Source organism: Cibotium barometz, chromosome 32 (assembly GCF_041138505.1).
Source record: "Cibotium barometz isolate CiBa-2024 chromosome 32, ASM4113850v1, whole genome shotgun sequence".
NCBI classification, from domain to species: domain Eukaryota; kingdom Viridiplantae; phylum Streptophyta; class Polypodiopsida; order Cyatheales; family Cibotiaceae; genus Cibotium; species Cibotium barometz.
In genome coordinates this window covers 10,876,944-10,949,032 of record NC_141077.1, presented here as the reverse complement: position 1 = coordinate 10,949,032, position 72,089 = coordinate 10,876,944, and the positions used below count along the sequence as shown (strand labels likewise).

The 72,089-nt window shown below is 44.4% G+C and overlaps 1 protein-coding gene across 1 annotated transcript; it reads right to left on the bottom strand.

Moving 5' to 3' along the window:
• Positions 1 to 19,064: 19,064 nt before the first annotated feature.
• On the bottom strand, positions 19,065 to 71,100 carry LOC147619811 (putative zinc transporter At3g08650). Its single transcript, XM_086825652.1, has 5 exons — positions 70,248 to 71,100; positions 21,357 to 21,641; positions 20,367 to 20,495; positions 20,180 to 20,277; positions 19,065 to 20,063 (listed from the first exon to the last, which is right to left on the bottom strand). Exons 1-5 carry the CDS (start codon positions 71,007 to 71,009, stop codon positions 19,244 to 19,246), a joined length of 2,094 nt encoding a protein of 697 aa, XP_086681778.1. The 5' UTR covers positions 71,010 to 71,100; the 3' UTR covers positions 19,065 to 19,243.
• Between the last annotated feature and the right edge of the window lie 989 nt (positions 71,101 to 72,089).

The window sequence follows — 72,089 nt, the reverse complement described above, 5'->3', positions numbered from 1 at the left end:
TGCACACAGCATTCCAGGATGTACCCTCCACATCCGCCAAGCCCCCACCTTTTCTTGATGCTAGCCTGGCCACACACCCTTCATCACCGACACCCCCTCCACCCTTGTCGTCGCGTCGGCTCGGCAACCCACCAACCCACCACTCAAAGAAAGAAAGATCCCGCCACCACCACCATCTCAGCGTGAGGAAGTCAACCCTCTACTTAACCCTTTGAATTGGCGTGATCCTCTAGACTGCACGGAGTTCGAGCAGGCCATCGCCATCTTGCTCGGTCATCAACAACTCCAAAATCATCCCATCACCCACGTCACCAACCACCTCGACATCCATTCCCTTCGCCTTTACTTTGACACGAAAAGCAGAAAACCTAGCGACATGACCATCCACCCCAAACCCGCGGGCGGCGGATACCACCAGCCACCCGTCACTGCTGCTCATCCCATACCATTCGATCTCATGGGCGAGTAGTCGGCCTGGCGACAGCCCTTCCTCAGCAACCCCTTCATATGGGAAGTCTACTGTAACGCGCCCCGTGCATTTAAGGATAAGAAAACTCTTTATCCAGAGGCGGCCACTACCAACCACGAACCCACGTCTAAGACTCTCGCTGGCATCACCAGCTACCAGCTATCGTCTCAGCAAAACAAACGCAACCCCCTCTGACATTCTACTGCGGACCTTTCTTCACTCACGAAGTCGCCCGCCCTTCTACTGCACTTTCTACTGCCGCCGACGACCAAGCAAACCAAGGCAACCCTCCTTTTTCTGTCATCGCCAGCAGTCACAGCAAGCCAAGGAACAGCAACCACAGTAGCCACAGCAAGCCCAAGCAACACCTCTCCTGCACTGCATCCAGCAGCGGTCTCCTTCGCTACCAGCTCCCCTGGCGGCCCAAAACACCAGAGCCCCCACCTCCAAAACTCTCCTCTTTGTTGCCTTTCACTGAGAACTGGCCGCAACCACCCAAAATACCTACCTCTGCAACACCTACTATCGCTAGCCCCTCTGTCTCTTCGCTGTAGTTGGTGTGCTAAGAGGGCCCCTCTGCTTCGGTGCAGTCCACGCCTGTAGTTGAAGTGGCTCCTTCTCTGGCCGGCACCACACTCCACGCCACGTTGCAGACGACCCTCCTTCTAGAAGAACCCGCTAACCTAGTTTGGTATTTTTCCTCCATTGAATGCTCTTGCGCCATCTCCTTCACTGCCATGCATACACGTAGCCACCTTTCTCCTGACATTTCACACCATATACAAGGCGACATTGGCCCCCTCAATATTTAGTTGCCCCCATGCTTCCATGCACACCTTCGAATACAACCTACAAGTGCCCACTCTTTTTTGGAACACGTACACATACAGAGCGACCGAGTGACTGATACCATCTCCAGCAGACTACGCTCTGGACAAACCTGTACAAGCCTACTACCAAGCCATCCACCCTGTACATCTGCCAAGGCATTCGAGGGCAAAGCTTTATACATGCCATGCATCCCATATGTACACAAGCCCAAAACACCTTTCAAAATTTTGCCTAACATACTTTGCCAACCCCCCTGTCTACTAGAGCATTTATGCTCAGTAGCAAAAAGATAAAGTCCAATAGCTATCCACCAGGATCAAAAGGAAACTGCTGTAACTCACCATCCCATTTAACAAACCTCCTTGTCTTCAAAACCTGTGGCATTGCAACATTTAGCATCCAATTCATCATTACCAGTGAAGGCCAGGTTCCAACATTTTGACCTTTATGCACACAAAAATCCAGATCCTTTCCAACAGCACTGTCCACAAGCACTTCCAACTCTTGTAAAATAGGCATCTCTTCATAACCATACAACTCAACTAGTTCAGAATCCTTGTCATCCATGGACTGCCTTTAGCATTTCAGCAATATGCAAAGAAGCCTTAGTTACACTCTCAACCATATCAGCATCCATGTCCATCTCTGGCTCCTGTTCATCAAGGCTAGCAACTGCCCACATATCATCCTCAAGCACAATACTCACAACACAACGCTCTTCATCAGCCCAATCTACCTGCATATCTTCTTGAATGTTGCCAACCCCCCTAGTATCATCGTCCAAAGACTCCCCAGCACATAATGCATCAAATGGAAAAACATCCACATCATTCATTGCAAGTACCATACCACCATCAAGCTGTCCAAGAAAATCCATAACAATAAGATCTTCCTCCAGCGGCTCTCCACATCCGCATTGCAAACTATATTCACTTCATCACAAGTCTCTACCCCATCCTCCTCCCTTGTAGAATCTGGCAAAGAATCATCCTCAAAGCATTCTATATCCAACTCCTCTTCCTTCTTATCATCAGCCAATCCCAAGGCATCATCCTTTTTGCTTCCATGTGCATGCATGTCATCCAGATCCGAATGCAAATGATCTTCAATAGAGCATTCCAAATCACTGTCATGTATAGCCATGACGTCCCAATCCAAAGAAGAATCCATTGGCAACTCCTCATCTGCAAAAGTTTCAAACCTTGACCTAGATTCCTCATCTTGCTTTTCAACATGCACATCCTTAATTTCAATCGCAGCATCAATAGGGAAAACCTTAGCTACATCCACATCATGCATTAAACACATATCTTCACTTGCTCCTTCACCTGCTTTTCATCCACCTTCACATGCTTTAAAGACTTTGGAAAAAAATCAAAAGGCACATAAAGCATCCCCCTTTGCACCTGTATAGGCCTTTGAGGCTCCTGTCTAATCAAACTTTGCATAGGACTCTTATCCACCTCAACCAAATTTACATGCATATCCCTTGCAGACACAACACCTTCATACGAATAAATACCCATCTCCCTCTGCTTCAAAATCTTGTCTTCCTTTTCCCTAGCAACCCTAATTGCATCATCAAATGACTTGGGATTCTTCAACTCAACCCTGACCTTCAAATGGGGTAGCAAACCATCAATAAACAAGCTCTTCTTCAGAAACATAGGAGGAACTTCCTGCTTCAATGTCATACACCACTTATCCCACAAACATGTAAATACCTTCACAAAATCATCCAGTGATTGCCCATGGACCTGCTTCAAGATGCTCAATTTCTGCCAAAGCACACTAGGCTCCTCCGCTTGTTGAAAATGCTCCAAAAGGCCTTCTTTCAACCTGTCTAAGGTCAAAACACCATGTATCTCATATGCCGCATCCTGTGCTTCAAAATCTTTAAGCCAGCTTCGGGCATCTCCCTTCAAGAAAATCTTTACTAGCCTCAAATCCTGCTCTTCATCTGTAACATGATTGCTAATGCATGCCAACTCCATTTGCTCCAAGAAGTCAAACACATCCTCACCCTTCCTGCCATGAAATTCTGGATAAGACCACATCATGAAAATCTGCAACAATCCCTGAGCTTTTCTCAGTGGGGGCACCAGAAAGTTGTTGGAAATTTCGGACACGGAATCACCTGCCTCTATAGCTGTCCATCCAATAGTCTTGGAAAACACCACGGACCTGGGGCACCACCAGCACACTGGCTAGAACACTTCTCTCATGGTTCACCACACCACCCACACCAGAAAGACAGCCAAAACAGGGGCACCATAGTCAAAGTAAACACCCAACAAACACATACACTTCCACTGTGTGCATGACGAGGTAATCGAAGGCTGGCACAAAGTGCGCTGTGAGAGTGTAAACCCATGGACTACACCATCAAACACGTCAATCACGCCTTCTCCTGCAAATCAACACACACAGGATACCAACACACAACCATAGCCAGATACATCACCAGTATCTTTCATCTTTAAATTCCCAGTCAACACTTCCATACAAGCTTCTTCCGACACAGAAGCTTTTACTCACACAACCTTACAAACACTCTGGCTTGGATTTACTGCCAAGGGAATTCAACCACGGCATCACTGCCTCTGGAACTACAACCTTGCGTCTGACAACCAAGCCTCTTCAACCACAAACACATCAACACTTTGACCTGTTATTGCCAAGGATACATCACATCCTAAATCGGCACATGATCCACTGCATTTCTCTGCCTGCAGTCGCCGCCCACATCTCTCTCCTCCTCTATTCTGCTGATGTTCTCCCCTTCCTTTTCTCTGCCCACAGCAGTCAGTGTCTTTTTCCTCCCAGCTTCGCTGCTCACGTGCTCCCCCTTTGCTTCCCTGCAGTTGGCATTCTCTCCTTCACTCTACTTTGCTTTAGCTGTTGCGCCCAATAGCAGCACCTCCAAGACTCATTGCTATCAAAGGCGGCCAACTCCAACCAGTCGCACCAGCCCATCAAAACCCAACTCTCTCTCTGTCGCCAGCAACCACCGCCAGCACCACAGCAACCAAAGCCACACCACTTCAAAAAACTCTTTATCCAGAGGCGGCCACTACCAACCATGAACCCACGTCTAAGACTCTCGCTGGCATCACCAGCTACCAGCTATCGTCAGCAACAAAACAAACGCAACCCCCTCTCTGACGTTCTACTATGGACCTTTCTTCACGAACTCGCCCGCCCTTCTACTGCGCTACCTACTGCCGGCGACCAAGCAAACCAAGGCAACCCTTCTTTTTCTGTCATCGCTAGCAGCCATAGCAAGCCCAAGCAACACCTCTCCTGCACTGCATTAGCAGCGGTCTCCTTCGCTCTCCTAGCTCCCCTGGCGGCCAAAACACCAGAGCCCCCACCTCCAAAACTCTCCTCTTTGTTGCCTTTCACTGAGAACTGGCCGCAACCACCCGAAATACCTGCCTCTGTAGCGCCTACTATCGCCAACCCCTCCGTCTCTTCGCTGTAGTTGGTGTGCTAAGAGGGCCCCTCTGCTTCGGTGCAGTCCACGCTTGTAGAGTTGAAGCGGCTCCTTCTCTAGCCGGCACCACACTCCACACCAGTTGCAAACGACCCTCCTTCTAGAAGAACCCGCCAGCCTAGTTTGGTATTTTTCCACCATTGAATGCTCTTGCGCCATCTCCTTCGCTGCCATGCATACACGTAGCCACCTTTCTCCTGACATTTCACACCATATACAAGGCAACATTGGCCCCCTCAATATTTAGTTGCCCCCATGCTTCCATGCACACCTTCGAATACAACCTATGAGTGCCCACTCTTTTTTGGAACACGTACACATATAGAGCGACCGAGTGACTGATACCATCTCCAGCAGACTACGCTCCGGACAAACCTGTACAAGCCTACTACCAAGCCATCCACCCTGTACATCTGCCAAGGCATTCCAGGGCAAAGCTTTATACATGCCATGCATCCCATATGTACAAAAGCCCAAAACACCTTTCAAAATTTTGCCTAACAACGCGTTTGTCAGTCAAGTCAATAGAGTGATTTTTGAGGGATTTGGAGTGTGATTTCCCTGCCCAATGAATCTAGAATGGTTGTGTCTAACAAAAGGGATGTAATGCAAGTCACAAACAAAACCAATGGCTCCTTATTTTTATGATTTTTGGCGATTTACTGGAATGGGAGTATCACCAACTGCTAACTCACAATAGCGAAATTGGTGACGAAGATAACAAAATCAAAACAAAACCCAAGTGTAGCTTTCCTCCAAGCATTACCAAGTACTCACACACACAAATTTTCACAACTAATCTAATTTCGTCCTCACTTCCACATAAAATTTATCCACACAATGCACTTCCAGAATGCAAAGGTAATAATGAATCTTGCATAGCAAGAGCTGGAGCTCTAGAAAGATGGAAGAAACAATGGTGGTTTCCCTAGCAGCGACGCCAAAAATGTTATGGCCTATTGCACCTCCCAAGAGAACTCCACAAATTCATCAATAATGTCCTCAAATGGAGGAGCATCTTTGTTAATCCAAAGTGGGATTAACAATGTGCTCACATAGAAAATGATTTTTTAATTTTTCTAGTTTTATTTATTTAAATGAATATTTTTGTAACATATGACGATTCATAGTGTTTAAATTCTGACATTTATGGCCTATGGGAGGTAGACTCAAAACTGTAGGTGAATGTTAAAACTTGAGAGTCTAGAGCATCAAGTGCTTGTGCTTTAAAAAAGCTAATGATGTGACCAATGTTCAACGATTTAAGATAACAAACATTGATAATCACCAACGCTTTCATTATCTCAACATTGTCTCAAGGATTTTCATTATCTCATGGTTATAGTGCAATGTCTCATGGATTCTCCTTATCTTGATGAATCCAATCATGTGGCAATGAATAATATTTTGAAATCCTAAATTAGGTTTTTTTTTAAGCCTTTGATGCAAAATTAAAGACCAAGGTGACATTATGAAGATGCTCATCATGAAAAGCGAGTTCATAAAAAGTTTCTTCTAGGATTGAGCACATAGCATGTGAAGGACATGTCATGATAATTGAGCTTATGAATTGGAAGAGTCTGATGGGAAATAATCCTCTGGGGTGAATCAAGTTGGGTGAATAAAGAACAATTGGCTTCGTCTCATGCATGGAATTATGATGTATGGCTTTCAGTCAAAGTCTAAAGAGAGGGTTTTGTTCTAGTCCAACGAAGATGTAAAACTAAAATTTTATTTTGTTGGGACTTCTTTATTGCAATATATGATGTGCATGTGTGGTGTTGCTCTGATTACTTGGGAACTTTTTACAAACATAATGCCAACATTTCATATGCTAAGAGCACCTTCATTTAGTGTAATCGTGTCTTTTCTATGTTGTGAGCAGTATTGGAACTTCATTGAAATAACTTTGGCACTTCATATGCTAAAGAGCCTCTTTATATATTGTATACTACATGTCCAATAAAGCTAAGTATAGACCCCTATAGGACATTGAAACCAATGCCAATTACAATCTTAAATGCACTTTTTGGATTGCCAATCTTGAATCTAGATTGCCAATTCAATCCGCATTTGATTGCAATATTTGCAATAATGTCCCCCCAAGAGTCTCAATTGTATGTCCTTATTTTCAAATGGTTGACGTCTAGATCATCTGTTTACAATCCTCAATCTAACATTCCGATCACTTGTGATCTAGATCGCCCGCATTTGGATCATCTATATTTCAAATCATGTCTATTCCGATCAGGTGTTTCTATGAACATTATCATCCAGATCGCCACATTGAGATTGGTCAACCCAATTATCAAGATTATGCTGGTTCAGATTGTCCAACTTCCAGATCGTCCATGTGTCATCTAGATCGCCTATCTAACTAGATTCTAGAGAGTGGAAAAAAATAGGAAAAAGTAAAAAGAATTCATAATTACATTGTGCATATGTAATTTTGCATGTTTTCCTTTCCTTCCTAAGTTACGGTTTTCTTGTTTAGAATCTTGAAAAACACAAAAAAATAGTAAAAATCCATTTAAAAAACTTTAAAACCATAAAATCATCATAAAAAACTTTTGTAAATGATTCTGGCACAGTGGATCAAGTGCTTATGCATTTGCAGTCAGACCGAATCATTGTTGGTCCTATTCAAATGGACCTTTTAATATGTGACTTTGTCTCACATGTCGACATTAGTAGGGAGTAGTATAGGACCACGAGTAGAATCGACCTACCTTTGTTGTGCCAGACACTAGTTCCAAAGCAAACCAAGAGTCCTTAAAAATGGAAGAGATTAGATCAGTACTATGCGGTATAAACCTTGTAGAGCTTCCTCAAGTGACAATGGAGCCATGAGAGTGTCATGTATTCATGGATGAATCATTCAAGAATGGTTGAGAGAGCTCAAGAAGATCATCCTATTGGAGAAGATAAATTTTCAATGAGAGTATTGGGGAACAAGTTTTTAAAGTGAAAATGAAACCTACATGCTACAACACTATGGTTAATCATGAAATTGCAAAGGTTCCCATCTACATTGACCATAATGGGGTGCTTTGGAGAGCGATGGCATGTGAACCATAAATTTTAGATAAAACAAAAGTTATCGCTTCACACGATGGATATGAGTTTTATGTAGATTCGAAGAGAAATATGTGCATCCCTATGTGAAACTCCTCCTGCATCCAACTATTTGATGTGCTGACATGGTCACAAGGACTACATAGAGTCCTTGAGAATTCAAATGGCTCACACCACAGAGCCAATTGCGACTCGACCTGTGATTGAGAAATTATTTCTAAGGAGGATTAGAGTCAATCAAGGTGACATAGGCCAATATGAGGATGCCCAACGTAAACCTCTTCATAGCATCACAGCATCACCAACACACAAAGGGATGTCGAGGGAAACCACAAGTTTTTGGATGCACCTCTACTCGATAGTTGTTATTATCCTGCAAACAAAGCATTCAAATGATGTCTGTGGTGGTTGAGGATGGTAACGCATATATCTTGAGAGCGGCCAAGGAAGTGAGATGGACGAAAAGGTTTAGGCAGAAGGGACTTTTCCCATCTAACATGGATTTAGAACATAGGACTTTGAGGCCAAGTAAAGTGAGGGCCTCTCCTAAGGAAATCTCTTTGAGACTATGAAGCACAGCAATGCAAGGGGAGAATTGTCATTCTACTCTATAAGGGAAACAAATTGCCGTAGATCCAAAGCCGAGGTGAGGCTTTCCTCCACAATAGACCCAATCTGGGAGGAGCATTGTACTTCCACAAGGATGGTGAGGACTGTTAGGCAAGATACTTTTGAAAGAACCAAGTTAGTAACCCCAGTTTAAGTATTAGTGCCAATACACTTAGGACAAGGAACCGTGAGAGTTAAAAGCTGAGACAATAAGGCCTCAAGTGTACTAATAGATTAGGGAGCACCATTAAATGGATACTCGATGACACATTTAGGCTTTGTACACCTGGAATAACCAAGAGAAGCATCTTTTAGGTTGCCAGCCTTTGGGTATACATGGGATCATTCTATACACAGGTACCTCCCATAATGGAGCCCAGACGCATGGCTACCATGGCTCAAAAGCCACTTATAGAACCTATGGAGATTGGGTTCATAACTCATGTCGCCCAAAAAATAAGAATGATTTTGTTCCAGCATTAATGACACCAACCAAGGGATTTAGGGAGGAAGCATAATATAGTCATCCTAGGGCAAAAACAACTCTCACATAGTTTTGAAGTTTGATGGATTGGGTGTTCCCTATAGCCATCCGGAAAGCGGCATTCAAATTTCAAATAGATCTATACTGTAGAAAGGGTGATTGATCCTTAAACCAAGATCGATGCTTTTGGCCTAACCTTAGAGAATAATGTTGTGCTCTTGTTTCAATTGCTAGAAGATTCCCAAAGGGAAACCATGGAAGATTTAGAGCTAGTGTTCACAACTAGATTCTCTAGGATAGGTGTCACGTATAGCATAGTAACCTAACTATATCAATTCAAGCATCTTGAACTTTAGACTGTGAGAGATTTCATCAACCATCTTAAGAGCTTGAGCACTAGGTGCCCAATAGAGGAAAAACCAAGCCAAACAAGGCTGATTTCATTGTTCTTGGAAGGCTTAAAAGAAGTAAGCAACTACATGGCGTGTTATATGCTAAAAGGCATCAAACGCTAGTGGAATGTGCCTTGGATGCCATAGACTTTGATGATAACTTTACGGGAATCCCAACCATAGATAGCCTACAGTCAGAATCAGTGCCCAAGACAAACCCAACCTCAAAAACCAAGAGTTAAGAAGCCTGAGAGTGTTGAAGGCATAGCAAATGCTACGATCAAAGAACTCAAACGAGTACTCAAGGCTGAACCGGGAGAGTTGGGCCATTATCATTTAGCTCCTAAATGCTAATTGACATGGTGTGTTGTTTGTAGAAGCAACCACACATCCCATGTAAATGTCCTCAGAGAAAAAGTGGAATAGTGGTGTGGATTTTGTTGAAGATACAAAAATCATGAATCAATTACTAATTGCTACCATGCCTAGAGAATGTCTAGAGTGCCAGCATTGCTGCAACCCCACAACCAGTATCCTTGCTAGTGTCACCTCCTAGTGGCGCAGATGCGACTTACCCAACTAGAAATGTGTAAGAGAATACAACGTGCGGTGTATACAAGAGGGGGTTGTCAATGAGGAAGCTTTTCTTGGCTACCTCTCTCTCTCTACTTTGAACACTCTCTCTCTAATTGTCCCCACCACCTCCCAACCGAGCCCATCCTAGGTCCTCCCCTCCAACCCAGTTTCTCCCTTTCCCTCTCTATCTATTACTATTTCTCTCTCTCTCTCTTCTATCACACTCTCTTCTCTCCCTCCCTTTTCTCTCTCCTACCATCTCTCTCTCTCTCTCTCTCTCTCTCTCTCTCTCTCTCTCTCTCTCAAGCAAGATATAGTACTCCATCTCACGTTTTCTATGCGGGTTTCTCTAAGAGGGCCTAAAAAGCATAAAATTTGGGTTTTTCTCTCTCCTACCACTCTCTCTCTCTCTCTCTCTCTCTCTCTCTCTCTCTCTCTCTCTCTCTCTCTCTCTCTCTCTCGCGTCTCACTCTCCCTTCACTTTTTTTTCCTCTCTGTCTCTCCCTTGAACACTTTTCCTTCTCTCTCTGCCCCCTCCCTCTCTCTTCTCTCTCTCTCCTACCATCTCTCTCCCATATCTATATCTCTCTTCTCTCTCTCACTCTCCCTTCTCTATATCTATCTTCTCTCATTCTCTCTCTATCTCTATCTCTCTCTTATCGCAATCTATCTTCTCACTCTCTCTCTTCTCTATATCTTTATTCTCTCTCTCTCTCTCTCTCTCTCTCTCTCTCTCTCTCTCTCTCTCTCTCTCTCTCTCTCTCTCTCTCTCTCTCTCTATATATATATATATATATATATATATATATATATCTTATCTCAATGTCCCTTATCTCTTTTCTCTCTCTGTCTCTCACTGTCCCTTCTCTCTCTCCCCTACCATCTCTCTCTCTCTCTCTCTCTCTCTCTCTCTCTCTCTCTCTCTCTCTCTCTCTCTCTCTCTCTCTCTCTCTCTCTCTCTCTCTCTCTCTCTCTCTCTCTCTCACACACACACATTGATCACAACATATTACGTTCATTTATGCAGACAAGTTATGTATGATGTTTGTTCTTGTTGTAATCTTACTTTTTTACCCTCATGTCAAGAGACGACATTATTTTGGCAAAGAAAATTCATTTAAATGATTTTCACATTCAAGAGAAAAAAGATAAACTAAGCATTCGAGAGTGATCAATACCATCATTACAAAAACCACATGAATTGACATCAATACAAGAGAGGCATAGGAATAGTGTTTATGATACCACTAAATTTGAGAGAGATCAAGATAAAGAAAAGTAATTTCACTTATGCAATCAAAAACATGAAACTTTTGAATGCTTCCAAATTTCAATCAAGTAAAAATTATCTTACAATCTTAATTCATTTAGAGTAAATTTAACTACTTCATTTGGATCTACACAAACTACACGCAATCCTCTTGAGTGAGCTTCCTATGCAAAATCCAGTATATAGGCCAACACTAAATCCAATTCTCTTATGAAGGTATTTAGAATCAATGTCCATATCTCTCTACCTCATTGCATCCATCCTACAAATATCACCATCATGTTCGTATGAATGTAGTGCCATCAAATGATACATTCCTATAGTTGGTTCTTTTAAATCCCTTCAAGTTGTACCTAGCAAAACCCTTCCATATATTGATTTCTTCCAAAGGGTAGGATAGGTAGTATCATACACAAAATCTAGCTTGGGATGCTCAAATTTGTGCTCTCCTAGGAGGCTTGTAAAATGTACACACATGAGACTATAGACCTACTCAAGTGACACGCTTAGTGATTACAAATGTGATTAAGCATATATTATTAAAGCATGAAAACAACATAAAAATATTATGACTCACCATAGATCCACGAATGCTCCCTTCTTCAGTATTGTAACGTACATAAGGAGGCACCTTACTTTGTATCCTTTTGCATCTCTACCTTGGAGCACATATTTGTCACTTAATACATTGACCCAATGACAACAAGTGTGCCATTGTCATCAAGTACAATGGATGCAAGGTCAAATAAATACTGCTTATCTTCTCGCCCTCTGCAATATAGTTTATAGACACTTGTAAGTATGCTGAAATACTCTTCCTGTGAAATCTATTATCTTTAAAAGCACTCACCACCAATCTCATTTCATGTAGGGGTTGTGTCTGTATAAATACTAAGCACAGACCCACGAGTGGATAGCTTCACGATCATCATGTGGAAGCCTATATTTAAATCAATTCCTCAAATTCTAAAGATGTCTGTGATAATAGCATTACCTTGAAGGGCTTCACGGAGGTTAATATATTCTTTATTTACTTTCAAATTTCTAATGGCCTGTCCCATTTTCACAGGGTTGCTAACCAACATCTTTATATTTTTCCTTGTGTCCAAATTCCTGAAGTAAAGAAAAACCACTTTGTATTGATTACTGAAAACTCAATTATTATTAGAAAAGATATAATTATGTATTTAGAAGTAAGCTTACTATTTTTTTCTCGAAAGAATGGATAAAGAGATGAATGTTTATGTACCATCCTAGAAATATTTTCACTACCAATGTATAGTTCATGTTGGCCTTCCTCTATGAATAATTAACTTTTGATGTATTTCCTATACGTTATATATGAATCCATTTTTATATCAATCAACATTTTCAAATGTACTTGGTTGGTTCGACATGCTTACATCTGCCTCTACATTGATGGATATACTTTGCAGATGAGAGGCTAGGACTCCTGGAATGTATATTAGACATCATATATAAAATTTAGGTAAAAAATGTTAATTATCTAGATATTACTTGTTGAGATTAATTACCTTCTACAACATCAAGAATTGTTGCTTTGATGACTTCACTCATTTTTTCCTCTCCTATTGACATCCATCGTGTAAAAAACTATTGAGAAAATGTTCTTATAGATTAGAGACCAACTGTTGAAGTTTACATGTGAGTTCTTGGGATTTTGAACTTAAGTGGTGTCAAAGGATTCAATGATGAAAGTAGCTTCACTCGCATTGGAGCCATCGCAGGTTAACCCTTTATGCACCTACTACATTACTTATCTATATACAAAATATTATTATTAACTATTAATCTTATTTAGAATAATCTTACTAGGAAAATGAGCAATAAGTGTGAAATTTTTCTCTTTCTTGAGTAGGGATTTGTGATCCATGTGCTATGTGATGAGAGGAGATGGTGGTTTACCATCACTATCATCTTCATCCAATTCATACTTGCTAGCAAAAACTTCTTCCTCACCTTCTTGAACCTTGGCACCCTTCTCATCTTCGTCTTGATCCTTAACATCTTCCTCATCTTCTTCCTCTTCCTCGTCACACTAAAAGGTAACTTGTCATTGACTTTATCTACCAAGAATCGTAGACTGACTCCTTAGGATTTTTCCCTTTGCATGAAACAACAATGTTCAATTTAAGATACACAATTGATGCTTTCTTTCATATAAGGATATAAGGATATAAGGATATAAACCCCATATAGCAATTTAAGATACACAATTGATGCTTTCTTTCATATAAGGATATAAACCCCATATAGCAATTCCATCTTGTTTAACCAATACAACAAATTATTAAAATACAACTTACCACTCTTGCCTATTTTTTAGCAACAATGACTGAGGTGTTGGTGTACACACCTTCATGTTTTCTATCTTATAGATCCTGAAATGTGAATGGACTTTTCTCCAGTCCTCTTCTTGGGCACTATCATTGGAACTAATTTCTTGAAATTCTTCATTGATTCATCCCACATATAGCTTTATTTCGTCTTCTTTGTCTAGACTTGAAAGTCTTTTTGCAATTTGGAATCAACCGAAGCTAAATCTATGGGATTGTCTTTTGCTAAAGTTTTAGCAATTTCATGTGATGACATTAAGGTTTGGTTTTTTCATTAGATCCTTCTAGTTGGAATAGAACCCCTCAAGGCTTTGACATAATGCAAATAGTGCTCTTCATCCTTGAGGCTAGGCAGGTCTCTTGTTCTATATGCATTGAATTTTTTAGCTTTTGAGAGAATCTTCAAGGAATTCTTTAAGCAATGCTTAGTGTTTTTTTGGCACCTCCTCGTCCTCTTCATCATCGTCTACTAACCTGGGTGCCTTGCCTTTATTTACAATCCCTATTACTTCTCCCTTTTTTGCTTTTAGGGGGTTGTGAATGCATAAGATATCATGGACATGGTTGCATTAATTGCTTATATTGAGCCCTTGTCACGATCTTCAAAGGTACTTTTAAGTACCTTTATGATACTTCAAAGGTACTTATTTTTAATCATCTAAAGAAGACGCCAAACATGACACAAGTACTCACAGTGAGACCAAATGATCAATGCCACACTTTATCCAATGTTGGTGGGGTAGTAGTTATGGGCTAGCTCTCATTGGTTAATCAGCCACTTTGTGAGGGCCTTGCCATCTAAACTAGGCTAAGGGAGCTTGCCTTGGTTGAATGGTGGTAAAAGGGAATAGAGGTAAGGACTGAGGAGAATTCAAAAAAGTCTTTAGCCAATGAATCAAAAGCAGTTAAGAGAGCAAGATATGTGATGGTGAGGAAAGTACGCTCAATCGGCTAAAGAGAACCATGCAAATTTAATGGCTAAAGAGAAAAGCACACTATGATAATTCAATGGTTGAAGAGAATCATGTAAATTGGTTGAGAATGCATGAAAGATTTGGTAGCAAATGGAACTACAGATGGTAACCTATAAGTTTAGTTACTTTTAGTGGCAGTGTAAAGTTAACTCATACCTTATTTTCATATGTGACCTTAGCCTTGGTATTCCCAACTTATCTTGTGTATATAAAGTGAGACCACAAGTAAAAATATCACTCGCATTATTTGTCTCTCAACTTTTTGTTCTCTTCTACTCTTTGAAATTATTCATTAGACTAGTATGTATTCTATGACCTATTTCGAGTGCTTGAAGGATCCTATCAAGGTGCAACCACCAATGCATTAGGAGAAGGTTGAGATATTCTACGGGCCCTTTAAGAGCATGCATGATTACAAAGAGGATTAGAAAAGGGTCTAATAAGAGGATGCCATATTGAAAAAATGGTTGGGTGGTCCCTGCCCTTCAAAAAGTGTGAGTCAAAGATTTGGGACCTGTAAAATGTCACTTTTAAAGGCTAAAATGTCACTTTTGAAAGCTACTAAGAGTCACTTCTAAAGTGTCATTATTGCACATGTAACTTTCCAAATTTTTAAATTCTCATTTCTTGCATATCTTACTTTCCCTCTTTTTTATATGCATAATCACGTTCCCTCCTTTTAGCACCTCCCTCTATGCATAACTCACTTTCTCTCCTTTCAGCACCTCCCTCTACGCAAAACTCACTTTCTCTCCTTTCATCACCTCCCCCTCCCTCCCTTATTTCCTTTCCCCTCCCTCCTTTTTCACCTCCTTCCCTCCTCCCTCCCTCATACCTCTTCCCACAATCCTCCTCCCTACTTCTCCTCCTCCCCTCTATTCTCTCCTTTGTTGCATTCCTCACCTCTCCAAGATCTTCCTTTTCTATTTGTCATCTTCCCCCTCTCTTTCTCATCACCCACCACATCCAAATTTGCTTCGAGTTTTTGTATCACAGTTTAGGTTTCGTAGCATCCTTCATCCACCCCTTGTAGACCTGCAACACCCATGCAATGTCTTTTTTTCCTTCGTGTGACACATCTTCTCTATATCTCCTTCATAGAAGCTTGCACATTGGTTCCTCTTGCTAGAATAAGAGAAAAACTATCTGACTGATGGTTACAACAAGCACTCAACGCAGTATAGTGTGTAGCAAAATAATTCCAAACCTTGTCTTAACATCTCCTTTGTTTACAATATCTTCTCTTCATGGTTCCCCGTTGAAGTGAGGGCATCCACATAAATGAGGAAAATCATGTACCTATCTTTCTCAAGAAAACATATAAATATACATATGATGGGCTTTTCAAAAGATCAATACTCACAAGTAATTGTCAATTCACTAGTAATATGTTCAAGGGACCTATTTCAAACCGTAAATTTTATCTTCTAAATCGAGGATCACAAATCCTTGGGGGTTGCATTACACACACCTTCTCCTTGATATTTTTATTCAAAAACCTTCTCCTTGATATTTTTATTCAAAAAAGCTTCGTTCATGTCTATTTATATGAGACATGCTTATAAAATGCTACTTACAAACATGCTTTTAAAAAGAGAAGTAATGAGACATTTTATAAAATGCTACCATATTTAGCTTGTAGGAAGGTCCACCTCCATGGTTGTAGAAGCGATCCAACATGTGGACTTCTAGGTATTTGAAACTTCATGATGCAATGAGAGAGAGAGTTCAAACAAACTAAAAACTTTAAGATTTTAGAGTGAACTTGTGTGTATGTATTTGAAACTTCACGGTGCAATGAGAGAGAGAGAGAGAGAGAGAGAGAGAGTTTTCAAAACAAACGAAAACATTATAATTTAAGTTGTGTAAGTCAAGACGATAAAATTTGTCATCATAGAGCAAGGAAGAACAATGAATTTGAGGACATTAATATGGAACTCAAAGCGTGCCCTTTCTTGCAGAGTATGTACGAGTGCAAAAATGACACTTGGAAGTACTCAATTCACTTAGTGTATATTCTATAAATAAAATATTGCATGAGATTTAAGACTACATGAAGTGACATGAGATTTATAAATAAAATATTACAAAAATGACACTTGGAAGTACTCAATGCACTTAATGTATTCTATGAATAAAATAGTACATGAGATTTAAGACTACATGAAGTCACATGAACAATGCATCAGCAAAATGCATTCTAGAGAATAAAAATCATGGAATTTAAGAATCAAAATCTTATGTGATATCCTTGTGCATACCTTTGCTTTCACCCTTTTTTATTTGGTAATGGTAGCCAAGGTGTGGCATTTCACCAAAAACCGAGGAGGTTTAATGGTAGGTGAATGGCAAATTTTACCAATGAGAAGGATATTACAAATTGCAATTTTGTAGGGTATAAATGTATTTGGGTGGTAAGTTTTAAAAGCAAAATTTTTTTCCATTTGGTGTAAGAAGAATGTAAGTTTTTAAATTTTACAAATTCTATTTGTACTTTGTGTACTAAATGCAACACCTATTGCCCACATAACCACGCATAAGAAATTAATGGCATGGCCTTCTCCTTCGAGCCTAAACCTTCATCAATTTGGGTTTCACAATTGGGAAACCAAATTGAGGCAAGAGAAAACACTCTCTCAATTTGATTGCTCAGCTCTTTATATGTAGCCTTGATTGACCTCACAAATATTGTATTTAATTTCTCTTCAATACATATATTCACTTTCCTATTCGAAAAAAATCATAGCTCCACAGAGACAAGGCCGATCAAAATTCTGTCACCACAGATATTTTTTAAATATACCAAAGAAAATTCCTATGGAGTTAGACTTTGTGTCAGCTGCAAACGGACCCGACTGTCGCCTTTGCTTCAGCATGTTGATTTGCGCCTCCCACTGCAGCTTCCAGCCGACCGAGGCCTTGCTGCGGGCATGGGTAGCCTTGCCCCTCCGCTGCGACATGCAGAAATTCGAGGGGAACCCACCCTTACCAAGGGCTTGGGCGCAGAAGGGATGCAGCAGCGTGAAGTTGTAGTCCGCCCGGTGCTTCAGATCTGACGAGATTTCATAGGCCTCCTGCACCGCTAAGAACTTGTGCGTGGACGCCTCCAAGTCCGAGCCAGGGCACACGTCCAGATGGTAGCGCTTGGCCAACTGTCTGTAGGCACTCTTGATGGCGGAGAGGCTTCCCACCGACAATGGCTTTGCGGAAGGAGGAACCAAATCCAGGCTTTACATGGCGAGTTCCTCTAGTTTCTCCGTGAGGAAGAACTTGGCGACGGGAGCCACCACCTCCATGGTGCAATCGAAGCTGCTCTCTCGGACGCTATCGGTGTAGACGAACTCCATGCAAATGTGGCGAACGGGGTCTTTCATTTCCGGTAGAACGATCCTGGTAAGCTTGGACTCCGCCATCCCGCTTCGGAGTAGCATGATCTCGAAAACGGGGGAGCACGCGGCCACCGGAACCTCCTCTCCTTCCTCGCCGCACACGAATACCATGTCACTGAAGCTGGCGCTATCGTCCACCATCCTCAGCATGTCTTCAATCCGAGAACGGCCATTGTTTTCCATAGCACTATCAGAGCGTCAAACGAACACAATAATGTAGGGAGGGAGGAGAGGATCCATTTGCAACGAGTCCGTGCCTCCTGCGAGACATCACCAATTTGCAACCGTTGAAATTAAAAAATAATAATTAATATCTAAAAAATTTAATACGTAACGTTTTTTGATCCTTAGGTTTTTCGATTCAACTAATTAATGAATTTTATTTATCGCTCATTGTGTGCCCCTATTCGCATAATTTTCAAATTTACATGTTAAAAGGCTTTTGAAGGTATATAGTTGTACAATTGAAGATTTTAAACATCTTATTATGCAGAGAGGTTTTTTTTATCATGCCAAAGACTGTGAGTGGTTTAAATTTCCTATTTGTGGTTTTTTTGAGCTGTGGAACACTAGGTGTGTGTTGCTTCAAATCATTCTCATGAAATTCTTAAAGGTGGCGAGGCGAGATGCTTACAATTAAGATGGGCACATTTACATGGCATAGGAGGGAGCAACATGGGTGTGAAATTACTACTCTCTTTCCAAGGGGGTGTTCCAACTCTCAATAATTCAGCATGGCTATAGCCCAATGGTGGCACTCATGCCCCCCAAAGAGTAAATACTTAGAGAGATCCTTTGGCATTAGAAGATTTACCAAAGAAAAAAAAAAGACCTAACCACAACTTTACTATGCACTAATCCACTTGGGCATCAGAAAGACCTAACCACAACTTTACTATGCACTAATCCACTTGGGCATCTTCTGAATGCTATAATACACCCATTTGACCTTACACATCGTCTTTGAAGCCAAGGGACAGCTCCTCTTTCTACCACATGCAGTAATTTAATAGCAATGCTGAAACCGTTGTGTTCAGATGGGAAGATAATCCTTGATCAAGAGCATCACCAGAAGTATGGCAGAAATCAAGGACGCAGGCTAGAAATGCTTTGATTGCTCCAGCTTGTCATTTAACCAGGGCTGATTCAAAAAAATTGAGCCATGTAAGTGTTTCTATTTAATTTTTTACATTGATGCTTATAAGTGTTTCCACATAAATTACACTCTTGGGAGGCCTCCTCTTCTGAGATCCATGTGAGAGTATAACCACCCACTTGAAATACCCCTTTTGAATTCGTTGGTTTTACAAAGTGATACATTTTATGTAACAGCCTCGGGTGCCGAATTGCAATATGGGGTATGTAAGCAAACCAATCTTGTACTCGCCAAGCAAATATTTGCAAAACCCAGCCCCATAAACAGCCCATACACAGCAGTTGCCGAATGAAGCTTCAAAGCACGGCGGAACAGATCACCAGCAAATGCCGGAAGCAGAGCTCCACATGCAATCACCATCCAATAATCGAGCCCATTGTAATCAATTCCGGTAACAATCGATCCTATGGCTGCAAGTGGCCCAGCAAACCCAGTTACCGCAGCAGCCAATAGTGCAGTACGCCATGACCCCATGGCACCATAAGCCGCGCTTGCCACAGCTGCACCCCTCGGTAGCCCATGCAAAGACACAGGCAGCAACATGTGTCGGCCTAGCCCGTAAGCTTTTGGCGCGGCCACACCCAACGCAAGGCCTTCCGCAAAGGCGTGAAGACCCACAGCTCCACATGCAAGAAAAGCTTTAGATGAGATGGGGCTTACGGATCCGAATGGCACAGGACAAATAAGCTCCCTGTCTATCACTTTGCGCAACGTCATCTTGTGGAGGAGCGCGGTTTCAATGGTATGGTATAGGAGGGAACCAGCAAAGAAGAGGCCTGTCACCAAAAATGCACTCATCTTGCCTCCCCACCATAGCTGGAGGGGACGCCAAGCCAACAAAACGAGGCTTATACCAGTTGAAGTTCCAGTAAGAAATGATTGTGATAGTTTAATAGAGCCCGACACTGTCACGAGCACTATCCCTCCAAGAAAAGGCCCCAGTCCAAATAGAAGAGAAACTACAAATGCCGTCATGCTCTCCCGTCTACGCGATGTCAATTGGACAGAAAAATCAGTCTCTCTTTCTATTTTGAATACACATCTACGCGACGTCAATCGGACAAAAAAATCAGTCTAACAGTAACTTAAATGTAAACCCACCGTGGTGCTTCATCGAAATTCTCCATGGCTGTGCTCAATGACTCCATAAATGCAACCGAGAGGGTTGCTGCAGAAGCTACTTGTTGGGGGTGTGCTTCCTGTGAAGATGCTTACATTGCAATCTCTTTAAAAAAGAGCTCGAAAACCTTATGAATTTCAGTGCTTTTGCTATCCATTCAAAACTCACCTTGAAGCTGTCGGGTATAACTTCTGCAAGAACCATCCAAATCATGCAGCCTGCTGCAAAACCCATGCAAGATGGCAGGAACTTCTGGAAGGCTTCTGCGCACATAAAAGCAGGGACTGCGACCAGAAGCTGTAGTCACAGAAAAAGAAAAAAACTATCAGACTCTTTGACAACTCCAGAGGCAAGTGATGTGTTGATCCAACATCTAGCATTAAATCTTTCGGTCGAAAAAGAACTGATTCATATATTCTCAAAATTTTGGAAAAATAGAGGTCAGGACTTGTACAGCACTGTTACAGCGGACCACCCTGAGGGTGATGAACATGCCAGCAGAGAGGTTGTCTGGAGGGTAAGAAACAACTACAATTTTTGTGAAAGCAAAAAAAAAGTTTTACAATAACAGACAAGCCTGCACCTGATGCACCATGGACCAGCTGACCCTCATTTGTTCACAACAGCAGAAGGGCCACATAAACACCAAGGGGCAAGGTTGCACTTGGTGTGCCAGAGATCAATGATGAGCAATTAGCCATGGCCATTGTGGACAGCCCAAGGGCCTAGTCAAAGAAAATTCCCAAGCCCAGGCGTTTTCCCATTCCACCCATTCCTCAACATAACACACATTTCCACCTGTGCATCACTATCCTGGACTAGGCAAGTTCATACATGAACTTGATGCAATACATGGTGGAACTATGCAAACATTTTAGTCCAGGCTTCATCTCCATGTCCGTAAGGCACAAGGAAACTCACAAGTGAGTCTCTGTGAACCATCCACCATGAAAATTGTAGGTGTCTAGATGAGGACACGACCTAAAACTCAATTAATCAGCCAAGAACCACGATTTCTAAAGTCAGAGCGCCCATGCCACCTGCCTAAAGAGCTATTGCAATAAGAACTTGAAAATGCTCAGGCAATAGTGCAGAAGTCAAATCCAACAAACAAAATCACATAGCTTTTCATCTGTTTTGAGTCTTGAAAGAACGTACCTGAGGCAAAGAAGTAAAAACACTCCACAGCATAGCACTTTGAGCAGAGACTCCACGAGATGCTAGCACCATACTAACAGCCAAGCCTTCTGGAATGTTGTGCACTGCAATAGCAAGGGTTACCATAACACCTTGCGGAAGCCCTCTCGGACCCGCAAATGAAACTCCTACCCCTGAACCCTCGCCAAATGAGTGAAGTGTCATGATGCCAATAACCAGCATCATCTTCTTTGCATCAGCTCCTTTGAGGTCTAGCATGCTAACCTCGCCATATTTTTCCAGAAACTGCAAGAAAAAAAAAAGTATATACTGATTATTACAGTCCCAAAACGGGCACTACAGGAACAACAGAAAAGTGTATCCACACTGGAATGCAATCGAGAGTAATTTTCACCGTAGGCTCTCTCAAAACAAACCTTCATCCCCATCAAACAGGGGAGGGATATGGCCCCAACCATCTGCAGGTAGCATGGCGAAATCTTCGGCAAGAGCAAAGCCCCAGACAGGTCACCAGAAGGAAGCCCCAGAGAGAAGTCAGAGGGCCCATACCACTTGCCTTTACGAGACCCCCATCCAAAAACCGACAGGCATTAATGATGGGCCTACGTAGCCTGGGTCTTATGACATATTCGGGGTAGTGTAAGAAGATTTAAAAATTACAAGGTGAGGTAAGCAATGATGATATTAAAAGTTACTTTGGCTGCTTTGACCCATTTCACAATGCACTTACTTGCATTATAAAAGTTATTTTGGCTGCTTTGACCCATTTCACAATGCACTTACTTGCATTATCAGAATAGTAAATACCACTGAGTGTTCTTTTCTACACCCTTCTTTTCTTGTTGTTTCGAGTGATATTTTCATCCACCCCGAGTTTTTCTCCATCATCATGCGTGTGACAGTTTCCACCATTGAGCAGATTTGGGCCATTCATCACTTCAGTGCTCTACAGAAGACTAATCACAGCTCACCATACCAGAAGTCGTTGGTCTAAACTCTGTAACCAATACACCTACCACCCATGTGTCTAGCTTAGAATCTGCCATGAGCCCAACTCTGGCTCACGCTCTTGGCTGTACTTACACTAAGTCCTGCCAGCACATGATGGTTGGGAACAGCGTTTTTGGCCACCAGTTTCCAGACACAAAATGGGTGGCCAGGAACAATGGCCACAAGGCCGTTTCCTACTACGATATCACCCAGAGATCATGTCTCCTTGTTCTCTTTCTTTTTTATAAATGATCTCATTCTTTGCCGTTCCATATCTTGGGCATTAAACTTTCTGGTTCAGCAACTAGTCCTTATGTTCGGATGGATTGCAAGCCTTATGGTGTTTGTTGAGGGGTGCACACTGGATACTATAACATGAGTATGGTTGCAAAGCCTTGCACCACAGATGTTTAAAGGACACGTTTTAGAAGCCTCAACATACAAAATTAAGAAGCATGATTTCTCCTCGGCACGGCAGTACACAAGTGGCGGCCAGAATGTGAAGCTACTGATAAGCGTTTAAGTGCAGCAAATGTGGGGCTAGTCGGCTGCCTTAGGTGATGCTGAGCTATAGGCGTTGACAGCCGCTGTGCCACAGAGTGCTGGACAGTGGCGCACAGAAAATACCAACTGCTGGACAGGGGCACACAGTAGCAGCAAGACAGACAGCAGGTATGAGGTGCAGCAGGAGCAGCTACTTCTGACAATGATGGACGGCGAGCACCAGCGCAGCAAGCCGAGGCACAGATTTAGAAACCTTGAAAACACTGAAGCTATGTTCTGATAACAAATGTTAGAATCAGGCCTAGGGTTAGCCGCTTGCACACAGGCTATGGTGGTTTGTACTGAAACATGGCTATGGCATCGGAGCAAAGAGAGAGAGGGAAAGCCAATGCACAAATAAAGAGAGAGATTTGCAAGACTCAAATGATATGACTTGTGCTGTATTTCTTCACTCAACTACAAGGCTTTTATAGGCTTAGAGCCTCTCCTTCATGACATCACTACTTAGGTCAGTCCAGGTATAATATCTAGATATTTAGGTGCACCACTCTAAGAGTGGGGTTCACACACACATACATATTGTTTCCCTTTTAGAGGCTATTCACACACACTTATCCTTTTGTACTTGGATAAGGCTTGTTCTCCAACAGTGGCGAGGGCCCGACATTGGAGAAGTTATCATGTCTCTTGGCCTCAGATGAAGCAGGATGTTCATTAGTATGTACGGTTCTACTAGGTCTTTCAAAAGTCAAAACTAGACAACAAGAAAGCTGCCGATAAGCTTCACCCATTGCCAGTTCCATAGTTTCCATGGGCAGACAATTCTATGGACTTTGTGGTTGGATTATCGAAGAGCCGGAGGTTCCACATTGATTGTAGTCTTTAAACATGTTAGAATTTATGCATCTTAGTGTTTTGGGGTTTTACCTTGGTATTTTATTTATTTTCTCCCTGTGTAGTAGGTCGTGACCTGCTTGGCCTGCTTTAGTGCAGTCGGCCAGGTCATATATTCACTATATAAGGAGTCCTCCCCATTGCTCACTTTCCATCGAATCCCTTGCACAAGTTCAACATTCTCTTGTTGGCCAATCGCCATTGTAAAGCTTCAAGCTGATATAAAAGGTGATCTTGTCCGCAAGCTCTCTCTACTCTCTCTGGTCTTGTTTAGGTTTCCGCTTGTACATCCTCCAACATGGTATCACTCACTTAGGTTCAGGCTGCTCCATCTTCTGCAAATCTGCCCGCCTTCTCATCTATACCTTGCATTTTCTGCCCTAGCTCCTCCTGGCTGCAGATCAGTCCCGAACAGTGGCTGCGTTTTCATACACTGCTACGTTTTCTGGTCCAGCCAGCCCTTCCCTTGCTGCCGGCCAGTTTTGGTGGCTGCGTTCTCTCCTACAGAGGCAAGCCGGCCAGGTACTTGGCTGTGTTTTCTTCTTCAGAGGCAAGCATTGGAGTTTTGGCTGCAAATTCTGCTCTGGCATCTGTTGTTGGTGAGTTTCTTGCATGTGGAGTTGCCAGACAAGTGGCTGTACATCTCCTTCTTCCCCCACGAGTCCCTACCCTTCTGGTAGGAGGTTCTCGGTGGTTTCTTGAACTGTTTTGCTGCTGTCCAGCCTCCTCCTCTCTCAGGTTTGAGAGGGGGCTGATTGGTTCTGGAGCCTTGCTTCATTGGAAAGCACTTGAGAGAGGTCTTTGAGAGCTGAGATTTGTGTTTCTTGTTGCTGTGGATATGGGTTCCCTCTTGAAGGAGGCATCTATCCTTGTTTCTCAAGAGCAAGTAAGGTTCCCTGCTAGTGGACAGGATCAGGCACTTGTTACAGTTCAACATACACGACGGTGTCACTGCTTCTCTTCTGGAAAACAGGTTTATTTGGCCAAGGATTGCAAGCCTGAAGGCATAGCCCAGGCCAGGACCAAGTTTTCAAAGACGGGCAAATGATCATATACAAGATATAGTAATACAGACTCTTCTAGTACCACTTCTAGGACTCCCAGGGCGCTTCCGGCTCAAGAGAACCCAGATGGTGTACTTCTCTAGTACACATGCAGTTCCCCCCCCATGTGCTTCCAACCAAAGGAAGCTTGTGGGCAAGAGAGGGGCTGATTACAACTGCACTTTCTGGTGCATGGGGACCGTGATTCGGAGTTCCAAGCATTAGACATCTGGCAGGACATGGTTATCTTTTGTATAGCAGAGATTACGAACTGGATCTGTTCCGAGTTCATTGTTCGAGGTTTTTGGGACATGATGTGTTCCGTCCACTGTTGGGGATTATGGGCGCGGTGTGTCTAGCAATTCATCATCTATTCTTGGAGTTCACTGCACACTTGTGTGGGAATTCGTGGCCAAGCAAAGTTCCTTGCTGTTCGTGGTGGCATTTTGTTTCGAGGAAACAAGTTGGTGGATGCTCTCTCCAAGGTGATTCCAGTATTCGCGTGTCACATGCACTCTGCACTGTAGTGCATGGTGACAAGATGGCTTATCATCATCAGTGTAACATTGTACATTATTAGCACCCTTTAGGATGATATTTGTCATATGCCATGACGCCATTGTAATCCTCAGTCCAGGATAAGTCAAGCACGAGCTACGTAGGTCATTCTCAGCCTTAGACAGTCAGTCAGTCAATCCAAGTCCCTTAACCCACTTGAAGAGATGGATTCATGCATGTGGAGTCCGTAGAAGCCTTACGGTTTGCATTAGAAAGCACTCTGCATAATGCATAGCATTCATCCACTGCATTTAGACCATGGCAGAAGCCTTCAGATACCATCTAGCAGTCATCAGAATTTATCTAGTATTATTCCCATAATTTATGACATTTATTGGGCATTTTTACATCATTTATATATTTTTGCCAGGACAAATGCAATCGGCCAGCTCTGTAACCAGCCGACCACCATCACAAGTCCATATAAATAGCTGAGCATATAATCATCCATTCATTCATTCATATCATATTCAGCCTGAAGCACTCAACGCTTGGAGCCTTCAACACAAGGAGCATAAGCGATTGCAGAATTAAGCACATCAGTCTTCAACGTTTTCCTCATCAACATCTAGGAGCATCAACGCTTGAGCAATTCAGCCTTCATTCAGTAAAATGCAGCATCTACAGCATTCCCTTGCGTTTTTAGCATTCATACAGTTTTCAGCACCCTCATATGCATCGTTTTGCTACAGCCACTTGGTGAAGGTAAAACTCAGCATTTATACATAGTCTAGAACAGTCCCAATCAGCCCCTTCTCTCAACCTCAAATTTGCAGCCTTCCTATATCCATTGAGAAGAGTGCATAGGCTCGAGATTGGTCATCATTGGTGCTTCTACAACTGTGTACAATTCAGCCCGACTCTTGGTCTTCCGAGATCTTGCGTTTGGCTTATCATCAATCCACTATCAGTCTCTTCAAAGAAATAAAGCAAATACTATTCCGGTAACAGGATAGGCGGCCCTTCAGTGGGTAATTCGGGACCCCATACGGTGTACAGTTTCTTTTTTTTCTTTTTTTTTTTCGTGAAATGGTGTTTTATATTATATGTAAAATGTACATCAGCCACATGGCTCACACAGAACCTATGGCCCCAAACAAAACCCCCACAAAAGATCCTCTAAAGGATCATCACCATGCAAACCTGTACACTAATAAGAAAGCCTCCTAGCCAAATAAGCATCCTAGATGAAAGCATCAAAGATGAGCCAGCCGAGCCGCCGTAGACCATAAGGAAATAACATCTGCATCCAGTAGCTGAGCTGAGAGAAGAGAAGAAAACTGCCAAAGCAGCAAACCGCGGATACGTAGAATGTGCCCATGTATTCCAGACAAGGAATCAAAAATGAACCCATTCCGTGTAGTCCAAATATGCCAAAGTCCTGTCCATCTAAGGAAATGGAATATCACAAGGTGGCTGTCTGAAGTAATGACTTGAGGACAAATCCCAAATATCCACTGATAAGCCGAAACAGTAGACCTCTCTACTGCCTCCCAAACGCGAGAGACAAAAGACCAAATCTGACGGGCCACTGGACAACTCATGAACAGATGCATAACTGTTTCAGTGCATGTCGTGCAGAAGAAGCAAGAGGCCAGTGTAATTTTACGACGGCTCAGCTGATCCCGTGTAGGTAACCCTCCCACCAACATCCTCCAAATGAAAACCTTACCTTGGTAAGGGAGTTTAGACTGCCAACCACGCATAAGAGTTTTCTGCCACCATGATTTAGACTTGTGCAATCCCCACACCTTATTGGCCTTGGCTGAAACCCAATCTTTCTCTGATACAAGCTTATGATAGACTATCTCTCTCTCTCTCAAATCTCTTAAAGTTTGAAGTCTCAAAGTGGATTGCTAAACTCGTGAAACTCAAGATACAGAAGACGCTGTGAGCATTTATGTGATAGGATCCTCAAATTACGAATAATTCTGCTGCATGTTACATTGGTATCAGATTCAGCTTGTCCACACACACCGTATCCTAGCGTGAGGGCATCCTTGGATGGTCAAATTGCGTTCCGTAATATACATTAGGAGTAGGTTAGGTAAAGAGTCTCTCTCTTGTCCTCTCTACTCATCATTGCGCATGTGATTAGCGTTAATCTTTCTTGCTTAGTGTTAACCATCATAAATCACACTCCCACATAGTTAGCATGATACATTGGTATTAGAGCATCTAGGTTCATCCTAAGTAGAATTTTTGCATGCTCAATTAGGGTTTTTGACGTTAGGGTTTGAATTTCTAGGGTTTCAGCCCAAAATTAGGGTTTCCATGTTTTCCCTCAAATCAACCTCTTCCGCTTCAGAAGCATGACGATAGATCATGGGAGCCTCATCCCAAATAATCAGCAAGCCTCAATAACCTTAGGGTTTTGCATTTTGCATGTAGAAGAGTCTAAATGTATCAAGTCTATGTCTATGTAACATGTAGCGGAATTATGCGTAGATGAAAGAATCCCTGAAGGCTTGACAGTGGTATCAGAACCTACCCTAAGGCAAGAAGCTGAAAGGTATGCGTGGGTATGCATCACATCTGACAAGAGACCCGGGTATGCTTCTCATCATTCTCTTCCTATGAATCATTGCTTTTGCTATCAAGTCGTTGCTCTATGTTGCATGAGATTGTGGTTGGCGTAGGGAAAAAGCATGTCTAGTCGTGTGAGAGAGGGGAGAAGAGATCGCGGTGGTTTATGTGTGGAGTGAGCCCTCTTTTGAAGAGTCTCATGCTTGACCATGCTGGCTATCCTAAGGGGCAGGTGGCTGTACAGAGGTCGCACCAGGTACAGCAGCCGTACAAGGCTGTATGGGCCTGTGCATACAGGTACAGTAGCCATACAAGACTGTACGGGCCTGTGCATACAGGTACAGCAACCACACATGTGGAGGGTCTAGATAGAGGCCTGGACAAGCCATACTTGTGGTACAGGGGTCGTACGACCATAGTATACACAGCTGTACGTATGTACGGACTGGTGTGCAGCAAAAGCAGCATCAGACCTGCATGACCACCTCTGAATAGTCCGTACAGTGTATGGATAGCAGTGCGCAAGAGGGAAAAGCAGCCGGCAGTAGTCTAAAAACAGCGTATCTCAGTTTTTTTTTTTAACAAAATGTTTTTTGTTTTAAAAAAAACTGAGCATTGGTTTCTCACAAGAAAAAAGCATGATGTTTTTTTTTTTTTCTAAGCATGGCATGACTTTTTGAACAAAGCTGGACATTGTTTTTAGAAAAGCATGGGACCATTTTTTTTAAATATCAAGGGGACTCATATATTTAAACACATTTATAAAATATTAAAAAAAAGAAGAAGGCTGTTTTTTTTAATGGAAAAAAAAAACACCTACCTTCCCAAAGCCGATGACGCGCGTGGGGGTCCCTTACCTGGTCGCCTGGGCGACAGACGTGGGAAGGGCTGTCGACAGCACTTGTGAAGGGTTGTTGGGGTCGACAAGGGCTGTCGGCGGTTGTAGGGACTGTTGGTGTCACCATTTGGCCACCCAAATGGTTCACTCTTGCTTTCACACTATGTACATATTGGATTGGTGTCCATGGCTTATGGAATATGCCTATGCAAGTGATTGACACGTGTCATGCTGTATAGTTGGATATGATATTCCGCTGGGACTTGATGTTATCATGCCCGGAATATCTGGAGGACTTGGCTTTCCGCTGGGACTTGTGCCTTTGTGTACATGCCCGGAAACGCCTGGAGGATTGGCTTTCCACTGGGTCTGGTATCGCATATACTTGCCTGGAAACGCCTGGTCTTATATGGTTTCATGAACGGGAATTGCTCATGCCAATGCTGCATTGCATAGCATCTTTATGTGCTTGCCTGCAAATGAAATTGCATGCTGTTTTCATGCCTGCATGACCTTATGTGTAGTTCCGGGCTAGGGGACGCCCGCCCGTGAACCGTGCGTGTGAAACTGTCTGCTGACATGGTTGTGTGGCATGTGAACAGGTGGTAAGTATTACCCAATCTAGGCTCAAATAGCCCTTAGGACTTAGCCAATATTTATAAGTGAGTGCGTTCCCATTTCATTAAAGTTTGGGCGCCCAAAAGTCACTTATAAATTATGACCGCTTCCAAGTTCACACTCACTGAAGTCCCGAGGCGGACAAGACTCAATGTCCAGGACCTGATCCTCCCTTTTTACTCATAAATGGGCATCTCCCCATGTCCCTTCACCTGATTGGACCCCAATTCACTTACTTATTAAGAGAAATTCGTGTTTTCTCTTCATGAGGATTTTTGGAGGCTGAAAACTCTGTTTTTCCACCATTTCTCTCCATTTCCAAGCTCTCCATAGCCATACCCAACTTGCTAGGGTGTTTTCCAAGCTTCCAAGAGTGTTTCCAAGTGCTAATCACTCTCCTACTCACTCCCAATGACTGAAATTCAGCAAAACAGCTCTCATTTTTGCTGTAATTTCTGGTCTTTTTGCTGAAAACCCTAATTTCAGCCTTCCTTTCTCAAGTTGAACCATAGGGGAAGCTTTCCCAAGGTTCCCTTCATCCTCTTGAAGACTTTTGTCGCGAAGGATTGCGGCAAATCGAAGATATCAACACTTCTAAAGCTTCCAACGCGAAGGCTTCCGCTTGCAACAACTTCTATGAAGATTGGTAAGCTAATTGGACAATGTGTTGTCATTACTTACTCAGTAGAAGGGCAGGACTCCTTGATTAGCCGCCCTGTGTAGTATTTCTCTTGTCCTATGTGCTCTTGAAGATGTTGCTACCTTGCTTGGTAGAACATAGAGCCAATGGTAGAGAATATGGGCACTGAAGTCGGGCCGGGCATCAAGGCAGCTCCTTGGTGATCTACATCGACATACCATTGTTTTCTAAATGCTGAATTTCATATGCATTGGCATGGAGGATTTGGCAATGGATGCCCGTGAAGCTATGTATTGAATTTCTCCAATAGTAATACAATTTACTCAAGGGAGGGGTCGGCCGTTCCGGCTCATTGTGTGTCTCTTGTCAAATTCAGCAATTTTACTTCTTGTATTTGAGCAAGTGTCCTTCAAATCTTAGTGTATTTAAGTGTATTGATTAGCATTGTGTTCAACCAAGTTACATTGGTATCAGAGCATACGGTTCTCTTTCACTTCTATCGTGAGAGACGATCACCGTGAACACTAGCTATCTCTACACTTAGAACATTATGGACAGCCATACAATGAATGTTGGAGATGCTAATACAAGTGGCAGGGACAATGAAATGCATGCCTCCAATGCTTTACAGGATGAGCAAACTCATGTGGTGCACAATAGGGAACATGAATATGTGGGACAGCCGTCTCGTGGCAAAGAGAAGATGCAAGAAGAAGAGTCCATAGTCTTGAGAGCTGAACTTACTCGTATGCAGGCTCTTCTCCATGCACAACAAGAAGAATTGAATCTCTATCGCCGCGAGGATCCATTGGTACATGATCGTTTGAAGGCCAAGAAAGCTGAATCTTATATGGATCATGCAATGGCAATGATTGCTCAAGAGTTGCACATGCAACCGAGGGATGCAGCACGTGCATACTTGGCTCGTACCGAGGATGCCTATGCAGAAAAGGCAACCATCCCACATGTCTTGGAATCCCCACAAGTGCCCGAACAAGAAGTTATGTCTAAGAGGATGAACCTCCATGCGATGGGAGAGGAACAATCAGTGACTTCACGCCATGCAGGAATATCTCATGTAGCCCGTGAAGGATACAATGTTTATGGCAGTGGTCAAAATGTATGTCAAATGCCATTGCCGGCTGAAAATGTACATGCACAACACATGCAACATGGGCTGCAATTTTCTGTTGGTGCAGGTATTCCGCGTATCTCTCATGCCACTCATGCCTTCGAGTGTGCTCGTGAGGGAGAAGCTATGGCTGAAAATGTATCAATGCATGTTGAGGGGCCAGCCATGCCTCATGCTTACAGGGCACATGTATCTATGCCTTATGCATCACCTTTTGGTCCAAAAATGATGCCAGTCACAGGAGTTGTCCCAATGGACAAACATGGGGGAAAACATGTTGAGATGCACACACATGCATCAAAGTCTCGTGACTTCAAAGCCGGAGACAAATCTGTGAAGTTTGACACATATCATGGAGAGTATGATGCATCAAAGGCACTTGCTTTTATTGCCCAGTTTGATATTGCTTTCAGTGATGAGGATTTCACTCAGAAATCCATGATCCGGCATGTAAGCATGTTCATGAAAGGCACTGCTGCCCATTGGTGGCTCACGGAGAAGCTCTCACCGAATCCTGTTAGATCATGGGAAGAGTTCAAGGAGAGGTTCTATGCTCAATTCTTGCCTCCCAATGCATTGAATGAGATAACAATGAAGTGGGATTGGGTAAAGCAAAATGAGGGGGAATCGGTAAATGCATATGTACAAAAGTTTTGGAAAGTGCTCTTGGAGGTGTCTCCATTTATGCATGTCACCGAGGCGGAAAGGAAGAGAAGGTTTCAATCGGGATTGCAACCCGTGTACAAAGCGGGATTACAAATGTATCCTGGTCATACCTTACACCAATTAATCGCAGCCGCCACCGCCACCGAGCAATTGGAACTCAAATTGAGTCGATCCAATAAGGCTAAACCCTCATTTCAAGGCAAAGAGAGGGCTGTCCAAAACCTGCAAAATGATGGACAGCCACCTAAAAGGGACCAAAACCAAGCCAAATTAGGTCCAAAAGCTGAAAATAAGTTTGCTAACAAGCGCCCTTATAAGCCGGCAAACTTTGGTCTTAGTGCTGAGAAGAAGGAGCAATATATACGTGAAGGCAAATGCTTTACTTGTGGCAGCACTGAGCACATGGCAAGAGCATGCCCAAATAAGAAGAACAAAGCTGAAAATGCTAATGTACCGAAGCCTAATGTGCATATGGTTCCGGATGTGCAAGGCACTACTTCACATGATAGCAAAGATAGGGTTGTATGTAAAGCTTGGGGACAGCTCAAAGATCAACCTGCTTTGTTCATGTTTGATGATTGTGCATCGGAGAATTTCATATCCACTCAGATGGCAGCTGCTTTGGGTATTGAAGTGGAGGACATGGGTCCTCAAATTGAAGCAGGGGCTGCCTTTGTTGGTAGAGAAGTGCAGGTCATGCCTATTTTTGGCAAGTTGCGCATACACATTCAAGGCTATGTGGATCATGAGGATTTTCTTGTGGCGCCTTTGAATGGCTGTGATGTATTGCTTGGAAAGCCTTGGCATACACGTATTGATCCGTGCAAGGCTTACAAGACTAACAGGATCACCTTCATACATAAAGGCCGAGAACATGTAATTGATGCTGGTGAAGAGGGTGATACCATTCCCCTTGTATCTCATGTACAAATTAAGAAAGTAATGAAAAAGAGTGTTTTTGCGTACTTGATTTTTGTACGAGATCCTATTGAGAAAACTAATGTACATGTAAACACTCTTTGTAATGATAGGCTGAAATTTTTGCAAGAGCACAATGATTGTTTTGCTGATGAGTTACCAAATGAGTTACCACCTGTACGACCAGAAGATCATCGCATTGATCTTGTGCCGGGTAGCTCACCACCTAATAGGCCAGTCTATCGTGTAAGTGCATCCCAAAAAGAGGAGATCATGAAGCAAGTGAATGAGCTTCTTGAGAAGGGTTTGGTTCAGCCAAGCTCTTCTCCATATTGTTCACCCGTCCTCTTGGTTCAAAAGAAGGATGGATCCTTTCGTATGTGTGTGGATTATAGAGCTTTGAATAAGCTTACCATCAAGAATCGGTTTCCGATTCCACGCATAGACGACATCCTTGACAAGTTGGATGGATCGGCATGCTTTAGCCGAATTGATCTCAAGAGTGGATATCATCAAGTGCGTGTAGTCCCTCAGGATGTACACAAAACTACTTTCAGGACAGCATTTGGGCTTTATGAGTATCTTGTTATGCCTTTTGGTCTTACAAATGCCCCGGCTACATTCAATAGAATGATGGATCACATATTCCGTGGGTACAGGAAATTTACAGGTGTCTTCTTTGATGACATCCTAGTCTTCTCGAAGACCGAACAAGAGCATAAAGCTCATTTGGCTATTGTTTTTGAAGAGCTCCATAAGCATAAACTCTTCATAAATGCAAAGAAGAGTGAGTTTTTCTTGTCAGAGATACATTATCTTGGGCATATTGTGTCCAAAGATGGAGTGCGGATGGATCCTGCAAAGATTGATGCAATTCGGAATTGGCCCGAATTGAGTTCAGTGCATGAGATCCGCAGTTTTCTTGGATTATGCTCTTACTACCGCAGGTTCATTCGGCACTTTGCATGGATTGCTTCTCCTTTGCATGATTTGACAAAGAAGAAGGCCGTGTTCAAATGGACTAATGTAGAGAGAGATGCATTCCTCGCATTGAAAGATGCAACTACTCATGGTCCAGTGTTGATCGTTCCGGATTTGCAAAAGCCTTTTTGTGTGGAATGTGATGCATCTGGAAATTGCATAGGGGCTGTCCTTAATCAAGAGGGACATGCCGTGGCTTATGAGAGTCGTAGATTGCATGATGCAGAGCTATCTCTTGGCATTTATGAGAAAGAGCTCTTGGCTGTAATTCATGCACTTACTATATGGAAACATTACCTTCTTGGGGCTGATTTCACTGTGAAGACAGATCACCAGAGTTTGAGATATTTTCTTACTCAAACTAAATTGTCAGAGAAGCATATGAGGATGGCCAATTTCCTCTCTATGTTTCATTTTCAGATCTTGCACACCCCGGGAAAGAAGAATGTAGTGGCCGATGCATTGTCACGAAAGCCGTATGTAGCAGCTATCTCGGTTGCCTCTCATGGGGACTTGTCTACCATGCGTGATTTGTATCATACGGATGCTGATTTTGCCACTATTTGGACTGATTTGATGGCTGGTCATGCACATGCCTCATATGTGATCAAAGAGGGTTATCTCATGAAAGATAATTGCCTATGTGTAGTGTCTGACATGAGGCAAAAGGTTTTGGATGAGTGCCATGCTCCTCCATATGCTGGTCATAGAGGCATAATGCCTACTACGCACATGATTGAGCGGTATTTCTTTTGGCCAGGTATGCGGAAGGACATAGAGGCACATGTACGTGCATGTATCACCTGTCAAAAGGTCAAATTTGACAGGCAAAAGGCACCAGGTTTGCTTCAGCCATTGCCTATTCCCACGCAGCCATGGGAAAGTATTACAATGGATTTCATTATGGACTTGCCACGTACCCAACAGGGTAATGATGCAATTTGGACAATTGTGGACAGGTTTAGCAAGCAAGCTCATTTCTTGCCGGTCAAAAAGACCATCAAAGCTGAGCATATGGTTAAAATATATCTTGCACAAGTATTCAAACATCATGGAATGCCGAAGTCCATTGTGGGGGATAGAGATCCCAGGACTACAAGTCTCTTTTGGCGGGCATTATTTGATAATATGGGCACCAAATTGGACTTCTCATCAGCTTATCACCCTCAAACGGATGGGCAAAGTGAGGCTGCAAATTCAGCCGTGTTGGATCTCTTGAAATGTTGTGGCGGATCAGAAGTCTTCTTGGGAGAAGTACTTACCGCTTGTGGAATTTGCATACAACAACACGGTGCATGCATCTACGGGAAAGGCCCCGTTTGAGATTGTTTATGGTAAGGTGGTTTTGCCACCCATCCTTCGCACAAAGGATGAGATATTTGCAGCTGATGAGTATGTAAGAGACTTGGATATTGCTTTTGCTCAAGTGCGGACAGCCATTGCAAGGTCACAAGACAAGCATAAAAAGGCTGCCGACAAGCATAGAAGGCAATTGGATGTTAAAGAGAATGATTGGGTATTGCTGAAATTTGAGAAAGCAAGACTTGCAAAGAGGCCTGGCAAAGAGGGTGCATATCCTAAGCTTGCAACCAGGTACTATGGACCTTTTCGAGTGATCGAGAAGATCAATGAAGTGGCTTTCAGATTGGCATTACCTAGTCATTGGCACATACACAATGCTTTTCATGTGAGTCTCCTTCGCAAGTATGTAGGGCCGGAGCCCAGTGAAATGGTCATTGAGGATCCACCAGAAGTGGATGAGCTTGAAGAGATCTTGCAGCCAGAGCAGATTGTGTATCACAAGGAACGCAAGCTTGCTGCAGGCAAAGTTGTGAGGCGTTACCTTGTGAAGTTTAAGAACTATCTTCCCATTGATGCTACATGGGTAGATGAAGAGTTCTTCAAAGATTGCCCGCATGTGCTTCAGACATATTTGGATGCATTTCAGTTGCGGACAACTGTTTAGAAGCGGGGGGGAATGTCACCATTTGGCCACCCAAATGGTTCACTCTTGCTTTCACACTATGTACATATTGGATTGGTGTCCATGGCTTATGGAATATGCCTATGCAGGTGATTGACACGTGTCATGCTGTATAGTTGGATATGATATTCCGCTGGGACTTGATGTTATCATGCCCGGAATATCTGGAGGACTTGGCTTTCCGCTGGGACTTGTGCCTTTGTGTACATGCCCGGAAACGCCTAGAGGATTGGCTTTCCACTGGGTCTGGTATCGCATATACTTGCCTGGAAACGCCTGGTCTTATATGGTTTCATGAACGGGAATTGCTCATGCCAATGCTGCATTGCATAGCATCTTTATGTGCTTGCCTGCAAATGAAATTGCATGCTGTTTTCATGCCTGCATGACCTTATGTGTAGTTCCGGGCTAGGGGACGCCCGCCCGTGAACCGTGCGTGTGAAACTGTCTGCTGACATGGTTGTGTGGCATGTGAACAGGTGGTAAGTATTACCCAATCTAGGCTCAAATAGCCCTTAGGACTTAGCCAATATTTATAAGTGAGTGCGTTCCCATTTCATTAAAGTTTGGGCGCCCAAAAGTCACTTATAAATTATGACCGCTTCCAAGTTCACACTCACTGAAGTCCCGAGGCGGACAAGACTCAATGTCCAGGACCTGATCCTCCCTTTTTACTCATAAATGGGCATCTCCCCATGTCCCTTCACCTGATTGGACCCCAATTCACTTACTTATTAAGAGAAATTCGTGTTTTCTCTTCATGAGGATTTTTGGAGGCTGAAAACTTTGTTTTTCCACCATTTCTCTCCATTTCCAAGCTCTCCATAGCCATACCCAACTTGCTAGGGTGTTTTCCAAGCTTCCAAGAGTGTTTCCAAGTGCTAATCACTCTCCTACTCACTCCCAATGACTGAAATTCAGCAAAACAGCTCTCATTTTTGCTGTAATTTCTGGTCTTTTTGCTGAAAACCCTAATTTCAGCCTTCCTTTCTCAAGTTGAACCATAGGGGAAGCTTTCCCAAGGTTCCCTTCATCCTCTTGAAGACTTTTGTTGCGAAGGATTGCGGCAAATCGAAGATATCAACACTTCTAAAGCTTCCAACGCGAAGGCTTCCGCTTGCAACAACTTCTATGAAGATTGGTAAGCTAATTGGACAATGTGTTGTCATTACTTACTCAGTAGAAGGGCAGGACTCCTTGATTAGCCGCCCTGTGTAGTATTTCTCTTGTCCTATGTGCTCTTGAAGATGTTGCTACCTTGCTTGGTAGAACATAGAGCCAATGGTAGAGAATATGGGCACTGAAGTCGGGCCGGGCATCAAGGCAGCTCCTTGGTGATCTACATCGACATACCATTGTTTTCTAAATGCTGAATTTCATATGCATTGGCATGGAGGATTTGGCAATGGATGCCCGTGAAGCTATGTATTGAATTTCTCCAATAGTAATACAATTTACTCAAGGGAGGGGTCGGCCGTTCCGGCTCATTGTGTGTCTCTTGTCAAATTCAACAATTTTACTTCTTGTATTTGAGCAAGTGTCCTTCAAATCTTAGTGTATTTAAGTGTATTGATTAGCATTGTGTTCAACCAAGTTACAGTTGGGACTCGATGGGGCTTGTGGCAACCCACATGGGGACTGTACCTTGCTGATGAGCACCCCTTTGGGGTGAGGAAGCCCAAGTTTTTGGGGCTGTTTCCCATGCAGCCACGCATGACGTGTGTGCACGCACTCATCCAGATGCAGGGCAGTCTAGCAGAGCCGCACATGCGACAGCCATCCATGTCACCCGAGGTCTACCACACGCAGCCAAAGGTTGTGGACAGCCACATGTGGGTTGTCTGGACAGAGGCGTACGATCGTCAGCGGGCTGCCCTACAGCAGCAAGTGATGGCAACATGCTTTTCTATGATCTCTCCAGATTCTTTTCTCTCCAAGATGTCTAGGTTGTGTACGGGAGTTTGTGGTGTACTTGCGAGGTTCGGATGCACGTGCTTCGTTCTATCTCAGTTTTGGACCAGCGTGTTATGAGGTATGTGTTTGCTTTTCACATGCAAGGAACATGCAAGATAGAGTTTAATAATAAAAGCACATTGTTGTACCATGTTATGCAAGTACACATGTTTGTTCTGGGGTACACATGGGAGTTTTTTCTCCAAGAGCTTTACGGACACACACACACACACGAGTTAGTCATGGACTTGTAACATGCAAGAAAGACCTAATACCCTACAGATATTGGAATGACCATTGTTTTCATTGTTGGGCTTTGATAGGCAAGACTTATCAACATATGTAGGATTGAGGAATAGTTGACCACACATTGCCACTGTGGCTACACGGATATTTGATAGAGGGCATCTAGATTAAGTTTACCTGTTGGGATTCATTGTCAGATTGCATGACAAGACGGATATGCAACAATACCCAATATGTACCTTTTCAGCCTTATAGTCCTTGAGGTTTTGATGGTCCTCTAGTTTTATGTCCATAGCAAGAGTGTGTACAAATATTCACGCTATTCCAAGTATACCCGCCTATTCTTATACCAAGATTATTGAATCAAGGTTATTCAAGAATTTGCGCTATGCGCATAAGTTTTTGGAAACAAGTTTTGGTTTCCAAGATTTTTTGGGTTTAGACAGATGCTTTGACTGGGACGCTGGTCAAGGTTGTTCTTCTTTGTGTACACAGAAGTTGTCTAATCCCTGGACCGAGTTATGATCACTAGTCTCGTTCTTCCTTTCGAGAACTTGTTTCAATTTGTGACACATGGTCAGCCATTGGCATTTATTGTTTCTGATAGATCACGACAGATCCACAAACTGGTGTTTTGTAGTAATCGTAGCACGGGTATGGGGTGTATCTGGGTGGTATGGAACGCCATGATCCATCGCATGTTACGGGGCTACGCAGATTGTCAAGACTTCATTCGGACTCTACGCCTACAAACACAAGGCTATCTCAACATCTTTGAGGGATAGATACTTTACTTTTGATACAGACAATTATGATAGATGCTAGCTTGCATCATAACCAGGTCTATTGGCACAGTTGTTCCTTTCATGTCCAAGGTACTCATAGACTTTCCAAGGTCTGTTTGGGAAGTAAGACTTCTGAGGTCACGAAGTACAGATTGATAATCTTTTCTAGAAGATCGGTTCTTCTCTTGTTTGGGAAGAGACTACTGTTGTGTTCCACTTGGTTCAGGCTTCAGTAGTAGGTTCTGGGTTTTCCCAATTTTGTGGTTTTTTCCACACCAATATGAAAGCATGGCAGTCAAATGGAAGATACTTTTGGTTTTGGAATAACTCTTTAGGGCAGTGATTGCTTACCTCTGGTACTGGTAGCATTGTCAGCTTCAAGTTACCCAGATGATCCATTTGCTCCGGATTAGGCTTTTGTGACTAGGACTTGACGCTTATGTCATGTTACTTGAGCATGTCGATCTCTTAGTCGGATTGTCCTTGAGACTATTGGTTTTGACCAATAGAGGGTGTTTCTCTAGTGTTGCGAGTGTGACAACTTCTCCTTGAGTTCTTTTCTTGAGCTCAAGAGTGAGCTCTTTTGAGGAAGGGGAGTATGTCATGTGCACGCTAGGGGCAGGCAGATTGACGAGCTAGAGTGTGATATGTTGTGGGCAAACATGTGCTTTTTGGTCCACTATTGATAGTGTGTACTTTTTGGGTGTTCCTTCCCTATTTATTGGGGGGAGGGGTACCAGTTGCGACGGATGGAGCACAGGAATGCAGAGCGCGTGGAGCAGGAGCACCATCGTGCGGGAGGCCGTCGTCCTTGGGGGACACCCCCGGGTGGTAGAGGACACCGGATGAGGACGACGGCAGGGCACTCACGAGAGCATGACACTCTAGCTCGTGACTCGGTGGGGACGGCCAAGATTGTAAGCCTCGCTCACGACTGTCATGGTTGGGTGGCGAGTATGCCTGCACCCCCTTCATGGTTTATGGTTTGTTTTGTAGGTTTGCCTTACAAGGAGATCCTGGAGGCTTGACAGTCATAGAAGAGTCCAAGATCCTTCGTACCCTGCAGATATCGCAAGATCCACAATCCTACGTCCCAATGAGTCTTCAAAGGTGTCTACATGAATGAGTTCAACAGCCCCACTGGAAAGCTCAAGTCCAATCTGTTGTTCAGCAACCAAATCAATGAACCAACAAGCTTCCAATACAAGGAGGCATTAACCTATTCACAAGGATCATTAACTGTAAGTTTGGCATTCGGGTCCATCGGTGAAGAAATAAGCTTCTAGTTCTCCATCCCAAAGGTCTCCAACAATTCATGAACATACCACTGCTGAGAAACAAAGAACCCCCTCTGGGTCTGCTAAATCTCCAACCCAAAAAGAAATGGAGTAAGCCGAAGTCGGTCATCTCAAACTCCTTTGACAAGGCAGGCTTCGTCACAGCTATGTGCTCCACATGACCACCAATGAGAATGAGGTCATCCACATAAAGGATAATCAACGTGACCAAACCGTGTTCCCGAAAGAGATACAAGTTAGGATCTGCAATTGATCTCTGAAAACCTATCCATAGAAAGAAGGAATCAATTTTCTAATTCCAAGCCCTAGGAGCCTACTTAAGAACATACAAGGCCTGCTGTAACCTATAAACCATCCCCTTTGATCCAGGAACCAAAAAGCCTGGAGGTTCCTCAACATACACCTCCTCCTACAAGTCACCATTAAGGAACGCAGATTTGACATCCATACACCGGCCACCGCTCAGAAGAGGCAACGACAAGAACTGTCCGAATCGTGGTCATCCTCGCTGTCGGTGAAAAGGTATCCTCATAGTCGATGCCAGACCGCTGAGCATAGCCCACAATCGCACCCGGTTCGCGCAGCATCCAAGCAGTCTAGTTCGAAACGCTCGATTTGGTTCGGTTCGGTCGAATTCACGCAACCGATTTTTTTTTGCCTTTTTTTGACCGTTTTTCTCGCCATTTCTTGGGCGTTTTGGGGATTGTTTTAGGCTTTAGCCTTTGGCCCTTTGCTTGCCTTTTCTTGCATGATACATCATGCATCCTATATAATAGCCCCTCTCCCAACCCCATCCTCACAAGTGCTCATTGCTCAACCCTCCCCTCACAAGTGACCATTGCTCAAGATCAATCCCCTCCCTCGTGCTCTCCTTCAAGACTCGAGCCTCTCTCCCCTCTAGGCTCTCTCAAGCATCTCCCTCTTCCTCAAGCCTCGCCCTCAAGCCTCTCCTTCTTCCTCAACTTTCAAGCCTCTCTTTGTCAAGCCTCCCCCTCGAGCCTCTCCCTCCCTCTCCCTTTCGTATTTTTTAAATGGACCCTATCTCCACTGTATTTTTATTTTCAAAATTTAACAGTACGTTTCGAGACTGTATTTGAACATACCATACCGAATCGAGCTTTTCATACCTGACAACTATGGCATAGCCCTTAGCCACAAGTCTGGCCTTGTGCTTGTCCACCGATCCATCAAACGTATACTTGGTCTTAAAGACCGACTTGACACCAATGACTATCCGTTTTGATGGGCTCGGAACCAACTCCCAAGTGTTATTCTTCTCTATGGCATCCAATTCCACTTGCATGGCTTTCCTCCAAGTCTCCTAGGAAAGAGCTTCCTTAACGGAAGTGGGCTCTTTGTCCCGAATGATACGAGACATCAAAGCATAGTTCACCTACTATAACAGCTCCTCTGATTGACTTCTATCACGAACTCTGTGTGATCTCCGAGGTCCATCCTCTAAGCTCCACTCGGAGGGATACTCCATAACACCTGACTCCCGAATGGTGTCCAACAACCACTTTGGTACTCGAACAGAACGCAGAGCCTCTTGCAGCTGTTGGGGCTCATCTCCAACTTTGGGCTCAACCTCTACAACTGACTGAGGCTGTCTAGCTAGAACAATAGCCTGAGAGTCATCCTCAAACTCATCTGGTTCTCCAAGAAGTGGTGGCTCATCAACGGTGCAAGCTGGAACATGCTCATCAAAGACAACATCCCTGCTGACAACAACCTCGTTTCACTCTAGGTCATATAACAGTAGCCTTTGGAAAGAGAGTTATTTCCCACAAATACAACCTTCCCCCTCTGCTTCTTTGGAATGTGAACATATGCATCACTCCCAAACACATGGAAATGGAAGACATCTAGTTTCTTGCCAAAATAAGCCTCATATGGAGTCATCTTTGGTACTGAAGTCGTAGGAGATTGGTTGAGGATATGGACAGCCGTAGCCACAACCTCTCCCCAAAGTGGACGAGGAAGATCATGATGCTCCAACATCATCCTCGCCATCTCCACCAGTATTGGCCAGCTCCCGCTTGATGCCATGTTCCGCACAAAAGCATTAGAAGAGAACTCCCCTCCTTTGTCTGCCCAAAGAGTCTTTACCTGCAATCCAGACTCCTCCTCCACCATAACATGCCACTCCTTGAACCGAGCAAAGGCTTGGTCCTTCTAGGAAAGAAAATAAACCCATGTAAATCTGCTACAATCATCCACAAGTAGCATAAAGTACAAAGAACCTCCCAAGGATGGGGTCTACATAAGTCCACACAAGTCAATGTGTACTAACTCCAAAGGTTTCGAGGCCCGCCTAGTAGCTTGCTTCGGAAAAGATTCCTTGTGTTGCTTACCACGAATGCAAGAACTACAGTGTCCCTGCCTGCTGCTAACATCTGGCGAGCCATCCACCATCTGGTCCCGGAAAGCCCGCCGCAACGCATCCACATTCAAGTGGCCAAAACGGAAGTGCCACAAATCACCAAGCTGAGTACCTGTAAGAGAAGAGAGTGCTGAGAGTTTGTAGATCCCATTCTCCACTCCGCACTCCCAAACAACCTGGCCTATTTCTTTGTCTCGAAGAGCAACAAAATGCTCATCAAATTCCACCCAGATGCCAGCCTTGCAAACCTCATGCACAGATAAAAGATGAAAACCAAGAGCTGGAACATAAAGAACACGAGAGTAATGCTTCCCCTCTTTGCCATCGGGAATAATCTTCATCCTGCTCTCACTGTGAATCGGGATAATGGAATTATCACCAATGAAGATGCGACCTATGTGCCGTCAAAGATCATGTGATGGTGCTGAGCCTCCCACTGGTGATCAAAGAGGAATAGAAAGTTGAATACTAAGAGGTCAGATGAGACGGTAAAGTGATGGCCATGTCCTCTAAAGATATCTCCTTTCCAGCCTGAAGAACCTCCTGCTGAAGAGCTTGGAGTTTGTTGACGTGCTCCCGCATCGTCGAGGACTTTGCAGGATTCATCAATCGCATCAGCACTTCCAAGGAAATCCGCTTCATGGGTGATACCCTGTTATACAGAGAAGCCAAGTGCTGCCAAATCCCTCTGGCCAGCATCATGTGTTTAATATGATTAATCACCTGGGGTGTGTGATTAAGGAAGATGAAAGAACACACACAGGCATTGACAAGATCCCATAACTGTGCCTGAGCCTCCCGTTCTTTCCTAGTAGAGGGTAAAATCTCCCCATCCTCCAACTCTGGCCGTGAAACACCAACCAGAATGAATTCAGCCAAGTCATAAGAGTCTAAGACAAACTCCATCATTACCTTCCAGATGCCATAGTTGGTCTCGTCCAACTGTCGATCCACCGTGAATGTGGGGAGAGAGGGGATCTTCACGTGCTTCTCAGCCATCTCAAGCAAATCTGCCATCTCAAGGGTTCACAACGCCTTGTGAATGGAGGGTGGGTGGGAAAAAAAATGAAGAAGAGGCTGCAAACACTATGCAAGGTGGCTGTCCAACAGTGATGGTCGCCTTCTACCCGTTCTCCAAGTCCTGAACAGCCCAAGAAATCTCCAATCAGCACCAAAAAATAGCAAATCCTCAAGCTCCCACTGTCTCCAACCTTCAAGCCACTTGGGGCTCTGATACCATGTCGGAATGCACAACGGAAAATGAGACAACTGTTGTGAGAAAGAAAATGCAGAAGTGTAGAGAGAGAGAAGCTGTATAAACTCTTCTATATACACAAAGATCCGGTACAAAATGAAGTGTGGGAACAAGGATGGTATTTATACCACCCTATGCTGCTGGTCGGCCAATCCAACAACAGCCGACAACGACTGGGATAAAGCTAGTCGGCCAGCACATACACAGTCGGCCACAACAAAAAACACAATCGACCAGAACTAAACAGCCAGGAAAAATATGGAAAAAATGGGAGAAAATGGAGAGAACTCCTGGGCGAGCACACCCACAACAAAGGCCCTCACTGAGTAATATGTACAGACAGGAGGTGACTGCTAACAGCCGTATGCTTGCATGGGATGAGCATGCAGAACTTACTAAAGCAATCCACAATGGTAAAACACTGAGTGTTGCGAGATCCGATGAATGCTGGTAGAGGCCCTACAAAGTCCATAGAAATGTCGATAAAAGGTCCATCGGGAATAGGCAAAAAGTTGAAGTAGACCAATCTTTTTCGTATGTGGAACCTTGACTTTTTGACAAATCTTACAAACTTGAACATGTGAATAAACATCACGCCTCATTTTTAGCCAATAAAAGGACCTTTCCAATTTCTCTAGGGTACTGTTGATACCTCTATGGCCTCCAACTAAGGAGTCATGCCGTTCTGTAGTGAATAATAGCTAGGCTCAGAATTGCAGGCCTAAGTACCAAACTTTGTGGAATCGACATACTAATCTTTTGTGACATGCGGGAGATTGATCGTAGTAATCACAACCTTAGGGTAACTAAACTTCACTTAATGATGCTTAAGAGATAGACAATTAGTGTCAATGCAATGCAATGCAGCTATATTAGATGAATGGGTTACAATGAAGATCTATAAATAGATCTATGATGCTGTCCTAGATGAAGATCCTTCTCGGGATGAGAGGGATTGGCTGAATGCTGATGATGAGGATTGTTCCTTGCTCCAATGCTGAGGTCCACCACTTGAATGCCGGCTTTCCTCTATGTGGGAGGTAGGAAGATGAACTATGTGCTGAATATGCTAGCTATACTGCTGATCTGCTTCTCCCTTGTTCCATGGATGGAAAACGCTGAGGAGAGATGAGATGCTCATATGATCTCTACTGAAATGATGTGATTTGCTTATATATGAGGTGCTGATGCTGGTCGGTTATCCCCACTACAGTCGGCTGCCATCTATACCTTCACAACTGCAATAAATACTTATTAAATGCTGTCGGCTGTGGATAAACTGCTGTCGGTTGGATAAACTGCTCCGACCTGATGCTATTCAATGCCCTAATGCTCATGTGCTGAAGATGGGGCTGAACTAGTCCCATACATGCTGAGAATGCTTGGATTAATGCTTAAATGCCCTGGATGATGCTTAATGACCCTGAATAATACCTGATAAATGTTTATGATGCTTAGATGATGCCATGTCACTTGTACACCTGATGGGTGTGCACAAGACATCTTTCATGCTATCCAAGTCTTTTCCAGAGATCTCGAGAATGGTAGACTCCTGCATGGTTTCGATGCTGCTCTCTCTACTAAGAGCATCAGCAACTAGGTTACGCTTACAAGGGATATACTCAATCATTCCTCCAAATAGTTGGAAGATCTTACTCGCAAAGCTAAAGAACCTTGACAGAAGCGAGTAACATTTTATCATAAGATGGAAAGCAAAGGGAAAAAGGCAAAAGCAAAAGCTTGGTTAAGCTTTTGGCAAAAAGCAGAGCCCTCTTCAAGTATAAAAAGACTTGAACCTCTCTTGTAGCATCATGAAGGAGATCATGGAGTGTGTGTATGGGCATCATTATGATCATGGAGAGCTTCTTCTTCGCCATCAACACCTTCTCCAACTTGCTTTTCGGATGTACAATCAGCCTTAGACTTGTATGGGCATTTGCAAGGGCGATACGGTCGCATGTATGGAGCTGTGCGGACATGTACGGGCTGAAAATTTCAAAAACCCTAAAACTACTCCAAAAACGATCACCCGAAAACCATTAAAACAAGTTTATATCAATTCTCATCTCAGAAAGAGCTTTTCCATGGTTTTCTTCATCGACAAGGCTATAGGAGTTGTGGTGAGCGAGTGATTCTTGGACTTAAACTTGGACTAGAATCTACACTTGGATTTAGATTTGGATCTGGACTTGGACTTGGACTTGGACTTTGACTTGGATCTCGACTTGGACTTGGACTTGGACTTGGACTTGGACTTGGACTTGGATTTGGACTTGGACTTGGACTTGGATTTGGATCTGGACTTGGACTTGGACTTGGACTTGGATTTGGATTTGGATCTGGATATTGGATCTGGTACTAGGCTGGTGAGAGATTCTTGTGGATCCTTCTCGTGGTGTGCTCGGCATCAGAGATAGACACCAACTTCGACTTAGGGATTCTACATCGGCATACTTGTTTGCTTTTGTATTCATTGTTATATTGATCCTAGCCAACATGCTCATGGATTGTTCCTAAATAAATTCCTGAAATGGAACAAGGCATGTTCCCTTCTCTCTCCCCCCTCTCTCTCTATCACTATATCTTGGGCACGTGGTTAAATCTATCATGGCATGCCCCGCTGGGCTTACAAGCTGAGTCCCAATGATGCTCGTTGATGTTGCGAGAGTCTGGCTAGTGGCACCTATGGGTGGAGAGAATGAAGAGAGGGTATGTTGAAACTGCAGATGCATGGCCTCCCTTTCCTACTTGTGTTCAAGTAACATTCGCTCATATGATCGAGCTCTCATTGGTGCTCCCGAGCTGCGAGGTCAACCTAACGCCGGTCTTCTTCAAGCCTACATTGGGTATCCTCATAATCCCATCTTTTTCCTTTTTCTTGTCACTTTCTTGCTTCAGCTTCAGCTTCCCGCCGTCTGGCCTCATCTTCTCGTCTTTGTTGTTCCATCCGAAAGAAAAGAGAGATGAAGTTGGGGATAGCTGATGAAGTGGGTTTTGTTGCGGTGGCCTCCAAGAGTTGGAGATGCTCCTTGAGAAGTTGATTCTGAGCCCTGAGTAGAGCTATGGTATCTCCTGGTGGTGGAAGAGTAGGTTATCCTTCGAGAGAGACGTCTTCCTGATGATGTGCACTCTCCTCTATACACATTTTGCTCAAGTCGATGGTCGTGCCAAAGCGAAGTTTGACCATCCAAGGATGCTCTCACGCTAGGATGCGATGTGTGTGGACAAGCTGAATCTAATACCAATGTAACATGCAGCGGAATTATGCGTAGATGAAAGGATCCTGTCACACAAAGTCTCACACCACCGTCTGTATCTGTCATGCTTAACACAAAATGAAAAAAAGAATTCTTTGTATCCTTTGTAATAATTATACTTTCTTCTATGTTTTTCATGTTTTCCTTTGAATTTAGATAAGCAAGAAAATCCATTCATTTGGATAGATTCGTGCATAGGAGCTGGCTACTCGTCGTGAGTGGCCATAGGTCATGGTGGGTCCACCATTGGGCTAGAACATGGATAGTACACACTTCCACCTATATGACCTGATTGGATGCCTATGGCCAGAACTCAAGCATACCAGGGTCAAGCTCACACACACAAAGAATTGATGCCTGGGAGTGTGGGCTAGATCCGCCAGAACAGACAATTACAATCGATAAGATGGCATGACCAATTAAAGTCTATGTTAGTGATTGCCTGATTTTCATTTAACACGAGTTAGATGCATCAAATTGAAAAACCATTACTGCTTTGTGAATGTGGACGGAAAGAGCTTTCATTTGACTCCCATATTGGGGGGTCCCTAAAATCTAGGGTCAGGCTCTAAAAAACAGGGACCTTGGTTTGCCCTAAGAAGGCTAACCCTTAAAAATAGAGATTTTCTAAAATTTAGGAATCACTTACTATATTTAGTAATTTTCGCATCCTAACTGTGCTTGCTAAATTCGGAGGTTTCTATTATTTTTTTGGCAGTTGACACCTCACCACAGAAAGTTCTAGAAGAATGGACAAGTGTCCCAACAATTGTCACTTGAGCTCCAAGTGTTCTAGAAGAATGGACAATTGTCCCAACACTTGTCACTTGAGTTTCCAAGTGTCCCTCCACTTGTCCCACCTTCTAACACACGGAAGCTCTGGGGGTCTTCTTTCAGCCCTAAACACTACTGGAAACATGCTGATGCAAAACGCAAACATGAAGAGAGAGTAGAGAGAGAGAGAGAGAGAGAGAGAGAGAGAGAGAGAGAGAAATATGGCTGGAAATTCAGTATATTCATATTGTACAAAAAGGTACTCCTAATCTACAGCCATAGGCTGCCTTCATAAAAAGGTGGGAAACACCCAAAAACTGTCCTAATGCTGGACCCATTCCCTAGAGGAATAAATGATTACAATTATGAGCACTCACGCCTTTATATAGGCTTCTTGAACCATAGATGAGCTGGCCGACTGGGCACCCTTTTCCATAAACACCGGTCGGTGCATCAAGCCCCTGAATCCTCTTCTTCTGGTACAGCCGCCTTGCCTCTCTCGTACAGCCGACAACCCTGTATGCAACCGACAACACCATCCAACAGCCGACAGCATCCCATGCCTTCCATGCCCTTGCTCCAAGTCCAAACTAGTCACTTTTGTATCTTGTGCTCCAAGTCCTAGCTCTAATGGTCTTTTTCTGGCTGCCTCTTCTGGATTAGCCCTGAGAATGTATATGAGCATGTCATGCACATGACATCCCCCTCTGCTAAACTTGATGACGGAATTCCAACCTGTTCTTGGATGACTGTCATCATCCCAATCGTTTCCCAAAGTCCTTTTGTCATCCATCCATCCCTGGCAAACCCTTTTCTCTGAAAACCCGGCCCGGTCTCCAAAACCACTCTGTCTCAGATTAAGATCTATGCATCTGTCATCTAGTCCACAATCCATTCTTACCTTGACTCTGAACACTGTCTTGGTCTTCATTCCTGAGAAATGAGTCTGGAACTCTCACATCACCCCTTGGAGGATAATCCTCCCTTGGGACCGTTGCCCGAGAACCTATCTGGCTCACAGGACTGCCATCCCCTCTAGCTTTGTGAAACACCACCAACAAACCTCCCGGGAGCTCTTCCCGATCCTGTGTTCCCTGCCTTGGGCTTCGTATCCGTCTACTTTCCTGTACCTTGGACTTGTACACCATCATATGGGACTGAATCAGTGTTTAGCTTTGCTGAGCCTGATGCTCTGATACTAATGTAACACGCGGAAGCTCTAGGGGTCTTCTTTTAGCCCTAAACACTACTGGAAACATGCTGATGCAAAACGCAGACATGAAGAAAGAGTAGAGAGAGACAGAGAGATATGGCTGGACATTCAGTACATTCATATTGTACAAAAAGGTACTCCTAATCTACAGCCATAGGCTGCCTTCATAAAAGGTGGGAAACACCCAAAAACTGTCCTAATGCTGGGCCCATTCCCTAGAGGAATGAATGATTACAACTATGAGCACTCACGCCTTTATATAGGCTTCTTGAACCATAGATGAGCTGGCCGACGGAATTCCAGCCTGTTCTTGGATGACTGTCATCATCCCAATCTTTTCCCGAAGTCCTTTTGTCATCCATCCATCCCTGGCAAACCCTTTTCTCTGAAAACCCGGCCCGGTCTCCAAAACCACTCTGTCTCATATTAAGATCTATGCATCTGTTCCATCTAGTCCACAATCCATTCTTGCCCTGACTCTGAACACTGTCTTGGTCTTCGTTCCTGAGAAATGAGTCTGGCACTCTCACATCGCCCCTTGGAGGATAATCCTCCCTTGGGACCATTGCCCGAGAATCTATCTGGCTCATAGGACTGCCATCCCCTCTGGCTTTGTAAAACACCACCCACAAACCTCCTGGAAGCTCTTCCCGATCCTGTGTTCCCTGCCTTGGGCTTCGTATCCGTCTACTTTCCTGTACCTTGGACCTGTACACCATCATATGGGACTGAATCAATGTTTAGCTTTGCGGAGCTTGATGCTTTGATACCAATGAAACACGCGGAAGCTCTGGGCGTCTTCTTTTAGCCCTAAACACTACTCGAAACATGCTCATGCAAAACGCAGACATGAAGAGAAAGTAGAGAGAGAGAGAGATATGGCTGGAAATTCAGTATATTCATATTGTACAAAAAGGTACTCCTAATCTACAGCCATAGGCTGCCTTCATAAAAGGTGGGAAACACCCAAAAACTGTCCTGATGCTAGACCCATTCCCTAGAGGAACGAATGATTACAACTATGAGCACTCACGCCTTTATAAAGGCTTCTTCAACCATAGATGAGCTGGCTGACTGCTGTCGCACCAGCCGACTGGGCACCCTTTTCCGTAAACACTGGTCGGTGCATCAAGCCCCTGAATCCTCTTCTTCTGGTACAGCCGCCTTGCCTCTTGTACAACCGACAACCCTATATGCAGCCACAGCACCATGCAACAGCCGACAGCATCCCATGCCTTCCATGCCCTTGCTCCAAGTCCAAACTAGTCACTTCTGTATCTTGTGCTCCAAGTCCTAGCTCTAATGGTCTTTTTCTGGCTGCCTCTTCTGGATTAGCCCTGAGAATGTACATGAGCATGTCATGCACATGACATCCCCCTCTGCTAAACTTGATGACGGAATTCCAACCTGTTCTTGGATGACTGTCATCATCCCAATCGTTTCCCAAAGTCCTTTTGTCATCCATCCATCCCTGGCAAACCCTTTTCTCAGAAAACCCGGCCCGGTCTCCAAAACCACTCTGTCTCAGATTAAGATCTATGCATCTGTTCCATCTAGTCCACAATCCATTCTTACCTCGACTCTGAACACTATCTCGGTCTTCATTCCTGAAAAATGAGTTTGGCACTCTCACATCACCCCTTGGAGGATAATCCTCCCTTGGGACCGTTGCCCAAGAACCTATCTGGCTCACAGGACTGCCATCCCCTCTAGCTTTGTGAAACACCACCAACAAACCTCCCGGGAGCTCTTCCCGATCCTGTGTTCCCTGCCTTGGGCTTCGTATCCGTCTACTTTCCTATACCTTGCACCTGTACACCATCATATGGGACTGAATCAGTGTTTAGCTTTGCTGAGCCTGATGCTCTGATACCAATGTAACACGCGGAAGCTCTAGGGGTCTTCTTTTAGCCCTAAACACTACTCGAAACATGCTGATGCAAAACACAGAGATGAAGAGAGAGTAGAGAGAGAGAGAGAGATATGGCTGGAAATTCAGTATATTCATATTGTACAAAAGGTACTCCTAATCTACAGCCATAGGCTGCCTTCATAAAAGGTGGGAAACACCCAAAAACTGTCCTAATGCTGGGCCCATTCCCTAGAGGAATGAATGATTACAACTATGAGCACTCACGCCTTTATATAGGCTTCTTGAACCATAGATGAGCTGGCCGACTGCTGTCGGACCAGCCGACTAGGCACCCTTTTCCATAAACACTGGTAGGTGCATCAAGCCCCTGAATCCTCTTCTTCTGGTACAGCAGCCTTGCCTCACTCGTACAGCCGACAACCCTGTATGCAGCCGACAACACCATTCAACAGCCGACAGCATCCCATGCCTTCCATGCCCTTGCTCCAAGTCCAAACTAGTCACTTCTGTATCTTGTGCTCCAAGTCCTAGCTCTAATGGTCTTTTTCTAGTTGCCTCTTCTGGATTAGCCCTCAGAATGTACATGGGCATGTCATGCACATGACATCTCCCTCTGCTAAACTTGATGACGGAATTCCAACCTGTTCTTGGATGACTGTCATCATCCCAATCTTTTCCCGAAGTCCTTTTGTCATCCATCCATCCCTGGCAAACCCTTCTCTCTGAAAACCCGGCCCGGTCTCCAAAACCACTCTGTCTCATATTAAGATCTATGCATCTGTTCCATCTAGTCCACAATCCATTCTTGCCCTGACTCTGAACAGTCTTGGTCTTCATTCCTAAGAAATGAGTCTGGCACTCTCACATCACCCCTTGGAGGATAATCCTCCCTTGGGACCATTGCCCGAGAATCTATCTGGCTCATTGGACTGCCATCCCCTCTAGCTTTGTAAAACACCACCCACAAACCTCCTGGGAGCTCTTCCCGATCCTGTGTTCCCTGCCTTGGGCTTCATATCCGTCTACTTTCCTGTGCCTTGGACCTGTACACCATCATATGGGACTGAATCAATGTTTAGCTTTGCTGAGCTTGATGCTCTGATACCAATGTAACACGCGGAAGCTCTGGGGGTCTTCTTTTAGCCCTAAACACTACTGGAAACATGCTGATGCAAAACGCAGACATGAAGAGAGAGTAGAAATGAAATGAAATGAAATGTTATATTAACGTCTTCAAAAGGCCATAATGACCTATGAGACCAAAAGTTACATCATGGTGGATCTGATACAATGTCTGGATTAAAAAACCCAGAAAATGAAAAATAAAGATGATACTACTGGCACCTAGAAAATGAAACTGGAACTGGAATATAGTGAGGGGGGGGTACGCTATGGAGGTGAGTGGAATATAGTGAGAGGATACAATATCATGTGGGACGGAGGGGTACACTATGGAGGTGCCTCCATCTCATAATATGTGCCGCATCGGACACTGGCAATATCCTCTGTGGTCAGCACCCTGACTAGGTGTCCCGCATGCCTCGCAAGAATAATCCGAATCTGACGCTGCAACCTCCGTCTATACTGGGATGCCCCCCTCCGTAGTCGTGGGCGTCTGGACCACCCAAGCTCAATCGCACGATCAATCAGTGTACCCCTGGTGTGGGCGGTATCCATGTCCTACTGCTGCTGTGGTCCATCTGGCGCAGTGATGGCTGGACTAAAGAAATCTGTAATGTGCCTCTGAGTCTGGCTCTCTGTGCGCCTAAGCAGGCTATCTCTATGTCTCTGCAGCTCAAGCAAGAACAATCCCAAACACCTCTGGTCCTGGTATCCCATGACTCTGGAAAGTGGTCCAAAACCCTCTCTGAATAAACAGTGGAAACGACCACATATCTCATAGTATGCAGTACAATGGCATATATAATGCAGCTCTGTCTCTGGCTCCCCATGGCATACTCGGCATATCCTGGCCTCAGCTGGTATACCTCTATATCGGCCAATCTCAATCTCAAGCTGGTGTGAGGATGTGCGAATCTGACCAATAGCACATCGTACTGCATGAGACAAGTGTACATCCATGTAACTGGGTCTGATCACAAAACCATCTGCTGTGAGCTGAAGAAAATGCTCTCTGTAGAAAGCCATCTTCGTGCCCAGCTCCTCAGTCGGTTGTATCCATGTCCTCCTAATGTCCAGCTGAACTAAATCCTGACGGATGAGTCTGGTAATCTCTGTCCGTGTGAGAGTGAGAGAGGGTGCCTCCAGAGAATACTGGAAGGGAGGCAATCTGTCCATGCTAAAACCATGTGCCTGGAACCAAGATGTCATCTGTCCATACCAACAAGCCGTGTCTCCCTGTAAAGCTAACTGTCGGGAGGACTCCAGGGCGAGGCGTGCATATCTGTCTCGGGGGAGATCCCACAAGCCATGTATGTAGGAGACTGATCTCGTAAGAGCCTCAATCACCAGAGGGGCAGCCGCCAGCTCTGCTCGAATAATCTCATGAGGTACCACGGCCTTGGCTCTAATAATCCTAGCAATCATAGATACCAAAGGCCTCTCCATACCTCTCCACCCGCCTGCGCTGTGATGGCCCACTGAAGGTCCCCATATCTGCACTCCATAAAGCATAGCTGATGTCACTAGAGTGTCAAAAAGCCAAAGTTTCGTTCGAGGTTCCTGAAACTGAACCTGCGAACACATCCTCTCCAAACCACCCAGGGCTACATGTGCTCTAGTCAATCTAGTCTCTGCTGCTCTCCTCATCGAAAACACTGGCCCACTGAATACTACCCCAAGATATGTATATGCATCTGTATACTCCACAATCTCTTGCCCATATGTAAATGTGGAAGCTGATCGCCTAACCCACTGTGGCGTGGTGTTAAACACCATAACCTTGGTTTTGCCAAGGTTGACAGACAATCCACTATCATGTGCAAACTCATGTAAAGCATCCAGATGACGCTGCATACCCTCAGGGGAATCAGAGATCAACACAATATCATCAGCATATAACAATAGTGGGATCCATGTACCTGCTAGCTGGGCTCCTCTGTCCCCCAGTCTCTCAATGTAGTCAGAAGCCTCATCCACATACATACCAAACAGTGAAGGAGATAACGGGCAACCTTGCTTCACTCCTATAGTGGAGTGAACCAAAGTAGAGACCCCCTCTGGGGTGCGTACCTGTCCTGCAACTGATCTATATAAAGCCATAATCCCCCATATGAGCTCTGTGGGTACCCCCATCTCCTGTAATCGCCTCATCAATCTGGCTCTGGGCACTGTATCAAATGCTTTGCGGAAGTCCACAAAGCTACAATAAATCCGTCGCCCATGCGACCTGCCCTCCTCAATAATGGCCCGGAGAGTCAAGATGTGGTCAAGAGTAGAGAAACCTCTCCTGAACCCTGCCTGTCCCTCTGCTCGAATGCCAACTCTCTCTGCCCATCTACTCAACTGCTGCTCAAGAATCGATGCATACAATCGTGCTAGTGTGTGACCAATCATAATAGTGCGATAATTCCCTGGCTCCATAGGGTCCCCTGACTTGAAGATAGGCACGATGGTGGACCTACTCCAAGTCTCGGGTAAGCCTTCGCACATAGCACGATTGAACATCACTGCTAGAAGCTCTGCCAGCATGTCTCTCGCATGAATAAAGTGCTCAGCGACCAATCCATCATGATCATATGCTCTCCCAGTCTTCATCCTATCAATGGCCTTCCTTACCATCTCTGCGGTAAAGAAAGTACATGTCTGTGGGCATGGTGCTGGCGGGTCAGGAAAAGGTGTCTGTCCAGGAACTGTATATAGAGATGCTGCATAACTACCCCAGACCTCTGTAGAAGTGATGGCCAAAGCAGGGGAGGACTCATGAAACAGACGCCAAGCCTCCCTCGAATCTTGGCTCAAGAACAGCTGGTATAATTCCTGCTCTAGCTGAGCAAGGCCGGCCCGCTTCTTCCTTCGCACAAGACATCGGAAGGCAATACGTGACTGTCGGTGAGTAGTGACTCCCAAAGCAACCTCCCGCTGCAGTCGGGCTCTGGTCTCTCTGCACTCCTCATCATACCAGCTGTTCTGGGGCATACATCTAGAACGTTGTCTCTGTCCAGGCTGAGTATGTGGATATGCCTCTCTCGCTGCATCATGTAAAGTCTCTGTCAGTATATGGGTCAACTCCTCCAAAGGTCTCCCTAGCTCCTCTGTGTACAGACGTTTGTAAATCCCATCTGTGTAGACAGCATCAGTCTCTGAGGTAAAAGTATATCGAGTGTGATCTGCCCCTCGTGTCCTCTGAGCTGTGGTAAAGTGAAAAGAGATAGTCAATGTCAACAATGCATGATCCACTACTACCCCAATGGGCCGAGATCCAACTGTGAAGTCCTCAATGCATGAAACAAAGCTGGGCATAGCCATAACATAATCCACTGTGCTAGCACCATGTCTATGTGGAAAGCAAGTAAATCCAGCTCTGCTGACGGAAACCTCTGCAAGCCATTAAGTATGGCCAACCCATGTGCAGTCCCCATATCTACCAAATATCTCCCATACTCTGTGCACTCCACATCCTGTGAGCGTCTGTCTAATCCCATATCCAGAGTGTCCAGCTCTCTCAGCATCTCCTCCGAGGTATCATAAAAGGCTGTCTGGCGGTTGCCCGTCCGGGCATTAAAGTCCCCTAACAGGATGATGTCTCCATCCCTAGAGAACTCCCATATGTCATCATCTAGCACAGAGAAAGGAGACTGCCCTCTAGGTGCTGCATATGTCGATGTACTAGGAGCAAAATAGCATATGGCAATATACAGGAATCTGCCTGTGTCGGCCCTCAGTCTCACCCACATATATCTGGCCTGATCATCTCTCCGAACGATGTGTAGAAGCGGTTGCAGCTCCTCCCTGAAAAGAACTGCCACCCCTCCTGATCCTCTACTACTGTGTACCGATCTCGTCCCTACTCTGCAAGCTGTCTCCCATCTGTATCCTGTCACCTGTGGCATCATCTGACCAAGAGCCTGGTGAGTCTCCGAGTAGAAGACTATATCTCTATCTCTAAAGCTGTCCTCAAAGGCACCTACATCAAGTCTGAGGGATCCATTGCAGTTCCAGGCTGCCAGCTTTAATTTGGTCCCATAGGTCTCGCACCGTCATGTAGAGCGTCGCTCCACGATGACCACTCTCCCTTCTCTATAAAATGCTATCTTTCCCTTTTCTCTTGCCGCTCTAATCTCTGGCATAACTTCCTTCATATGTGCAAGCTGTGAAAGAGTAAGATCATCACCAAGAAAAATGCCTGTATTCTTTAAAGTGGGTCGTCTCTTCAAGAACTCCTTCTTCGCCTCAATAGAGGGGAAGCGAAGTATGAGAGCTCTCTCCTTTGATGTTTCCCCGTTGCCTCCGCTTTTTTTGCCCACTCTCCAAGCTTTTGCGTGTGTCGGACTGTCAATCCCCATCAACACCATAAGCTCTTTCACCTCCTCTTCAACTTTATCCCTGTCTTTAAGGCCGGTAATCCTCACATGCAAAGCACGTGTACGTCTTCGTTGTTCCTCTTCCAAAGTCATGTTAATGATTGTAGGTGTAGGGGTTGTTATCTCCTTACCTTTACCCTTCTTGGCGACCTCTATCCACTTCTCCGCTTCATCCATCTTCTTTTCCGTCTTGGTGATGACTTCCACCCATGAGGAAGTCTTTGCTTCATGTTGCTTCTCTTCTTCCTTAATTGCCCGTACTTGTTCTTTGATAACCTTGAGCTCTTCTATCATTGATGGCTGAATTTCACCTTCTTCAAGTCCACCATTTGCCTTGGCCTCTGCAAGCTCCCTCTGAAGAGCTGAAATTACGCCTTTGAGCGTGTTGACTTCCCCGTGAAGGTCTTTGACTTCCGCTAAGAGGTCCTCCTCCTCCTCTTTCCACCGCTTACCCTCATTGAATACCATTTGGAGAAAGTTGGCTTTCTCCTTCCACCATCCCTCCATCTCTGCCTTCCATTCCTTCATTTCCTTTTCCACATTTGTTATCCTCTTGTTTGTGACCATAAAGGTCGCCTTCATCGGGTTGCGTAAGGGGGAAACCATGGAAGAAGCGAGCGAGAGAGAGAGTTATGCTGCTGCCTTGGGAGCCTGAGCAAGGGTGGGTGGGGAAAGGGGGCCGGAGAAGCCTAACGGATAGATAGGCTGGCCATTGCCAGCAGAACTGTGCGGCGTACAGAGCAGCAGGCGCCGCTAACAGGGCGGCGGCGGCGAGCAGGGAGGGAAGGCGGCGGAAGCGAGCAGGCGAGAGGGGGTGACAGAAAGTTCGAACAGCAGGCGGGAGGGGGAAGCGAAGCAGGCGGCGCTAACAGGGCGGCGGAAGAGAGAGAAAGAGAAAGAGAGAGAGAGAGAGAGATGGGGGGCGCAGGCAGGCAGCGGGAGGGGAGAGCGAAGAGCGAAGAGCGAAGGGAGCAGCGGGAGGGGTGGGCGCAGAGCGAAGCGGGAGAGAGAGAGAGAGAGAGAGAGAGAGAGAGAGAGAGAGAGAGAGAGAGAGAGATATGGCTGGAAACTCAGTATATTCATATTGTACAAAAAGGTACTCCTAATCTACAGCCATAGGCTGCCTTCATAAAAGGTGGGAAACACCCAAAAACTTTCCTAATGCTGGACCCATTCCCTAGAAGAATGAATGATTACAACTATGAGCACTCACGCCTTTATATAGGCTTCTTGAACCATAGATGAGCTGGCCGACTGCTGTCGCACGCTTCAGCCTGGATGTTGATCGCTTGATGACTCGATTGCTGAATGCTTAAATGAATGAATGCTGGAATGCAACGCGGCCGGTCAGCTGGTTTACTAATGCTACACAACTTGCTAAATGAGTTAATAATGCTGAATAGAATGCTTATAATGCTGCCAACTGGGCTACAGAGCAAGCTGGGCTATAATGCTATGGCTAAAGGTTATAAAGGTTAAGGGAAGATTCACATACACATGAGATGAATGCTATGCAATGCAGACCATGACCTAATGCAAACTCTAAGGCTCCTAGACTGACTTCTATATGCATGAATGATTCTCTTCAAGTGGGTTAAGAGACTTGACTGACTGACTGTGTCACCAATTGGCCGACCATTTGGTCCATCTCCAGATTTGTGTCTCGTTCACTTGAGGCCAGGCCGGTGTCTCATGTGAAGGGGCCAATATTTTTGCTTAACATGGACGGGAGCCAGACTGGTGCCACCCGTGTATGACCTAGACTGTGTTCTATCCATGGGATTGTCACGCCATGGAAGAGCCAGTATTTGTGCCCTCTCTTGCCTATGGGACTGTCACTCCATAGGGAGGCTCGTGCCTAGAACTGTGTTTTACCTATGGGACTGTCACTCCATAGGAAGACCGGGATTTATGTTTTCTGTCGTGCCATTTTTGTGCCCGACAGATGTTTTGTACTTGTTCCATGAACCGGAGATATGGCCATGCTACTATTTGCACATGCATTCATGTTTTGCATGTTTGAAACTGTTTTCGCATGACTTGTATTCTTGTGTTTGCATGTTTGACGTGCCACTTACTAAGCGGGGACGCCTGCCACTGAGTCGTGAAGTTTGCTCTGTCGTCTAACGAGTTTTGTTGCATGTGAACAGGTGGTAAGTGTATTGCACTTGTTGGTTTAATAGCTTTCCTTTCTAACCTTTAATTTTATAAGGTTGTAAGTTCACATTCATTTAAAAGTGGACACCCACATGTGGGCCAAGGTGGGGAGGGAAACCCCACACTTAACCCCTTATGTGTGTGGGGGTGGGTGCATGGCCACCTACCCACACCACACCTTGAAACTGGCCGCCCCCATGCAAGCTTGGGGAGCCGGCCAACTGTGGTCGTATACTTCCCCTCCAACACCTACAAAGAGGCGACCATCCTTCTGCTCACGTACAAACAGACGACTGTGCGCTTCCTCCTCCTCAAGCTGCGCCTCCTCCTCTCCTGCAGGCGACTGCCCCTTCTCCACAACAGGCAGCTTCTGCTCACCCTTAGACAGCTGTGCTCTACAGTCAGGCGGTTCCTCTTCAGCTAGCGGCTGCGCCTGCTCCTCCTCCCATACAGGCGGTTCAACTGCAGCCATGCGGTTCCTCTTCAGCTGGCGGCTGCGCCTGCTCCTCCTCCCATACAAGCGACTGTACTCTTCTGCAGGCGGCTGTGCCTCCTCCCCACAGGCGGCTACAGCCAGGTATCTCTTGCCCATACAAGCGGCTTCTGCTCACCCTCAAACGGCTGTGCTCTGCAGCCAGGCGGCTCCTCTTCAGCGGCGGCTGCGCCTCCTCGTCCTCCCTTGCAGATGGCTACCCCTTCTCCACTGCAGCCAGGCGGCTTCTGCATCCTCAGGCGGCTGTGCTCTACCAGCAGGCTGCGCTCCACTTTGCATGCGATTGCATCTCTTCACCTTCCTCAGGTGGCTACACGCTGGTGGGCTGCTCCCTCTACCTTGCAAGCAGCCAGGTTTCCTCTCCACTCTTCAAGTGGCTACACCTTCTCCACAGGCAACTGCTCCTCCTCCTCCTCGACAGGCTGCTGCGTCCTGGTGTCCCTCTCAAGTAGCTGCACACAAACGCCTCGGGTATTTGTCTTCCATTAGCAAGCTACAAGTAAGTGGATTCAGATTTAAGTAAAGGATTTTGTTGTAAATCTGATAAAGGATTCTCTCTACCGCTAACACCCATTCGGTGCCGGGTAGTCCAAGCTTTTGGAGAACCACGGTCCATGGGTGCCGAGATCGGGAGAGCCAGGCGTTAGTACGGGAGCGCCTATTTGTGCGTGGTCCTAGAACACCAGTGGGGCGCTCTCTGCGGATTCCAGTGAAGGCACAGGACCGTAGAGACTTGACCACTCAAGTGGGTCGCTCTCCTTCGAACGTCTACTTCGAGTCTCTTATTTGGTACTCTATTCATCTCAGTTGTACATGGACATCATCTGGTTCATTGAACCCTTGGAGCATTGTATTTGTTAAATACTCCCAATAATATATCATATATTGAGGGGGGGGTCGGCCCGTTCCGGCCCCAGTGCTTGTGTCCATCTATCAACATTTCATTTCATTTTAATTTTCAGTTGTTATTAAGTTGTCCATTTAAATTGTGATATTTAAGTTGTGCTATTACGCGTGTGGGTGTCCAACGGAGTCTATTCCCACTTGACGGGATCGGTTTTATTGGTATCAGAGCACGGTTATTTCCCTCTTCTTAGTGGAGAAACGAACCTGTGTATTGGACACCCCGCTTCTAGCACACTTAACACAATGGACAGCCAAGGCAACCCTTTGGAAGTGCCTAATTGGAGGGGCCCATCAAGTGCCTCGCGTGGTTCTGATGCTTTACAAGGAAGGCACAAGCCCCTTGAGAGGGTAAATGATAGTGATTCTAAGGGACAACTGTCTCAAGGAAAGACAGTCATGCAAGACGAAGAGCCTGATGCAATGAGGGCTGAAATGGAGCATATGAGAAAGCTTTTGCAGGCACAAGAGCAAGAGCTGAAATTTTTGCATGAAGATCCCCATGTGCAAAGTGCCATTGAAGCAAGGAAAGCCGATGCAATGGTAGATGTGACTTTTGAGTCCATGGCATGGGAAGTGGGCAAGAAGCCAAGGGAGTTGGCACTTTCCTACCTCCTCCGCAAAGGTGACATCAAAGAGGGGGAAGATGGAGAGCTGAAATTCAGAAATCCACCTCGTTTGAAGCATGGAGATCCTGCATCTCAAAGGTTGAGGTCATTTATGCAAAGGGAAGAGGTGACAGTCACCTCTCGTCATGCATCTTCTCCACAAGGCACAAAGCCTGACAGGTATATGTATGCTAGTGCTCATGGAGGGCATGAAGGTCACATGCATTCAAGACATGTATCCCATGGTAGGGGTGACAGGTCTGCCACTAGAAGAGCTTTGCCTTCTGAGTTGTCTCATGGAGAGACATTGCCTTATGCAGGAAGGTCACATGCATCTGATTCTCAGGTTCATGGAGCACATGCCACTGTGCTTCATGAAACTTCCATGATGGCCCATGGAGCCCATGCAGATAGGGCTGCCCCGTTGGATAAGGGGAAAAGAAAAAGAGAGGACCATGAGCCTCATGCCAGAAAGCTCAAGGAATTTAAAGCAGGTGACAAGTCCGTTAAGTTTGATGTTTTTCATGGAGAGCATGATGCTTCCAAAGTGCTAGCATTTGTGGCACAGTTTGACATTGCTTTTAGCGATGAGGACTTCACTAAGAAGTCTAAAGTACGCCATGCTAGCATGTTTTTTAAGGGGACCGCTGCTCATTGGAGGATCACTGAAAAGATCACCAAAGACCCCATTTGCACCTGGAAAGAGTTTAAGGACAGATTTTATGCTCACTTCTTGCCACCAAATGCGGAGCAAACTCTCACCCAAAAGTGGGATAGACTTGAGCAAAGAGATAATGAAAGTGTGCAACAGTATGTCAACAAGTTTTGGAAAGTGTTGCTTGAGGTAACTCCTTTTATGCAAATCACTGAGGATGAAAGAAAGAGAAAGTTTCGCTCCGGATTGCAACCAGCTTATCGTTCGGGCATTGAATTGCACCCGAAACATACTTTGCAACAGCTTACAGCCTCTGCTCTTGCTACGGAGCAATTGGTGCTCAAAATTAAGCAAGATCAAGGCGGTTCAAAGGGGAAGACCCAAATCTGCAAAAAGGTGGACAACCACCTAAAAAGAACTTCCAGGAGACCAAGAAAAGAGGTAGAGCTGAAAATACATCAAGGCCCAAAGAAAAACAAATTTGGCTTGACCCCCGAGCAAAGAGAGCAATATGCCAAGGAGGAAAAATGTTTTTCTTGTGGCAGCAAAGAGCACATGTTTCGACAATGCCTCTGACCGCAAACCAAAACATGACGATAAGCAGGCCAAGGCTAATGTACATGCAGTTCCCGATGTGTAGGGAAACACAAAACATGATGCAAAAGAGCGGATGGTATGCAAGGCTTGGGGTCAAATCAAGGATCAACCCGCCTTATTCATGTTTGATGACTGTGCAACCGATAACTTCATCTCTATACAAACGGCAGCTGCCTTGGGTATTGAGGTTGAGAACATGGGACCTCAGATTGAAGCCGAAGCTGTCTTTGTTGGTAAAGAGGTGCAGGTTACCCCACTGATAGGGAAGTTGCGCATACATATCCAGGGCTACCTTGATAATGAACATTTCTTAGTTGCACCACTAAATGGATGTGATGTATTGTTGGGCAAGCCATAGCATCATAGGCTTGAGCCCCACAAAGAGTACAAGACCAACATGATTTCTTTTATGCATAGAGGCCGCATGCATTTCATTGATGCTGGCAAAGAAGGGGATTCCATCCCACTTGTATCTCACATCCAAATTAATAAAGCAATGAAAAAGAGTCTTTCTGCGTACTTGGTTTTTGTTCGTGATAGCATTGTACCAAGTCATCAAAATGTGGATGCTATGACTTACGATAGGCTGAATTTTCTTCATGCATTCAACGACTGTTTTGCTGATGCATTGCCAAGTGAATTACCTCCCCAAAGGCCCAAGGATCATCGCATAGATCTTGTGCCAGGTAGTTCTCCACCTAACAAACCCGAGTGCCGCACAACAAGAAGAGATCATGAAGCAAGTAAATGAGCTTTTAGAGAGAGGTTTGGTTCAGCCTAGTTCCTCACGTTATTGCTCTCCTGTGCTTCTTGTTCAAAAGAAAGACGGGTCATTCCGCATGTGTGTGGACTATAGAGCTTTAAACAAGCTTACCATCAAGAACAGATTCCCAATTCCGCGTATTGATGACATTTTGGATAAGCTTGGTGGTTCGGCTTGTTTCAGCCGTCTTGATTTGAAGAGTGGTTATCACCAAATACGAGTGGTGCCACAAGATGTCCATAAAACTGCATTCAGGACAGCCTTTTGGATTATATGAATTTTTAGTGATGCTCTTTGGTCTCAACAATGCTCCTGCCACGTTTAATCGTATGATGGATAGGATATTCCGACCCCATCGCAAATTCATAGGTATATTCTTTGATGACATCTTGGTTTTCTCCAAGAATGAGCAGGAACATAGAACTCACAGCGTTTGAAGATTTGCGGAAGCATAAACTTTTCATTAATGCCAAGAAAAGTGAGTTCTTCCTTTTAGAGATACATTATTTGGGACACATTGTATCCAAGGATGGAGTAACAATGGATCCTGCAAAGATAAAGACCATTCGGAATTGGCCAGAATTGCAAAACGTACATGAAGTACGTAGTTTTCTGGGATTATGTTCATATTATAGGCGTTTCATAAGGCATTTTGCTATGATAGCCACCCCTCTACATGATCTTACAAAGAAGAAAACCACTTTCAAATGGACTTCAAAAGAACAAGATGCTTTCTTGCAGCTCAAGCATGCTATCATATGTGGACCCGTATTAATTGTTCCTAACTTGCAAAAATCATTCGTAGTAGAATGTGATGCTTGTGGCGATTGTATAGGAGCTGTCCTAATTCAAGAAGGGCATGCAGTTGCATACGAGAGCCGTCGTTTGCATGATGTTGAGCTTCATATGGATATCTATGAGAAAGAGCTCTTGGCTGTAATTCATGATTTAAAGATATGGAAACATTATCTTCTTGGGGCTGAATTTGTAGTCAAGACAAATCATCAAAGCTTGAGATATTTTCTATCTCAAACAAAACTCTCAGAGAAGCAGATGAGAATGGCAAACTTTCTTTCCATGTTTCATTTTTAGATTATACATACTCCGGGAAAAAAAAATGTGGTGGCCGATGCATTGTCCAGGAGGCCTTATCTGGCTGCAGTCTCAGTGGCCTCTCATGGGGACTTTTCTGCTATGCATAATTTGTATCATTTGGATGCTGATTTTTGCCATATATGGACTGATTTGATGGCTGGTCACTCACATGCCTCTTATGTTATCAATGAGGGTTATCTTATGAAAGATAACTGCCTATGTGTGGTGAAGGATTTGCGTCCAAAGGTTATGGAGGAATATCACGCTCCACCTTATGCTGGTCATAGTGGTATCATGCCCACTACACGCATGATTGAGAGATATTTCTTTTGGCCAAGCATGCGTAAAGACATTGAGGCTTATATACGTGCATGTATTACTTGCCAAAAAGTGAAATTTGACAGGCAAAAACCTCCAGGTTTGCTTCAGCCATTGCCTATTCCCTCGCAACCTTGGGAAAGTATTACTATGGATTTTATTATGAACTTTCCTAGATCCCAGCATGGGAATGATGCTATTTGGACCATTGTGGACAAGTTCAGCAAGCAAGCTCATTTCTTGCCTGTCAAGAAAACTATTAAAGTTGATCATATTGTAAAGCTTTTTCTTGCTAATATCTTCAAGCATCATGGTATGCCTAAATCCATTGTTGGGGATAGAGATCCCAGGACTACCAACCTCTTTTGGAGGGCTTTATTTGATAACATGGGTATTAAACTTGAGTTTTCATCAGCTTATCATCCCCAAACGGATGGCCAAAGTGAAGCTGCAAATTCAGCCGTGTTGGATTTGTTGAAGTGTTATGTGGCAGATCAAAAGACTGCATGGGAGAAGTATCTTCCACTTGTTGAGTTTGCCTACAATAATACGATCCATGCCTCCACGGGAAAGGCCCCGTTTGAGATTATGTATAGCAAAGTGGTTTTGCCACCCATCCTTCGTACAAAGGATGAGATTTTTGCAGCTGATGAATATGTTCGTGACTTGGATGTAGCCTTTGCTTAGGTCCGGACAGCCATTGCAAGGTCTCAAGATAAGCATAAAATGGCTACTGACAAGCATAGAGGGGACATGCAAATCAAAGAAGGTGATTGGGTTTTGCTGAAATTTGAGAAGGCTAGGGCTACTCCCAAAAAAAGGGAATAGATTATGAAGAGACTTTTGCTCCTACTTCGAGGATGACCACAATAAGATCAGTGATTGCATTGGCTGCCCATAAAGGATGGAAAGTGCATCAATTGGGTATCAAAACTGCATTCTTAAATGGGGATTTACAGGAGGAAGTATATGTAAATCAGCCCATTGGTTTTGTAGTTCCTGGTGAGGAACATAAGGTATGCAGGTTGCACAAAGTATTGTATGGGTTAAAGCAAGCTCCAAGAGCTTGGTATGATAAAATACATGCTCATCTAACCAGTCAAGGTTATGAGAATAGTCCAGCTGAAAGCACATTGTATGTGAAGAAAACCGATGCCGATATTCTCATAGTCATCTTGTATGTAGATGACATGCTCATTACAAGTACAAGCAAAGCACAAATTTCAGATTTCAAAGCTGATTTGAAAGCTGAATTTGATATGTCAGATTTGGGGCCTTTACACTACTATCTCGGCATACAGTTTATGCATACAGATGATGGCATTGTTATGCACCAAACTAAGTACATAAATAGTTTGCTAAAAAGGTTTCACATGGATGAATGTAAGCCCATTTCTACTCCGGTAGAACCTGGTGTATGGCTTACTATGCATGATATTGGAGAGCCTTTTGAGGCCGGCATTTACAACCAGGCAGTGGGATGCCTCATTTACTTGTGTAACACGAGGCCAGACATATCTTTTGGGGTGTCTTTGTTGAGCAAATTCATGCACAGCCCAGGCACAAAGCATTGGCAAGCAGTCAAACGCATTTTTCGATATCTTAAGGGTACCCTGGATCTTGGTTTGTTCTATCCCAAGGGGGGCAGTTTGCAGCTTTATGCATACAGTGATTCAGATTGGACTGGTGATTATGATACCAGGCAATCCACCAGTGGGAATTGTTTTTTTCTTGGCAGCTCATGCATATCTTGGTTGAGTAAAAAGCAACCCACTGTTGCTACATCTACTTGTGAGACTGAGTACAGGGCAATCTTTACAGCTACAGTAGATTGTGTATGGTTGAGGAGACTATTGGCTGATCTTCGTGAGTGTCAGCAGACACCCACCACCATTCTCACTGATAGCCAGAGTGCTATGGCCGTGGCACGAAATCTAGTATTTCATGCACGTACCAAGCACATAGAGATTCATTATCACTATGTCAGAGAGAGGCTACATGCAGGGGAGATCAGTTTATCTTATTGCCCTACACAGGATAATGTTGCAGATCTATTCACAAAGGCTTTACCTCGAGAAAAGTTTGAAGCTTTCCGCAAAGCTTTGGGCTTACTCTCATACAGAGAGTGATCTGCTACCTTGTACAGGTTCACACTTCCACTACAGGGGGGATTTGTAGGCATATGCTCACTTATGGTAGTGCTATGTGTGAACAGGGCTTAACCAAGGGCACTTTTTCCCATGTGGTTTTTCCCCTTGGACATCAAGTGTGAAAGGACACTCTAACATATAATATTTTGTACTTCTATATTATATGGATGTGGCACACATGCAAGGGTTGACTTGCATTTTGTGGATACCACACTTTTGGCTCTCTCTCTCTCACCCTGCACCTAACCCTAATGTGCAGGTTTGTTTGTGTGAGTGTGTGAGTCCAACACCCAACAATTGATACATTTTCAGCCGTAGCTTCTCCCTCACGAGCACACTCAAAGGCATGAGTGGCATGAGAGATACGTGGAATACTTGCACCGACAGAAAATTGCAGCCCATGTTGCATGTGTTGTGCATGTACATTTTCAGCCGGCAATGGCATTTGACATACATTTTGACCACTGCCATAAACATTGTATCTTTCACGGGCTACATGAGGTATTCCTGCATGGCGTGAAGTCACTGATTGTTCCTCTCCCATCGCATGGAGATTCATCCTCTTAGACATAAGTTCTTGTTCAGGCACTTGTGGGGATTCCAAGACATGTGGGATGGTTGCCTTTTCTGCATAGGCATCCTCGGTACAAGCCAAGTATGCACATGCTGCATCCCTCGGTTGCATGTGCAACTCTTGAGCAATCATTGCCATTGCATGATCCATATAAGATTCAGCTTTCTTGGCCTTCAAACGATCATGTACCAATGGATCCTCGCGGCGATAGAGATTCAATTCTTCTTGTTGTGCATGGAGAAGAGCCTGCATACGAGTAAGTTCAGCTCTCAAGACTATGGACTCTTCTTCTTGCATCTTCTCTTTGCCACGGGACGGCTGTCCCACATTTTCATGTTCCCTATTGTGCACCACATGAGTTTGCTCATCTTGTAAAGCATTGGAGGCATGCATTTCATTGTCCCTGCCTCTTGTATTAGCATCACCAACATTCATTGTATGGCTGTCCATAATGTTCTAAGTGTAGAGATAGCTAGTGTTCATGGTGATCGTCTCTCACGATAGAAGTGAGAGAGAACCGTTTGCTCTGATACCAATGTGACTTGGTTGAATACAATGCTAATCAATACACTTAAATACACTAAGATTTGAAGGACACTTGCTCATATACAAGAAGTAAATTGTTGAATTGACAAGAGACACAATGAGCCGGAACGGCCGACCCCTCCCTTGAGTAAATTGTATTACTATTGGAGAAATTCAATACATAGCTTCTCCATGCCAATGCATATGAAATTCAGCATTTAGAAAACAATGGTATGTCGATGTAGATCACCAAGGAGCTGCCTTGATGCCCGGCCCGACTTCAGTGCCCATATTCTCTACCATTGGCTCTATGTTCTACCAAGCAAGGTAGCAACATCTTCAAGAGCACATAGGACAAGAGAAATACTACATAGGGCGGCTAAACAAGGAGTCCTGCCCTTCTACTGAATAAGTAATGACAACACATTGTCCAATTAGCTTACCAGTCTTCATAGAAGTTGTTGCAATTCAAGGCCTTCGCGTTGGAAGCTTTAGAACTGTTGATATCTTCGATTTGCCGCAATCCTTCGCGACAAAAGTCTTCAAGAGGATGAAGGGAACCTTGGGAAAGCTTCCCCTATGGTTCAACTTGAGAAAAGAAGGCTGAAATTAGGGTTTTCAGCAAAAAGACCAGAAATTACAGCAAAAATGAGAGCTGTTTTGCTGAATTTCAGTCATTGGGAGTGAGTAAGAGAGTGATTAGCACTTGGAAACACTCTTGGAAGCTTGGAAAACACCCTAGCAAGTTGGGTATGGCTATGGAGAGCTTGGAAATGGAGAGAAACGGTGGAAAAACATAGTTTTCAGCCTCCAAAAATCCTCATGAAGAGAAAACACGAATTTCTCTTAATAAGTGAATTGGGGTCCAATCAGGTGAAGGGACATGGGGAGATGCCCATTTATGAGTAAAAAGGAAGATCAGGTCCTGGACATTGAGTCTTGTCCGCCTTGGGACTTCAGTGAGTGTGAACTTGGAAGTGGTCATAATTTATAAGTGACTTTTGGGCGCCCAAACTTTAATGAAGTGGGAACGCACTCACTTATAAATATTGGCTAAGCCCTAAGGGCTATTTGAGCCTAGATTGGGTAATACTTACCACCTGTTCACATGCCACACAACCATGTCAGCAGACAGTTTCACACGCACGGTTCACGGGCGGGCGTCCCCTAGCCCGGAACTACACATAGGTCATGCAGGCATGAAAACAGCATGCAATTTCATTTGCAGGCGAGCACATAAAGATGCTATGCAATGCAACATTAGCATGAGCAATTTCCGTTCATGAAACCATATAAGATCACGCGTTTCCAGGCAATGCGATACCAGACCCAGTGAAAAGCCAATCCTCCAGGCATTTCCAGGCATGTACACAAAGGCACGAGTCCCAGCGGAAAGCCAATCCTCCAGGCGTTCTTGGGCATGTACACAAAGGCACAAGTCCCAGCGGAAAGCCAAGTCCTCCAGATATTCCGGGCATGATAACGTCAAGTCCCAGCGGAATATCATATCCAACTATACAGCATGACACGTGTCAATCACATGCATAGGCACATTCCATAAGCCATGGACACCAATCCAATATGTACATAGTGTGAAAGCAAGAGTGAACCATTCAGGTGGCCAAATGGTGACATATATGGTCATCTCGTTATTAAGCCAATGATCCGAGCTCTCGAAACTTCCAAGAGGACTACGTTGCAAATTAGGTGGTTCAAGATTTAGACCAACTATTGCAATATGTTCGGGAAGACATATGGAAGGCCCAGACAAAGCAAGTCCGAGAGGCTGACAAACATCATCAAGATAGTACCTTCAAAGAAGAAAGGTCCATTCAAGATTATCAAGAAGTTCAGTGATGTAGTCTTCAAGATGGAGTTACCAAGCCATTGGAGGATGCATCCGGCGTTTCATTCAAGCACCCTTGTGGAGTATAATGAGCCAGAGTTGAGCGCTCTGCTAGATGAGGATGAACCCAAGTTGGTGGATGACGAAGGATTACCAGATGTCTTGGTACCAAAGCAAGTTGCTTTGCATCAGTACAAGCGAGGTTTTCATCGGAAGCAACTATAATATCTCCTCAAGTTCAAGGGCTATCCAATCCAACAGGCAACCTAGTTTGATGAGGACCAGCTCACGCTCATTGTTAAAAGCTTACCAGTAGGCCATGCAACTGCGGACAACGACGATGCAAGTTGGGGAGAATGCGACATGCCTATGAGTATTCAAGGCACAACCCCCAAGCATGGACCCGCCGGACATCAAATAGCAAGCCTTGGGAGCAATCGAATAGCACATGTGCCAAGTGGCAATGATGACATGGTGGCAATGACACATAGAAGGTCATGGACCTGGCCGATAGCAGTAAAACAAACCGACCAAGAGCATTGGTGCATATATATATGTGGGTAGCCAAATTGTCATAATCATCTGCATTTGCTCAGCATTAGTCTCTACTCTCAACAGAGCGTTTCTCTACTCATAGACCAGCTAAGAGGTGTTCAACAGGTTGTTTGGGCTATGGAGAATTCAGTTGTAACCGTCCTTTTCTTGTACGTAATACAAACACAAGTGTTCTACAAAGACCTAAGTGTAGATCTACGAAAATCATTTATATGACATCTTTTGAGCAATATACAGTATTTTACATCACTTCAGCCTTGTCTAATGCGTATTTGCAGAATTGATTAGCGTTAATCTCTCTATATGCTTAGCATCAAACACGGCCAAAAATCATTGTATATATCATCTTTTGAGCAATATAAAGTAGTGAATGTCACTTCAGCCTTGACTATTGCTTATTTGCAGAATTGATCCGGGTTAATCTATCTATGTGTTTGGTGTTGAGCATGATCAGCTTTCACAGGCATCTGACGCCCGAACTGCCCAACTCAGCTGGTTGACCTGCCCTTATCACCCGTGGACAGGCTGATATGAGTGTTGGATTTACTATTTTGGTCACTTGGCTCTTCGGTTGGTTAATGATCATTGAAGTTTGAAGTTCCCTGCACGCCCACTCTTGCCCTTTTGCATCCAGGTTCCATGAGATCTAGATGTTAAAAGTTCCCTGCATGCCCACTCTTGCCCTTTGGCATCCAGGTTCCATGAGATCCATGCTTCCCTGCATGCCCACTCTTCCCAGTTCCATGTAATTTTTCTCCTCTATATGCCCACCTTCTACATAACACATGCCAAATCCATGTGAAGTGACATGCATTTTGAATATTGAAACCAGTGTCTTACCTTTTGACAGCAAAGGATGAAGAAGCCTCCAGCAACAATGCCCATGACTACCCATGTACCACCACCATACTTCTGGCCTTCTTGGACGAGGTCAAAGCTAGCAGCCAGCATCACGCCTGCAGCAATGCCATTGCAAATGCCAGCCCACTGAGCCTGCAAGTCCATGAAGAAGAAAGGAACTGCACCCAAGCCTGTGGCGGCAGCCATGGCTAGGGTAAGCATGGCCACTGTAGATACCGCAACCCTCCTGGACACTTGCTTGCTGTCGGCATTATTATTGATGGTCTGCAACAACTCTGTTTTGGAGGCTGCGTCCCCGTAGTTGATTGTCAACCCTGGCCTGTTTCCTGCACCTTCAGCGGCCAATTGGGTGACCTCAGAAGAGAAGGGATTCTCGTTCGCAACCCTCCTAGACACTTGCTTGCTGTCGGCATTATTATTGATGGTCTGCAACAACTCTGTTTTGGAGGCTGCATCCCCGTAGTTGATTGTCACCCCTGGCCTGTTGCCTGCACCTTCAGCGGCCACCTCAGAAGAGAAGGGATTCTCGTTCGCCATCGCCTGGGAGCTTACCAGCAAGATGAAACAGAGCACGGCCATCAGGCTGCATCTGTTGACCATGGCGCATGAGAGAACCTTTGATGTATCTAGAAAGAAGCAGCATTCCTCGCCGGATATAAAGCTTTGCCCTATGTCGTCAATGATCGTCGTCGATTGGGTAGAAAGACCAACTGAGAGACAGAAATAGGTGGGCGATTGCATCCACCAGTGGTGCGCCCATAGACTTTTCGCCCGGTCGGTTTTTAATTTTCCGAGTCTCTCTCACGCGCTCTCTGAATATTATATGGCCCCAAAACGTTTTCTTGGGCACATAATCAATGTGCACTTCGAAAAAGTGAATATCTCAAAAAAAAATTAATGGTTTCAAAATTGTCCCGTATTAGTATGTTTCTTTATTTGTGTGGTTTGACATGTCTTGCATGCACACCATCTGAAGCGTTCAACGTTGTCCCTCTGTCTCTCTCTGAGGTCGACGTCTGTTTTGCTATGCTTGTGCTTCGTAGGTCTCAAAACGGCCCAATTTCTCTCTATATTTCAAACTCAGAACTTGCTTCTCTCTCTCTTTGCACACCCCACTCTCTTTGTTGAGTATGCAAGCGTCCACACAAGAAGGGGCATGTGAGGAGGAGGAGGCGCAAGATTTCAAACTCAAAGCTTGCTTCTCTCTCTCTTTGCACGCCCCACTCTCTCTGTTGAGTATGCAGGCATCCACACAAGAAGGGGAAAGGAGGGGAGGGGAGGGGGCAGACATGTGAGGGGGAGGAGGTGCAGGTGAGTAAGCTGGAGGACATATGCTGGAGGAAGCCAATGCCAAGTAGGCTCGAGGAGGACGCAGCAACGAGAGGAAAGTCGAAGGTATACCTTATTCAAGATATAAATGCATATTTATTAATGCCACTCACACCTTATTCAAGATATAAAATGCATATTTATTAATGCCACGTGAGTGGCATTAATAAATATGCATACAAAACGTTATGTGAGTAGCTTGTATTTACAATCAACATAGATTGTACATGATAATAGGTAATGTTCTATGCACATGAATTCTGAACATGTTCCCCTCACTAAATTGCCAATGTGCATTAATTTTTTATTGCATACCACTTATTTGGACCTTAGTGCAAACTAAGGTTCTTATCCATTATTGGAAAAATTACCAATTTGACTCTAAATTATGCCGAAATTTCCAATTTGACCCTAGTATTTTCAAAATTCCCATTTTGACCCTACCAAATTATCAAATTGGCCTTAAATTTGACCTAATTATCGTATATTGAC

Bases quoted from the DNA above. Each gene is read 5' to 3' on its own strand.
- LOC147619811 (XM_086825652.1), bottom strand. From the start codon at position 71,009: ATGCAATCGCCCACCTATTTCTGTCTCTCAGTTGGTCTTTCTACCCAA. The intron at 21,642-70,247 runs GTAAGACACTGG...TTTTTCTTGCAG, and splicing joins TCATCCTTTGCTGTCAAAAG to TTTCTGGAAAAATATGGCGA. The intron at 20,064-20,179 runs GTGGGTTTACAT...GACATCGCGTAG, and splicing joins AATTTCGATGAAGCACCACG to ACGGGAGAGCATGACGGCAT.